This window comes from Camelina sativa, chromosome 12 (assembly GCF_030686135.1).
Source record: "Camelina sativa cultivar CO46 ecotype springtype chromosome 12, ASM3068613v1".
Classification (NCBI taxonomy): Eukaryota; Viridiplantae; Streptophyta; class Magnoliopsida; order Brassicales; family Brassicaceae; genus Camelina; species Camelina sativa.
Genome location: NC_141891.1, coordinates 32,669,027 through 32,734,008, shown reverse-complemented (window position 1 = coordinate 32,734,008; position 64,982 = coordinate 32,669,027). Strand labels below are relative to the sequence as shown.

Sequence of the window (64,982 nt, the reverse complement as noted above, 5' to 3'; positions counted from 1 at the left end):
ATTTAAAACTGCAAAATATATGAAATTATAAAGTTTTTTTGCAATTAATTATTCTTTAAATAATGAAGCGTTTTCATTGGATGATATGTAAACACAAGGATTAACCTATCAACCGTTGATTGATTTAATCCAACGGACCAAATATCTTCCTTCTTTTTCTCCCCTTCTCTCTGTCGTTTCCCTCTCCTTGGCCGATGAGACTTTCTCTTCTTCTCGTCTCCTTTTTTTCTTTTTTTTTCTGTGTGGCGATTCTCTTTTGTCTCCTCCGCCAGTTGCTTCAATCAATTCCATCTTCATTTGTGTTGTTGTTTTCATCCTCTCAAGTTGTTAGATCTGGTACCAGAGCACTCTCTCGCGGATCTCAGATCTTAGATCTCAACCCCATCGTGTCATCGATACAAGGTAGATTTGCTTTCTTCTTCTTATTATTCTTCTCAATTTTGGATCTATAAATTGAAGTCATTGTCATAATTCTTCTCTACGGCGGTGGTGGTTCGCTCTCCTCTAAAGCTCGTTGTCTCCCCATAATTATGGCGCTGCTTACCCTTCGCGGTAAGTTCAATCGTTCTTTCTTAGAGATTTTGGATTCAATTGAACCCAGTTTCTATGTGTATCTACAATCGAATTGGATTAGGGTTAGCCATTGATGATTATGTTGTCTCCTTGTATTTTTTTTTCAGTGATGTTATCAAGGGAACAAAACTATCTAGGACGAGCTGAGTGTGTTCTAGGATTATATGAAAAAGGTTCAATGTTAGGGTGAAGAGTTCGATCTTGATCGACCTACTGATAGATTTGTGTGTATTTCTCAAGCTCTTGAGGATATTCGACAGGGCAAGGTTTGTGATATATAGTAGTGAGGGTGTTAGCTTTTGATGTCTTTGAAGGAGAGTATCTTATTTTTTTTAGGCTTTGCAGATCGTAATTGTTATAGATGATGAGGACAGAAAAACGATTGAGATTTGATAATGGTGGCATCGTTGGTAACACCTGAAGCTATGGGCTTTTGTGGTTAAGCATAAGACTGGAATCGTGTGTGTGAGCATGAAAAGTGAAGCTGAGATTTCAAAAGTACAAATCAAGCTGAGATTCAAGATGCCGAGAAGGATGTGGTATGTTAAGGTCATTTCAATCGGCACAAAAGGCTTCAAAGATGGAATACAAGGCAATCGAGACTTGAGTGTGTGCTTCAAGCCATTAATTATGTATAGTTGTTCATCTACTCTTTTTATTTAAGAGTATGATGAATTCTTATTTTGAATTATGTTTATAATTTTATTTTGTAATACAGTTTTTTTTTAAATCACGATTTTATAATAATAAAAATATTATTTTATTTTTTAGTATCAATTTACTCCAAACAAATATTATTCATAATTTAAATATATTTAAAGTCATTTCTAAAATATAAATATTGTTATTAAAATAATATATATAATTTGTATAAATGATGTATAAATACGATGATAGTTGTTAAATAGTCGTCAATTAGTCACTAAATTTGACGACTACATTACGACTACTTGTAAACTAATTATGTTCATATTTTATTAATCGTAACATTGTCATTAAATAGTCGTAAATATTTACGACTATATTACGACTACGTTTACGACTACGTGTTTTAGTCGTAATTTAGTTGCTATTTACCGACTATTTTACGACTAAAATTTCTTACCGACTAACGATTTACGACAACACTGTTTAGTCGTAAAATAGTCGTTTTATCTGATTTAGCGACTATTTAGCGACTATAAGTGCAGTCGTAAATTGCATGTTTTCTTGTAGTGATTGTATAAAGATCACTAGTCAAAGTTATCCTAGTGCTTGGAGAGCACAAAAAAGATTTGCAGCGGAGGAAGTGGAAAAGAGCAGTGTGGGAGAACACCACACATTAATGTAGATTATGGACTTCTACAGAGTATTGTAGACGAATAAAAAACAAAAAAAATGTGTCATGACAATGGAGATATGTTGTTTATAATTTGAAGTTGTCTTAACCCGAATGGAAAAGGGTATGGTGAAAATAGAGATTGTTGGTGGATTGATGCGGACTACTAGCAGTACAGAGACAATTTGGGTAGTTGTAGAGCAGGATGAGTCAAGACGAAAAATGTTGAGAAAAAAAAAGTGATTGATTCGATATTGGGGCTTTGGAGAGAGCTTTAGAAAATGGATGTTATTCTAAACGGAAAAAAAAAATGGTTTGAAGAAGAGAAAAACGCTAAGTCTACAACATATAAAGTTTGATAGATGGTATAGGAAGCCACTAAGAATAGCGAAATGGAGATCACTAAGAACTATGAGGAGGCTACATTATTTTGATTTGGTGTTTGAGTAATGTAGAATGGTCATTATGTGGTGAATGAGGATTATATGTAAAGTACTACTTTGACAGGGGAAAAAAATGCATGGAAGTGTGAAATCCAAAAGGAACCAGAACCGTAAGAGAGTGATAGAAAAACACTATGTTGAACTTAACATTGGGAAACTTTTAAAGGGATGTTAACTTTACAAGGTGAGCGCAACAGAAGCTGGGTGGATAACTTAGCTCCATGTTGCACAAAACTATAATGGTCATGGTGGATGTGTACACTTTAGAACATTGTTAGACTAGGTCGTATGTTGGCGAACTGGTTATTTTCACAAGTAAAGGTAATGGAAAGACCTTTTGTTGGAAATTGGAGTCTTCTATTCATGTTCTAGACCTTATTTGAAGGGTGTGTATTATTTCTAAGAAATGGAAACTAGAGTGATTACAATATATAACCAAGTGGAAACTTGCTGTTCTTTTTTTTTTTCTTCGAAAAAGTTTGGAAAGAAGTCAAAACGAGCATATAGGAGAAGGACACTCCAAGTTGGATTGGATAATCTAAAACGTTAAAGATCAAAGAGAAAGATACTCCTAAATTGGGACAAAAACTAAGTGGGGGAGAAATTGTTTTGCAAATTCGAGGACGAATTTATTTTTAAGTGGGGGAGAATTGTAACACCCCAATTTCTCAATTCTAATTGGGCCGGTTTGTTTTGTTACTAAGATTAGCCTTGAGGCCCAAGTGAAGAAAATTATTGAACGACAAAAGGATGTCGTGTGTTGTGTGAGCATATGTATCTCCTCTTTCTTGTGCCATCAAAGAGAAAATCAAAAAAACCTAAACCTAAAAGCAGCCACCACTGAAAGTGAGAGAGAGAGAGAGAGAGAGAGAGAGAGCTGAGCCACCATTGTTGTTGTAGTTAAAGTCATGTGATAGAGCCATCGTTGAGTCCATCGTTATTGATGTTGGAGCTCACCACTCTGATATTCTCCGTTGTCGTCAACGTCGGTCATTCTCCACTTTCGGTCGTTCTCCACCGTCGTTCTACCACTATGTCACCGGAAATGTCAACTACTGGCACCGTCGTGGTCCATCGGCGGTGTCGTTATGGGTAAAGAAACCCTAGTTTTATTTTGTAACTTACGGGATAAGTTCCTGATATTGTCTTGATGGATTGTTGCTTTGTTGTTGTTTAATTGTTGAGTCATGAGGACGTAGCCACCATGGGCTGAACCATCTCGTGGAGCCGCCGAACAGATCCGTCGAGAACAGTTGCAGAGGTAAACGATGAAGCTTTAGTCTCGTGTGTTGTGTTTTGTTTTGTTGATTATTAAACCGATGAGTTAAACCAAGCTAAACCAAGACACGTACGGGATTATGGAGTTGTGCGATTAGAGTAAATTGGGTTTGTTTATTGATTAAACTCGATTATGTGGTTGTTCAGATAAATTGGGATTACTAAACTCGAACGTATACATGGTCACGTGTGGGTTTATTAAATTATTAGATTTTGGTTTGGTTTAATTATTAAGCTAAGTCTTGTTAATTTAATTGGAGACTTTGGTTTGAGTTGGTTAATGGATTAGATCATGGATATGATTTTGTATATTATTGGAAAATAATATTGGGCCGGTCTATACTGTTGCAGACCAAGATTGTCGTTGCGTGTTCTAAACCGTGGATCTGACCTGTTTGGCTAAGGTGAGGGTGGTATTTGCGGATAACAGTAACCTCTTTCCTTATGTACTCTTCGATTGTTGCTGAGTATAGACTCAAGAATTGTTTGTTAATTGAATGTGTTTGCATGGATTTGTGTGCAAGGTAAAGTAGGTTGTTAGTAACATGATATATGTGAAGCATATTAGCTACATGATATGATGTTATGAACTAACTTATATATTATATTATTAATATAATTATGATCATAAATGAGAATGAGAATGAGAATGAGAATGAGAAAAGAAAAGATACTTGAGGATGTTGGACTGTAATGGACCGACGGGTTCATTGCAGGTCATAAACCGCTGACGAGCAGTACGGGAAGAATCGAGCTGTGGGCCGTGGTCTTCCAGGAATGGGGTTTGTGAGCCAGAAAAAGTGATAATGGCCAAACCTATAAAGAAAGTAAAACTTATTAAATAATGTAAAGAAACATAAATGTTTGGATGTGGTAGTTGCCACAGAAGTGCATAAATTAATATGAAAGTTGTTAAGGAGAAACAAGATGTTTGCTTGTTGGTTTGACTGATAGACATTCTAAATCTATGCTAAGTAATAGTTGTTGATTATATTTGGAACGTGATTACTGTATGTCCAGTGGGCAGAGTTTGATCTCCTCACTGAGTAAACTTGTTTACTCACCCCCTATTTTTTCCTTCTTTCCCAGGTTAGTAAGTCTCAAGAGTTGCATCTTGAAGTTTGTTCGTTGGTGAATTTTAAAGAAAGAAACGTTTTTGGCCAGACCGGATGGATTACATGTTGTTCCGTCTTTTGCGACGGTACGGGTGTTACAAAAAGTCTCTTTACTTCATTGGTGCAGGTTCCAGTTCAAGAGGGGGAGACTGAATTTGCTGAGCTATGTTATATGCAAAACCAAGGTGGATTCAAAAGCTACAACCAAGGAGGGTTCAAGAACAACAACCTCTCCTATAGGAGCACCAATGTAGCTAATCCACAAGACCAAGTGTATCCACCTCAACAGCCTCAACAGCAACAAAACTATGTTCCAGCCTCACTTGTGTCCTCCACCAGGGTTTCAGACTAACCAAGGCCAAGAACAAGATCTAAGAGCTATGATGCAACAGTTGTTGATTGGGCAAACACAAGGAAAGATTGAGGAGGCCAAGCAGTTTGCTGAAGTGAATCAAAGGCTCACATCCCAATATAATGACCTTAACATGAAGTTTGAAGGTCTCAACTCTAGAGTGAAGTTTATGGAGAACAACATTGTCTTTCCTTCTGCTCCTAAACCCAACCAACTCCCTGGAAAAGCTGTTCAAAATCCAAGGGAGTTCACTGCAAAAGCCATCCATATCTCTGATGAGGAAGTCACTGAGGACAGTGATGTTCAAGATGGGGAGGATTGGTCAGTTATTCAAGCTTTGAGTGAAGTTTGTGAATAGAAATCTGAATCCGCCATTGCACTCGACCAGGTACTCGAGCCAGCACTCGACCGAGTGCCTGATCGAGTGGTCGATCGAGCTGGAGGATCAGGAGCTGTTAAACTTGCTAAGTACATTCCTCATGCTTACAAACCACCTCTACCATTCCCAGGACGTTTCAAAGCACAAAGGATCAAGGAATTAAGGGAAATGATTGAGAAAAAGGAGATGTTGGCTAAGCAACAAAAGGATGAGAAAGCTTTGAAGGAAGAAGTTGTGGTTGAGAAACAAGAGGAAGTGATGGCTATACAAGAGATCATCATTGCTTATCAAGAAGAGGAGAGAGGACCTGCCTTGGAACAGTATGAACCTTATCCTCTCTATAGAGATTTTTTGCTTGATTTGTCAAAGAAGAAGGCTCAAGCTCAAGATGAGAAGGATCTTGAGAACCTTGGAGGAGTGATCATCCCAATTAAGCTTAAGGATCCAGAACCATTCTATCTACCTTGCACAATCAGTTACCTTCACTACAACCAATGCCTTTGTGATTTGGGAGCTTCAACTAGTGTGATGCCATACTCATTAGCTCAAAAGCTTGGGAGAACTGATTTCAAATCCACCAACCTCCATATATGCCTAGCTGATGGGTCAAACAGAGAAGTAGTTGGAAGGTTGGAGAATGTCCCAATCAAGATAGGGATGGCAAGGGTTCATACAGATTTTGTGGTATTGGAGATGGACAAAGAACCTGAAGATCCTATCATCCTTGGGAGGCCATTCTTAGCTACTGTTGGAGCAGTCATTGATTTCAAGGAAGGTCTTGTGACCTTGAATATTGTTGAGGGTATAGTTATGAAGTTAAACATCTATAACCCAACCAACCTTCCTACCATTGATGATCAGCCTTTTACTATCAAGGACAAAGGTGGTCAAGAGGTCTTAAGTGATAAAGCAACTCCAAAGGCTGAGCTCTCACTTCAAGAGGATTCTTTGGAGAAGCTTAAGAGGTCAGTTCAAGAGCTGACTAGTATGGTTGAGGATCTCAAAGTTAAGCTGAACAAGAGGTCTTTGAGGAAAGCAAGACCAAGGCTCAAAATTAAGAAGAAATATGGTTTGTGTGCTAAGGGTGAGGTGATCAGGGATCAACTTCACAGTGACCAAGAGGTTCTAGGGAGGATTTCATCACCTCCTTGGTACCTAGACCAAGTCTAAGAAGGAAACCAAAGTCAAGCTTAGTTACTCTAAACAAGCTCAATAGGGAGGAAGTCCCTAAGGTATCCTTTGTAAATATAGTTTATTTTCCTTGTATTTTTGATGTGTTTTCTTTTATGTTTGTGTTGGACAGGCCTTTTAATATAAGTGTAGATAGGTAAGGAGAGATTTGGACTTGGAGAAGGAGAAACGCAAGCCCACTCGACCAGCCCACGAGAGGTACTCGACCGAGTTGGAAAGGAACTAAGGCCCATTTGATCTTCAAATCGCTAGAACGATCGAGTGGAGGGAAGACAAAGAAGAAAAATTTTGAAATTTCAAAATTTGGTCAAGGTGCTCGACTGTGTATAGTCGAGTGTGGGGTCGAGTGGCAGCAAAAAGCAGGTCAAAGATTCCCAATTCAAATTTGAATAGTATGGACGCTCCACCCTTGTCTCCTTGTCCCCTTAGCTTCTTTATATAGAGCTTGCACGAGATTATACCTCTCACACTCTCTCATTTGCTCAAAAAAACTAAATTCAAGTTTTAAAATCTCTCTCAAGTTCATCCTTTGCTCAAGCTTTGTTCATTCAAGTTTTTGGGTCACTAACCTCTTAACTTTGAGCTTTGAGTCTTTTCCCTTCAATTCTTTTTGAAAATGTCTTCAGAGATCACCAGGAAGTCTCAACAAACCGCTGCAAGCTCCATGGAACGTCGTGATGCTGGCCTTGAATCAAGAGGAGAAGCTAGAAAGACAACTCGACGCCCCACTCGATCATGCACTCGACCGAGTGGTGGTTCGAGCAGTCGGTCGAGCCAGATGCCATATCCAAGGAGAGAGTCATTTGAGGAAGATCCTGAGAGGACTGAAAGTGAGGAAGAAAGGGAGCCAACTCTCAATGAATTCATGAGGAGACACAAGGCCAAAGGGAAGAGGCCAGCAGTTGAGGTTTAACAAGAGGAGAGGGAGGAAGAAAGTGAAGAAGAAGAGTTAGAGGATGATGGTGAAGCAGAATCTTGTGGGTTGTCAAAGAGGCAGCTTTATGATGCTTTCATGAGAATGGAGTTCCTGGGGACTAGATATCCTCACAAGGAAACCATGGAGAAGCTTGCCATTGATGAAGATGTGGAGTTTCTCTTTGAGAAGAGCAACCTAACCAAGTTCATGGGACTTTGCATGGAGGGCTACAAAGAAGAAAGTTGTGAGTTCCTAGCCACTGTCAAGCTGACTACATATGCAAGGAAAGATGCTGAGTTTGGAGCTGGTCACATTGCTTTCACAATCAAGGGGAAGAGGTATGATCTTTCAATGAAGAAGATAGCAAATGTGTTTGGATTTGAGGTTGGGAGCAATAGGAATTTGATGATTCCAAGAGAAGAACTCTATGCTGTTTGGGAAACCATTGGGGACAACAAACTCTGTTCATCCTCCAATTCCAAGAGCTCAAGGATAAGGAGCCCAGTCCTAAGGTACTTCCACAAAGCTCTTGCCAACACCTTCTTTGCAAGGAAGGAAACTGGGAATATCAATGAGGGAGAGCTTAAGATGATTGATATGGCTCTCAATGGGATCATCCTCAAGGCAAGGATGGAACCATCATTCTTGGGAGCACTGTGGAGACTGATCTTGCAATGGTGCTCATAGACCATATGATATATTTCATAAGTTGGGTAGGCAAGTTGGAGAACAAAGGCTCAAGAGGAGCACTAACCATTGGAGGCATCATTACTCCAATCTTACAAGCTGCCAAGGTCCCACTTAGAGGAGAAAGGGTCTCACCAAGATGGATTGACTCAAGCTACCTCACCTCTACTCTCATCCTAGCCAAGGAGATGCATCAAGGAAATCACATCTTCAATTTTGAGCTTCCAACACTTGGGAAGAAACAATTGATCTTGCCTAACCAAGAGCTCACCACCATTCAAGAAGGAGCCAACATTGACTTTTGGCCAGTTGAGGAGCACTTGTTTGATGGGATAGTTCAACCTAGAGTTGAAGAAGCTAGGAATGCACAAATGGCTGATGGGGAGGAGTAATTCTACTTTGAAGATTATGAGCCCAACCCAAGGGATAGTAGAGGATTGCTGAGCTAAAGAGTGGAAACTCATCTCCAAGCCATTCAAGCCCTTTCAGAAGAAGTAGCTCAACTAGAGCACTTTCAAGAGTTGCAAACCCTTTGGAACCAGCTAGGGCTTCAATGTATGAGCCAAATCAGAGGAAGAGGAGCTCAAGTACCCGAGAACAACAATTTTCGAAGCACTCGACCGGGTCACTCGAGCGCCCACTCGACCGAGCACCGCCGACGTACTCGACCGAGTTCTAGCCCAGATCACCATATGGCTTCCCGCCTCCAGCTGCTTATCCATGCTATCCAGGTTACCCTCCCATCCCACCTCAATACTTCATGGATCCAGCTCTCTACCAGCAGTTCTACCAGCAGCAGGCTCAACATTTTGACACACGCGGTCCAGCTCGACCCCCCCACTCGAGCACGCACTCGACCGAGTGCCGGTCGGTCGTCGTCGTCGAGCTGCCCCAATCTCCATCTCCAAGTCACCATGAAGACCCCAACTACTCCTTTGACAGCATGCAAGAGGATGTGGACAACTTCTTCCACAATCCTTGAGGTACCACTATCACCTCCACTTGTAAATACCATTGCATCTTCATATTATGTTTTGTTTTTGATCTTGAATCCTCTTACAAATTTCTTTCACACAAGGGACTGTGTGATTTAAGTTTGGGGGAGGGTTTGAGACAGCATTTGACATTGTGTTTTGTGTTCTTATTTCAAATTTTTAGCATCTTCATATTAGTATTTGCATAAGCATCTAAGGCATAGAAAAACCCTAAAAATTTGAATTTTTTTGCAAAAATCTTTATAAAAAAGAGTGTTCATGTAGTTTGCATTGCATATTAGGATCTTGTTTAGCATGTTTCATATAGGATTGTATAATATTTGCATTATGGATCTATGATGAGTATTTCCTTGTTAGCTTGCTTATTCACTAGACTAGGATCAATGCCCAAGTTAATAGTACTTTGATGTTAGTTGAGTGGTTAGAAGCATAAGGTTGAACCAAGCTTTGAATTCCTGCATTTTATTTGGTCTATATTGAAGCATGTTGTGATTTGACACCATTTCCTATTTATAAGAACCTAATATTGAATCTCAATTATCAATGTGTGCATTGCTTTAAACTCATGGATACCATATACATATTTGGATCATCTTTCTCCTTTTTACCACTCTTGTTGATCCAAGTAGCTGATTAAACCATTGAAATCAGTTTCCCTACCCCTTAACCAACCCTTCTTTCAAGCCATGTTTATTCTTGTGTGTGTGAGGCCTATTTTTGGGATTGAGCTTGGTAGAAAGTGTTAGGTTTGAACTGACAAGAGTAAGACCTTGTGTAGTTCTAGTTTGCATTTTTCAAACTAGATAGGACTAGGTGGTTCACTTGTTGGGTTTGGGACTTGGCTGTTTTGAAAAGAAAAGAGGAAAAAGAGAAAGAAAAAGGGTAGAGTCTTTACGAGGAGAATGTGTTTAAGCAAAGTCTAGTGAAAGGATGGGAAGTAAAAATTGTTGAAGATGGTTCTAGTTAAAGAAAATAAAAGAAAGAAAAGAAAAGTCTAGCAAAAAGCTTGTATGTCTTAAGAATAAGAAGAAAAGAGAACCATAGCAAATAAGTAAGAATCCCCCATCCCACTAGAAAGATCAAATAAGAAACCTCTCCTAAGACTTGAAAACCAAAAGAGAAAAAAGGGTGAAAGAGAAAAGAAGAAGTTAAAGGGCAGCACTAGGATCATTTGGGTTTAGATTGATAGGATAAACACTTTGGGTGCCTTTGGGTAGACAAGGTTTTGTTCTTGTATGTGTCTAAGTGTTCTTACCTTTAGAATTCTTCTAAAGGTCAATCCATTTTATGAGAGAACCTTGATATTGACAAGCCCCACTCTAAAAAGAGACCATCATTGTCTCAAAACCCTTACCTCCAAGCCAAATGAGTTTAAGCATTGCATAGAATTGATTCATGTTCTTGATTAATGAATGTTAAAGGAAATGGTTGATTTGAATGCATGTGGATATCCTAGGCTCAAATCAGTAAAGGTTGTGATATGCTTGTCTAAAGTCTTTAAGTACAGCTCATTCAACTTACATCATAGTACTAGTAACTTGGACATTGATTCTAGATGGTCTATTTGCAAGCTTTAGGAGCTGAGATCCCACTTTCAAACCTCACCTACCTTCTTATGTCTTGTTTATTTGTTTGAGGGCAAGCAAAGACTAAGTTTGGGGGTGTTGATGTTCATATATTTTACCATGTTTTCCTTTAGTATATTTACATCTTTTGCATCTTTTGCTAGCCATTTTCACCATTATTGCATAGCTTTAGGACTAATCATGCATTAGAGTTTAGTTGCATTGCATTTGCATCTTTTCATGCATAATCAGGTGATTTTGGAGCTTAAGGAGCATGGAAGCAATACTGAGGAGAAGTGAAGCAATCATGAAAGAAAAGCAAGAGAGTTAAGGCTGAAGAACCAAGGTCCGGAGTCCAACTCGACCGCACACTCGACCAGACACTCGACCGTGTGCTGAGGAGAACTCTACCGAGTGGAGGATGCACGAGAGAAGCCAGGTCGACCTGCCACTCGACCGAGCACAGGTCGAGTTGACCGTGCCGTTGACTAATTTGTCTTTTAGTATTTTTAGGGCTTCCACTCCCACTCCTATATAAAGCCTTGTACCTGCAGCCACCAAAAGAGTCCAGCTTTTTAGATATTCTCTATACCTAGTTTTTACCCTTTTGGGAATTATTCCTTTTGCACTTTTATTTTTCTTAGATCTTGTACTTGTTTTTAAGAAGAAAAGGCTAAATTCTTCAATATTGTTGGTTCCATAACTTTCTTAATATTGAGAATTTGATTTTGATTCTTTCTCCAATATTGTAGAGCTTTGTTTCATCTTTCTAATGATGCAAGTTTCGTATTTTTCTGGTATTTTGACTTTATTCATCATGTGTTCTTGTGAGCAGTTCTCTAGGATCTTGAGGATGGGTTAGGCTGGATTGATCTTGTGGTATGTTTGATTTGGCCACGCTTGATTTTTGTAGATCTCTTCTAGGCTAGATGTTCTTAATGCTGATCCTATATCTGAGAAGGCAGGGTTTGATTTCAAGCATCTTGGCATCACACCAATGTTTAAGAAGCATAGATAAGGCTAGATCTAGAGCTTACCATTAGGCTTGCTAAGAGATTAGAGGTCTTGTTTGGTTTGAGATGTATTGCTTAATGCCTGCTTGTGTAGATTGTTTACTTTGTGAGAACAAGTCTAGAGATGCATTGGTTTGATTGTTTCTTGCCATGAGAGTGGAGGGAACTTGTCTTAGATTTATACGTCTAGAGATTAGCTCAAAGTTTGCTTGAGATTTGTTGACCAAGTTAGATAACCACAATGATTAGTTCAGCCCATGAATCCCTCCTCAGGACCTTCTTTGTTTATTGATTTTTAAGTCTTAATCCTGTTGCTTGCTTGTTGTTTGATTCGTTTTTGCATTGCTCTGTTTTTATTGTGTTGCTCTGTTTTTGCGTTTAGTCCAGCTCGACCCTGCACTCGATCTGCACTCGATCGAGTGCTTGCTCGAGTTCTTCCCCAGAACTTTGGTTTATGATTTGTAGTTGTCCTGTCTTATCTCTAGTCTCATTCTATTTGCATTTCTGTTGCATTTACTTATTGTCCTGTTCATTATTGTCTTGCATTAGTTCATTATTGTAGTGTCTATTTCTGTTCTAGCTTCATATTAGTCATAACCATTCTGTTCCATTTACATTTAGCATCTAGTTCTTGTAGTTTTACTTTCTGCACTTTGCATTTTCATCATAGGATTGTTAGTGACAAACATCCTTACATTTGGCTTGACTTAGTCTCATATGCATGTCTTAATTGTTCACAAACACTCAGATAGGATTGACACCTCTTATACTGCAACTGCATAAGGGGAATTGAAACACCTTACCATCCATTCATTCATATCTCACCATTGCATACATTCATCATCATTCACCACCCATATAAAAACCTTGTTTCAGACAGCATAACAGCAATGCGACTTAACGGCCAGCATCACGGCTATACCATCACGATGCTATATCAACAAGCAATCATAATATGCAAGCATAATAATAATGCAAGCAAACAATAATGCAAGCAATCAATAATGCAAGCAATCACACAATGCAAGCACACAACAAGCAACAATGCAATAATTACCTAACCTCAATCTAATCTAGCCTATAACAAATAAATGAAAAGATCCACAAGCAACCAATTAAATCCCTATTTAATTCTAGTTTGCATCAAACAATTAAACAAACAAGCTGGTTAACATGCATTCTTTGAACAACATGCAACTACATGCAACACACATAACCAAAACTCACCTTGGCCTGATGTCGCAAGAACGACATTCTACCCTTGACACCTATGCTAGCCCCGATCCGACCAAGCTTTCGCCGACGCGATAGATCTAAGCTTGGACCGAACCAAAAACCTTATAAAAATATTCTAAAAAAAGAAAATAAAACTAAGGGCGGGACTAACTTACCGAACTACCCGACTACCCCGTCTACCCGAACTACCCAACTTGGACTCCTACGGCCTAGCTCCTACCGGGACGGTTTTGGTTGGTTTTTTGTGTGAGGAAACAAATGAAGGGGAAGAGGGTTTATATAAGTTCCCAAGGTCGGTGGTGGAAGCATGAGTTGGTGGATAGGCATCACCGGACGGCGACACATGTGCAGACACTAATCACCCTCCAGGCGGCAACACATGGCGGATAAGCTTGGGCGAGCTTATCTCTCCGTCCATCCTTATCCACTTCCGTCCTTATCCATTCACGTTGGTAGAGCTGCCTGCCTGGTAGCTAATGGACGCGGACAGTTTGGTACACTGGCGGTCATGTCAAGCTATCGGCCAGAAACTTCACCCTCGTACCAAAATCCAATTTCTCCATTCATCTTCAATTTTTCTTCCCCCATAAGCTTTAAAATTGTCTATGAAGACTTTGGCTCAACTCCAAAAATTACTTCCCCTTCGTCTTGATCGATTCTTCTTCAATAGCCATCCTTCGGCCATCTCGCGGAAATTTTAAGCCCCGGGGAGGGGTATTACAATTGTTGAGTCGGCTCACAGTCTTTTTGAACTTCGGTTCTGTTGTCAAGCATAATCAAGAGTCATAAGAGTGTTAATCCAAATCAAATAAACCGTTAGAATAAGATCATAATCCCCTACTAGTTTTGACTCAATAAAAAAAAATGTGACTCGATAAAAACGTCAAAATTATTATGTAAAAAGTGGAAAAAGGTATCAAGTCAACAAAATAGAAAGTAGCATTAGTATAGGATGGAACATTCTTCCCCCCAGACTTAAATCACACCGTCTTCGGTGGGAAAAAAGAAAGAGTTGAGGATTAAAAATCATTAGGAAAAGTGTAAGGTTTAAGAACAGTGTCACCTTGATGGAATGATGTTGTGTCGACTCTTAGACATTTATGGTTACCCAAAAATTGTCTTAGAGGTCAGCTGTGGAATGAAAATGTGGTTACTAACCGTTTGTACTTGCTTTGGTTGCTTGACATCGAATATGAACAAGGCTAAGTTCATTCGAATTCTATTTGATATATCTCTAAATGCATCCTCCTTGAAACAAAAACCTAATACCATCAATAAAAATGAGAAAATAAAAATAACAAAAACATACCTAAATAAAAGAATGGTGAAGGTTGGTGGTAGGATGGTGGTGGTTTAGAGTTGTCTCGTGGTACACGGATGAATGGTCGCGGACATAGCAGCAGGTACGGTGGGGCGTGGTACATGGTACACATGATATGGTACAAGGTACTCGGGACATAGGACATGGCATCGGCTACGGTTGGTACAACTAGTGGAGACTCTCGGCATCGATCACATGAGGATTGTGATTGATCCGTCGCCTTCGGCTTGCTTCGGACATGTTGAACATGGCTGGTCAGTAGGTGGTACTTGCCACTAGTCATAGTGTGTGTAATCAATCCATGGACCTTCTTCTTCCTTCTTTTTGGCTTTTCTATTTTCTATTTTTTTTTTGTGTTTTTTTTATAAACCTGAAACTAAAATGCAAAAATATTAAAAGTAAAAAAAGTTAAATCCTAAAAATAAAAACTTACTAGACATGGGTTGCCTCCCAAGAAGCACACTTGTTTAACATCGTTGGCTTGACGTTAGCTTGCTTTGTCAAGCAGGGTGAGGTAAGTCAGTTGTCAGCTCTCTTGGATCTTTCTCCAATGTAGGCATCAGGTGGCTCTCTAGCATAATCTTCTTCTCTACACTGTTGAGTAGGCGGGTTGAATGGTTTAGCTTCATAGAAGATGTCTCCATTGATGTTGGTGAGAGTCATTCTTCGGTTAGGCCAGTCCATGACGGCTCCAGCTGTGGCTAGGAATGCTCATCCGAGGATAAGTGGTGTAAACCTTCCTTTCTCAGCATTGATAACTTGAAAATCGGTTGGAACATTGCAGATTCCAACTCTTACATGAATGTCTCGGACCATTCCGTCGGGTATTGTGAATGAGGAGTTGGCGAGTCCTATGCGTATGTCCGGGGGTTGTAAGTGTCTCAAGCTAATCTTCTTAGCAGCATCGGTTGACATGATGTTGATACATGAACCGAAATCACATAATGCATCCTTGAATTCAACTCCGTTGATATAACAAGTGATGAGGAATCGGCCAGGGCTCTCCACTTTGTGTAGTGTTCGCAAATCTTCAGGTTCCAAAGCTTTTAGGAACAAATCTCTAATCTCATCTACTGATTATCTGCTTTCCAAAAATAAACAAGAAATATCATGTTGGCACCAAGCATTCATGAAAGACGTACCAAGGGGTAAAGCTTTAACGGCTTTGTTGAACTTCTCCAAGTCTTCCTCACTAATGTGTCTTATACGCCATAGTTTTTGTGACTCGACTGGTGCGTTTGGATAGAGAGAGAGTCTTGCTTCTCTAAAGTTATCCTCCACATGTTTCTCAGTAATATAGCTCTCCATGAAGACACGTTTCAATGGGAACTTGCTCCATGCTTCTTCGAATGAGATGTGGGGCGGAATAGCTTTCTTCAAGGTCTTAAACTTGTCTCTTGGGGGTTCATCCCATCTAGAGACTGTTTGAATCTCTCCAAACTCGGCGGTTTGGTGCTTCTCTCCTTCTCCTATGATCGGCTCAGCTTCTAGTTCTTCTTGTCGAGGGTTAGAAGAATCGGGCTCATCATCTCCAATGGATTCCTCCTCATAATCGGTTTCATACTCTTCCTCTTCTTCAGCAATTTCTTCTTCTCCTAGACCTTCTAGGTCTCTTGGAGGTTAGGCTTCAAGTGTTGTTACAGCAAAACAGTCCTTGGCAAGGATCAGAACTTCTTCTTCTCTAGAGATCTCTTGGAAATCGAGTTTTGAACTCTTGGTCTCCATCAAAACTTGTAGCTTATCTCTCAAAAAATATTTGTATCCAATGTAGGCATCAGGTGGCTCTCTAGCATAATTTTCTTCTCTACACTGTTGAGTAGGCGGGTTGAATGGTTTAGCTTCATAGAAGATGTCTCCATTGATGTTGGTGAGAGTCATTCTTCGGTTAGGCCAGTCCATGACGGCTCCAGCTGTGGCTAGGAATGCTCATCCAAGGATAAGTGGTGTAAACCTTCCTTTCTCAGCATTGATAACTTGAAAATCGGTTGGAACATTGCAGATTCCAACTCTTACATGAATGTCTCAGACCATTCCTTCGGGTATTGTGAATGAGGAGTTGGCGAGTCCTATGCGTATGTCTGGGGGTTGTAAGTGTCTCAAGCCAATCTTCTTAGCAGCATCGGTTGACATGATGTTGATACATGAACCGAAATCACATAATGCATCCTTGAATTCAACTCCGTTGATATAACAAGTGATGAGGAATCGGCCAGGGCTCTCCACTTTGTGTAGTGTTCGCAAATCTTCAGGTTCCAAAGCTTTTAGGAACAAATCTCTAATCTCATCTACTGATTATCTGCTTTCCAAAAATAAACAAGAAATATCATGTTGGCACCAAGCATTCATGAAAGACGTACCAAGGGGTAAAGCTTTAACGGCTTTGTTGAACTTCTCCAAGTCTTCCTCACTAATGTGTCTTCTACGCCATAGTTTTTGTGACTCGACTGGTGCGTTTGGATAGAGAGAGAGTCTTGCTTCTCTAAAGTTATCCTCCACATGTTTCTCAGTAATATAGCTCTCCATGAAGAAACGTTTCAATGGGAACTTGCTCCATGCTTCTTCGAATGAGATGTGGGGCGGAATAGCTTTCTTCAAGGTCTTAAACTTGTCTCTTGGGGGTTCATCCCATCTAGAGACTGTTTGAATCTCTCCAAACTCGGCGGTTTGGTGCTCCTCTCCTTCTCCTATGATCGGCTCAGCTTCTAGTTCTTCTTGTCGAGGGTTAGAAGAATCGGGCTCATCATCTCCAATGGATTCCTCCTCATAATCGGTTTCATACTCTTCCTCTTCTTCAGCAATTTCTTCTTCTCCTAGACCTTCTAGGTCTCTTGGAGGTTAGGCTTCAAGTGTTGTTACAGCAAAACAGTCCTTGGCAAGGATCAGAACTTCTTCTTCTCTAGAGATCTCTTGGAAATCGAGTTTTGAACTCTTGGTCTCCATCAAAACTTGTAGCTTATCTCTCAAAAAATATTTGTTTGGTTCTGCAGCTTTTAGGAGAGCTTCCGTCACGTGGAGATATTGTGGAGGATGAGTAGGGTTGTCTCTTTTTTTTATAAGGCCAAGATTTCCCTTTCCTAAAAGGAAACATGAATGTTTTCCTTTTTGTCAAGAATTTCCTTTTTTATTCCTTCTTCTTCTCCATCTATCGGATTCTCTTCTTTGGTGTGTCCAGCAACACATGAGACTGAGCTCTCTAGATTCTCTTCAAGAGACTTGATTCTCCTTTCAATAGTAACTTGCTTAGCTCCAATGTTAGACTGAAGTAGTGGAACAAGAAGACTAGTGAACTCTTCGGTTAGAGTGTCTCCCAAGGTATCAAATCGATCACCAAAATCTCCTACTTGGGTCTCGGTTTTCCTAGCTCTTCCTTCATACTTCTCCATATGGTTGCATAAGTCGAGGGTCTTATTAAGAATAGCTTCGGAATTGTTGCAGCAACGGCTCTCCAAGGTGTTAATCTTCATGTAGCAATCGCTAGTCTCCTTAGCATTTTCTCTTATCTCCTTTGAATGTTATTTTTGTTCTTCCTCAAGACATTAGAGCTTCTTCTCCATAGCTTCAGCATTTTTGATCTTTCCTCCTCTATTCTTTTAACTTCAACAACAATTGCATCCATTTTTCCCGAAAGATCAGATTGGATTTTGTCAAGATTCTCATGTAGCTTCCTCATCATCTTATCTTGAGAGTCTGCTAACTGACTTATTAGGTTAAGCATCTTTTCTTTCTAAGCTCTTTGTTGTGTAGACTTTCGAAAATTTTCTTGATAGACTTGGTGTGGAAGTCGGAAAGGATCTCGGTAGGAGTGGTATAAATTGGCTTCGGCTTTCCTTGGGTAGGGTCTTTTAAAGCGGCTTGGACGGTGACTTGGGACAGTTTCCCAGTCTTCATGAATATCATATGGTCCTGTAGATGGTCGGGTTCTAGGGTTACCTCGGTAGAAAGCTTCTCCTTAGTCTTGAAATTGTCGAAAATTATGGTTCTCGGGAGCTTCTTCACTAGGGATCCGAAATGTCATGCAACAGTTGAAGTTTTTGAGCGCTTCTTCTCCTTCTTCTCTAGTAGTTGGTAGATCATAAGACTCATCATTCTCTATTGGCAAATCTTCATAACGGCATTCTATAGCTCTTTCCTCGAAATAAGCTTCTTCCTCATCGGTTGGGTAATCTTTTTCTCAAGTCCACACCTTGGACTTGCTAGGATCAGTTGGAAACTTATGTGAGGTTTGATATCCTTCTTTAGCTTCAATAAGTTGATCTAATTGATCGCTGATGATCGGTATAAGTTTTTTCAACGTCTTCATGAGCTTGTGTTTGATGTGAGAGCTCCTTGACGTTATTGGTTTGCGAGTGTCATAGAAAAAGTTTTCATTGACATTGACATTAAAGACTTCTTGTGGATCAAAGTTTTTTCAACGTCTTCATGAGCTTGTGTTTGATGTGAGAGCTCCTTTACGTTATTGGTTTGCGAGTGTCATAGAAAAAGTTTTCATTGACATAGACATTAAAGACTACTTGTGGATCAAATTCTTGATTCAACGCAAAGCATGGCAGATCTGCGTCGTGCGAAGTGAATGAGTGGTCAGCTTGGTAGTAAGCTGAATGGGCTGGTTGAGAATGACCATTGCGAGAACCATACATTGAGTGAGCTTGCGGACCAGATGGGTCTCCGTCCATGCCTCGATAATGTGACGTAAGCTGTGCAATTGTGAGATTATCAAAATCTCCTGGGAGAGCGTCGAGATTCATCCTTAAGGTCTCCTGAAACAAGTGAAAATCAAAAAGAAAAATTAAAAAGCAAGGTGTCCTAGACGTTACTCTAGTTCCTAGACTCTTGTAAACAACAATCTCTCCCCAGCAACGGCAACAAAAAGCTTGTGATGCGTGGTTTATTTCGCTTCAAAATCTTTTACTTTAAAAAGACCACACAAGGGCTGCAAGTGCACAGCTAATCGAGAGTATTATTTAAGGATCGATTCCACAGAGAGAGAGTTATTGTTTAGAGAATCCGTCGGAAGAGATGTAAGGCTAGGACTCAATAAAATGGGGGTTTTGGTTGTCACGGTCGTAAGCAAGCAAGTAATTGAAAATAAAAGCAAGTAAAATAAATAAAACAAGCATTGGGCATCAAGGGGAATCACAGGGGATCGATGATCTATCTATCTAGGAAAGTTTAGGGTTAGTTTGTTTATCTAAAACTCGGACTACGAAACACGAATGAACCGTTAACTTATAGATCACAAGCTAACTGTCTAAGATCCCTATACTCCGAGACTCAACTGTCGTTGGCAACGACGCATAGTTCAAAGCATTTTAAATAGGTTCAATTCTAATCCATGAAGTTTCATAGGTAAGGGGTATGTGCTTCCTATGACACCTCACACATCTAAGCTAGGTCATGCACACATGCAAGTTTTTGGCGACGCACACACACTTAGAGTTAAAACATAAAATAAACTAGAATATAAATCTAACAAACCCTAAAAATTGCCACCTAAACTAAGATCATCTCCCCCCTTTGATTATCCCTTTAAACCCAACTAGAAAACTACTATAGCATGTTTAAGGGAATCATCAAAGCAAGGTTTAATAAACTCATAAACATAAAAGAATAAATAGAGAAAATGGATTTAGATATTACTTTAATGATTGTCAAACAAAGTTGTAGGATCTTCTTCCTTATGAAAATTAATGTAACAAACGAACAAAAGAAAGAGAAAGAGTTGGTGAACTTCAAGGCTTCAAGGAGAGGGACGAGAGAGGACTGCTGGTCGTGGCTGTTCTTGTGGTCGTCGGCTCTTTGGAGGCAGGAGGCACACCCTAAACCCTAGGTTTAGAAGAGTATTTATAGGGTTTTGCCTAGGTTTAGGGTTTTGTAAGGGTAGAAACGTCTCTTCTTGTTAAGTGCCATGCAAGGGGCGGCATAGGAAGCTTCTAGAACGTGGTGACTCCTCCGGGCCGGGCCACCGTGATGGTTGCTAATCGGGCCGTCATTAAAGTCCACTTGGCTGATTGGTTCTCCTTACGTCGGTTTATAACACGCCTCGGTAAATCAGGCATAACTTCCTGATGGCTTGATGGATTGACTCTTCCAGCTTTCCATAGACACCAAGTAAGTCGAAATGCGAGTTCTGGAAGTTCTTCAAAAGTATCCCGTACTGTAAAGCTCTGAATCTTTCCTAAAACGTATCTTTCTTGTCTTTTAATCATTTTTGCTATAAAACCTGTAAAACCTTCTTGAAACCTAAAATACTTCATAATAGACATTAAATCCTTGAGATCATACTAAACTCTTCCTAAATGCATACTAAAACTATAGCTAAAATGTGTAAAATAATGATGTTATCACACATCTTAATGAGTTTGACAGGTTCTCTAGCCTCACCAATATAAATGGAGTTAGTGAGGATGCCGTGAAGCTGAGATTGTTTCATTTTTCTCTAGGAGATAAAGCCCATTAGTGGGGACTCTACCTCTTGGAAAAATCACATCTTGGATTGATTGTAAGAAGGTCTTCCTTGCAAAGTTCTTCTCTAGTACAAGGACTACACGTTTGAGGAGCAAAATTTTAGGATTTCTCCAACATAATGGCGAGTCTTTTAGTGAAGCATGGGAGCGCTTGAAAGGCTACCAGACACAATGCCAACATCATGAATTAAACAATGAATCTTTGTTGAGTACTTTGTTTAGAGGTATTCTTCCCAGTTTCAGAATTCTAGACACAGCCTCCAATAGAAGCTTCATGAATATAGATGTTGATGAAGGTTGGGAATTAGTAGAGAATCTTGCTCAGAGCAATGGTAATTACAGTGAGGAATATGATCCCAGCTTAAGGGGAGGTGTTGATTACGAGGAAGGGCATAGACAGGAACTAAAAGCCTTAAATGAGAAGCTTGAGAGGCTAGATAAACTCCTTCTAACCCAACACAAGCAAGTACATGTTGTTTGTGAAGATAAGCAGTATATGGTCCCAGTCTATCCTCCACAACAACCCAAGGAGGCTCCTGCTCAAGATCAAGAGATGAAGAGTCTGCTTCAGCAACTCCTACGAGGTCAAGCTAATGGAGCTATGGAAACAAGTAAGAAGATCACATAGATGAATAACAAGATTGACTGCACATATAATGCCCTTAATATCAAGATTGAAGCTTTAACCTGCAGAATGCTTCATCTAGAGAGCAAGAGTGCATATCCTTCTTCTGGAATATTCAATGGGACAACAATTAACAATCTCAAAGACTTTGCCACAGCCCAAGCTATATTTCTCAAAGAACTACCTACAAAGCTCACTGAGGACAGTGGCAACCAAGATGGGGAGGATTTTCTCCAACCAGAAGTGCAGAATGAGAAGAGAACTCAGCTTGCACCACTAGACCATACACACGGCTGAGCACATGGTCGAGCGCTTGATTGAGTCATTGCTCAATATTCTGAAAATCCAGTTTGGTTTATGCCTCCTCCCTATCTGCCACCTTTGCCATTTCCAGGACGGTTTAAAGACCAAATGCTGAAAAAGTACAAGGCTTATATTGATAAGCAGGCAATGATGGTCTTGAGTCATGATTGTTTGTTAGAACATGCTGAAATGAAGGATAACCCACAAGTTAAAGAGCTTGAGCAGAAAAAGCCAACTATTGATGGGCGGACTTTCGAGATTAAAGAGAAAGGTCATGAAATTAAGTCTGAATCTTTGAGGGTGTGAATGGGGGTAGAAACAGAGATTTTAGGTCACTCGACCTACTGCTCAAACTACCACTCGACCGAGCACCTTAAGTCACTAGGCCTAGCACCAAGTCACCCAGAATGCCCAGACTTCATCCCAAAGCTTCACCAACCACAAGAGCAAAGAAATCCCTCATCTGATGGTGGGCAAATCAAGAATCGCCATGGTAAAGTCAGAAGTTCTTCTCCAAAGAAAGAAAGGCAAGGTCTGAGTATTACTAGCATAAACATCTCATTTAGCATTGACCCATATATAAGGGGAGCAATGCAATCTTTGAGAACAGAGGGGACTTCATCTCCTCTATGACCCTTCCAAAGCACGAGAATGGTGAACAATGAGACTTAGTGACTTTAAACATGCTCACTTGGGAGGCCCAAAGGTTTCCTTGTAAATATGACTTAAGTTTTTTGTTGTTTTGGTTTCTTTTCTTTAGTGTTTTTGATTTCCACGAATAACCGGCATTAAGTGTTACGTGGGTATTTGAATGAGCTAGAGCCTATCCGATACCTAAACCGATGGGATACTTGATGCCCTACCCGATGCATCACTCGAATGCTGGTCTAGCAACAGGTCCGTGCACATCATCGGGCTCACTGATGAGCCAAGTGCAGCAACCACTGAAGTTGTGAACAAGCCTGAGTATACATTGGGGAGCATGAAAGCTGCTATGACTTCTTTCTACACCAACCCATGAGGTACCACATTCATCCAACCTTTGTAAATAACATTGCATTAAAGTTGTTCCGTTTTGTGGTTCTTGGATTTTTTTTTCAGACTTTTATTTACACAGAGACTATGTAATTTAAGTCTGGGGGAGGGTCCTAGAATGTATTTAACATTGTGTTTTATTTTCTTATTTTCTTATTTCAAAATTTTGCATATGAGTTTTATTCATTTGAGTCTGCACCTACTTGATAGAAACACCCAAAAATTTTGAAAATTTGAATTAAAAAAAAAAAGAGTGTTCATGTAGGTGCATTTACATTATAGGATCGAGTCTAGATTGTTTCATATAGGGCTGTTGCATATGCATTTTAGGGGACAATGATTAAAAACACCTTGTTTAAAGTCCGACCTTAAAATTAAAGTTATAGCCCTTAATTACAGTTCATTGTTGCTTGATCAATTTCAAAAAAAAAAAAAAAAATGAAGAACCTTTGTTTAAAACCTTGTGTCTTTTGAAAGCTTCTTCCACTTGTGTGAAAATTGCTTGAACATTGACTTAACCTGAACTTCAATTATCTTGCTTATGGAACTTGAATGCCTGCTCATGGTAACTCTGAACTCGGGTTAGCACTCAATTTTTGCCAATCTTTTCGCTTAACCCGAAATTTTTTTCCCCTACACTTGAATCCAAACCTTTACTTTCAAGCCTTGTTGTGATTTGTTGAGTGAGGCCTTTTCATGTTTTGATGGTGCTATAGGTTGTGAAACCTTGAGAGTATTGAGAAAGACAAAAAACTGGCTCTAGCTTTAGCTAAGTTTAGAACCATTTGGACTAGCTAATAGAATCGGTTTTGAAAGATAGGTGGTTAGCATGTTTATTTGGGGTTGGGTTGAGGATCAAAAGAGAAATAAAAGAAGAGAGTCTCTAAGGTTCAGTTTAATTAGCTCTAAGTCTCTAAAAAAAGAAGAGAAAAGTCTTGCTATAGTCTCCTAAAAAAAAGAGAGAAAAAGAAAACAAATAAATAGGAGTATAGCAAAGAAATAAAAAAAAGTTGTAAAAGAGAGCTAGCTGTTCAAGCTTAAAAACCTTAGGGATTGTAAAAAAAAAAAAGGGAGTTAAAATCAAGGTTGTAGGCGGTTTTATTCTAGGTTGTTGGATAAAAAGAAAGTGAATGAGAAAATGGTAGATCATCATGAGTTAAGCTTTGTATGACTGAATTATTCTCAATCTTAGATAGTTTTCACAACTGTCTAGCATTCATTCTTTTGAGAGTAAACCACCTAAAGATATTGTTTGGAACCTACCACCAAAAAGCCTTACCCTTGAAACCGATTGAGCTTGATTCACTTTCCATTTGCAAGAATTAGCCAAACACTTTAATGAATGTGAAAGAGTTGTTCTTTGGGATTGCAAGTTTTTACTGTTAGTTGGAGGATGAACTAGATCGATACATGGTAATACGCATAGAAAAATATTTGTAAGTATGTTGATTGATCTTAGCACCATTAAACTATCTTTAAGGACTATGGATTGAATCCTTCGCTTGGTACTTTGAGGGTATGAGTCCCCACTTTCAAACCTCATCCTCTTAATTCCTTGCTAGAGACTAGCAAGAGATAAGTTTGGGGGTGTTGATAACTCTCTAATTTACACCTTTTAGACACCCTTTTCTATCCATGTTTTGCATTATATATACCCCAACCTTAGCATTTTTAGGTCCTTAACCTTAGGAATTTACATTTAGGCTACTTAGGGTGCTGCATTGTAGCATATGTGCATTTTGGATGAAAACATGTGCTTTGGAGCCCAAAAAGGGCTAGAATGAGCTAAAACCCGAGCATGTACCCGATGGAGTGATCGTGCGAGAAGAACAGTCCCAACCTTAACTCGACCAAAGAAGATCTAAGAGCAAGAAGAACAACCCAAAGACCTACCCAAGCATCCACACGACTCAAACCTCATGCAGATCCTCGTGCAGACCTTCGGGCAGAGTTGGGCATCTAGGTCAAAGGGGCTTCCATATATAAATCTCGCTCCTTATTTTCTCGCCGACCAAGGCGAAGACACTCACGAACCCAGAAAACGAGAGCTACTGAGAGAGAGAGCGATTTACACTTTTCAAGCTTTGTTAGGAATTTATTTTTACTTCTTTTAACTACTCTTTCATTTGCGATTCTGTATTTTTCATTACTTCAGTTTCCCTCTTAATCCAATGCAATTCTCATTCGTTTGTGTTTTCATATTGTTTGCCATGAGATCTGAGTAGTGAATCAAAGTTTCTAGGGATGGGATATGTGAGTATGTGTTCTTGATCGATTAGGATGTCTTAGCTTGATTGTTTTTTATGAAAATTCCTTTCTAAATTAGTATGCTTAATGCTAGTTTCAGACCGAGAGGTTGAGATTAGATCTAGGGTGTTTTGCCATCGAGAGATGTTTGTTGAAATGCTTGAACCAACTAATGCTAGAGATTTACTCACTTAGCCTAAGAGATTAGATGTGTAAGGAGTTTATTGACAATAATGAATCAGATCTTAATGCCTGCTTAGTCATGTTTCTCCAACGAGAGTTGGGTAAGGGAGTGAATAAGGTTGATTGTTTCTACCACGAGAGAGGATTTGCAAGGTTTAGAGATTCATTTTCTAGGGAATGTTTTGCTTGAGGCATGTGAGACATCCCAAATTGATCAGGAACACTTATGAGTCGATTACCCTATCCTTAGGAGCTTTTATCTATAACTCGACCCATTACCCAAACTGGTACTCGATCACCAGCCTCGTGTATACCCTTGAGTTGTTCATCTTTGTGTTCTTGACTTTTTGTTATCCGACTATCCACTCGATCCGGTACTCGAATGCTTGCATCGTGTGCTTAGGTCGTGTGGTTCTTGTTTTATTTCCTTTTTTTTTATTTGAAACGACCGACCCTTTAAAAAAAAAAATAATAAATAATAAATATAATAAAATAAAATAAACTACGACTAGTGGTCCCATATCCACTAGCCACCTAACCACAAAAACATTCTACAGCGGAAACAACCAACCAATATCCAGTAATAATCCAATAATAAAAATATAACCATATTCCAACATAATCAATATTTAAAACAACAGGAATCATAGCACCAGCAATCTAGCAATGTTCTAATGACCCAACTCTACCAACCTAGCAATGCCAGACAACATAAAACCGAGTCCCTAGAACATCCTCCTCTTCATTGCCTTGATTCCACGATCACACTTTGCCTTTACCTGCACCACAAACACATATTGCAATGCATGAGTATTTTATAAACACTCAGTAAGGCAATTCTCCCATCTACTGGGCTATACACACAAGCAATAGAGTATCAATAACCAACACACAACAATCAACAAACGTCAAATAACAAACCAAGACTCAGCATCAACCGACGCCACACATGCAGCGACCGATGCCAAATGGGGAAGCATCGATCGACACAGAAGCTGCATCGATCGATGCAAGTGTAACTTGCATCGACCGATACCCAATCTGCATCGACCGACGCATGCTCGACGTAACACGAAAACCCTAGAGTTCAACGCGCCGTCCTCGCACTTGCATCGACCGACGTAAGATATGCATCGATCGACGCAACGTCGAGCACCGTGATTTCCCCGAAGCTTCTCACCGGATCTTCGTTCCTACAACCACAAAACTCGATCCCAAGCCACAAGAAAGCTTCCTAACGTCCATAGCATCGAACTAACAAGCCTAACATCACACAACAAGCAGATTAAAGAATCCTCTAGCTTAGATAAGCCATAGTCATGCACTTACCTTTGCAACAGAAGAATCTGAACCTTAAACAAACAAGAACAAGCCTCTAGGAAGCTCCTACAACGATCCCAGCTACAGATCTCACCAAGAAATGCCTTAAATCTCCTTAAATCTCCGGAAATCACCAGGAACTCTCAAGAACAGTTTCTCTCTTTTCGTTTCTCTCAAAAACGGCTCCACACCCACGAATGAGACAAAACTCGCATCTAAGGGTTTTCCCTAACCCAAAACGCAGCGTTTGACTTAAGTCAAAACGCACAGAATTGAACATGTATCGACCGATGCACCATCTGCATCGACCGATGCAACTCCCAAACCGGAATTCCGGTTCACGGATGTTACATTATTTTAGGTTGATAGTCAAAAACCCATACTATTGCTTGGCTTGACTTGCATTGTTCTGATCATATTTTATCTGCTAACATCACAACCATTTGGATTGATAATCCTTTGTACTATAACTGCATAGAGAATTGATACTTTGGGTGAAAATCCTGTTATCAGCTTCCAACTTTAACGCCCCCACCGTCACCTTGTTTAGTGGGCCCTATGTCCATTCCCAGCCCATGAGCTCACCTTGCTTAATGGGTCTCACGACCGCGTCCACGTCCAGCAACAACATTACCTCTAAGTCAAACCATCAGCACTACCATGAACAGAAGGGTAACCAAACAAATCCAAACCACACACAAAAATGTAAGTTACCGTGGAATCTCATTAAAGACTCGAAGAGGATAAGACTAGGACTTCACACCACACACAAATTAACTAACTATTCATAATCAATTTCCAACACGCAACCAACAGTTTTACAACATCATGCACCAAGATTTATTGACTAGTCTTCATAAAAACTCAGCTTTGAAGAAAACACACACGAACATTGCGACAAAGAACAAGTTCACTACTCACAAACGAAAATACATGTTGGAAGACAAGTACTTCCTATATCCTTTATAGAACCTAGTGAAATGAGAAACATATCTCAGAGAAATAGAGAGGATCTTCATTCTCTATTCTCCCCCATAAGCTCAAGAGGTTGAAGAAGAGAAAACGGAAACACCGACTAGAGATTGAATCGCTTAAACAACTTGATTCGCTAAGATTCATGCAACATATTCAAATCTCCACCGTAAAAATCCTAAATAAACAACTCAGAAACAACTCTACAAAATTTCAGTTCAAACCGAGAAGATCTCATATTTGGATCTCAAAAACACTCACGATAGATGCTGTAAAAAATTCTAAAAATACCAGGCACGATCAGCAATGCTAAAACTCAAATATATTACAAAAAAAAAACCGTTGAAACATGATCTCCACTGTTGAATATGTAGAACACCGAGTAACATAACTGTCCCCCAAAAATCAGCCAGATTGGAGTTCGTTGGATTGTCGAAACGTGCAAAACACCAAATCCTAACAGTTCTCTTTTTACTTTTTAATTGTTCCTTTTTTTAGTTTCTAGATCCGAAAATCACCATCCACAAAGGACCAAACAAACGTGAGCTTGGCCAAAATATAATGATTTTTGTTGATTGTGCTTAGAGTTTTTCAAAATTTTGATTCTGATAAAAAATTCTCTTGTTAAATTTAGATAATGTTATTTTTAGTGATTTTACTGCTCAACTAATCATGAAATAGGGGTGACACATGAAAATATGTCATTTTATTGATTTTATTAGAAATAAAAATTTGTTGAGTGAAATAAATTTATTTTTTCAGATGGTCAGCGGGAATAGTCATGTTCTTTTTGCTAAAGCTTGTGACATTTTCATTCATGAGGTAACTGTAAGACCCCGACCCTAAATTCTGTACATAGCCGTACATGGCCAATAAAAAATCTTAGGGCCTTTTAACTTTTAACTCGTTCGTTTAACAATATGCGACAGCGGTTCATAAAACAGGTGAAATAAACTAAAAACCATGTATTCAAATTAATCATGAGGTTCAAATATTCCAAAACCATGCCATAGGCTAGCACATCTTCTCCTAAATATCAAACTATAAATAAAACTAGCCAAAGCCACCATCCTCTCCCTCTCTTGCCTTCCGTCACACGAGCTGGTCAGCCACATAATTCCTGGTCATCGGGCATCTCCTTTCCTACGACCATAATAGGAGGAGCGGTCATCCCGTCTCACTAGGCTCAGTTCAATAATCTCAATCCAACATAGGTTTATTCAATCAAGTCATGCATGTCGAAGAACCCATATGATAGTTGTCCAAATCGTTTAGACCAACCATCCATTATTGCAATGAAAACATTAACATGACAAGCAAGCAATAAAGAATATATAACCATCGGTCAAGAGATCGACCATAGAACTCGGCCGCAGTCACGCACTCACCTTCGGTTTTGACCAACAGTGTTAATCTCTTGGTTCCTATGCTTAAATTTGATCCCTGCCTCTACACGGATAGACCAACATCTTTAACACTCGATGTATCAACCATAACCTTTGACGGATGAAGGTGGGGAGAAACACTTACTGTTCTCTCCTCGACTATGACTAGGATCTCTCTCGGTTTAAGCTTCTTTGGAAACTCTCTCTCTCTCTATCTCACGGCGGCTCAAGGATGTTTATGCGAATGCTCTTGAGAGCTTAAAGGTTTTATGCTATATATAGGTTCGACCAAACTGCCTTGAGTTTCCTCAAAACGATAAGCCGTATCGTTCCCTGAATTCCCATATTTTTCGCTACTATCCTTATCCGATCAACTTTGCCTTTTCCGCGAGTTTCCATTTCTCTCGAGTTTCCATTCCCGTGAGTCGGCTTAAATCTTTCGCAAAGATTCCCGAGTTCCCAATTCTCTCGGGCCATCCATCGTCCCATTGTCATGTTGGTCCAGCCTTGTCCATCGGCCTGATCCATCGTTCACCGATGCAACCTCATCTGACAGTTCCTACTTTACTATCGCTCTCACTATCACTCGCACTATCACTCAGACTGTCACTCGGACTGTCACTTGGACTAATTACATCCCATTTCATCCAGAAACTTATATGCATGCATCATCTACATGTAGGCTAAGGATTCCGTTTCTTCAATTCAAACATTTGTTTACTACTTCAGTAGTCTCAAACTCTCCATTCTCATTCGGATCCGCTTAGTCTACTCAACTCATGGCCAGTGTCCTTCTGTACCATGGTTCATACGGTATATGTCTTGTTACCGTCCTGATATCGTCTTGATACCGTCTTGATATCGTCCTGATACCATGCTAATAATCATACCGCTATCAACCTGTCAGTGTACCGCTATCGACCTTCAGATCGTACCGCAATCGACCCATCAGCATACCGCTATTGACCCTCAAATCGTACTGCTGTCGATCCGTCGGCATACCGCTATCGACCCTTGTATCGTACCTCGTACGTACCATCGGTACAGTGGGAGCGGGTCTTTACATTTCTCCCCCACTTAGGATTGATTCGTCCTCTAATCCTTGCTCCCCATCCCAGGAACTTCCCTTTTATCGAACTACTTCTTGAAGTTCACTTTCATGACCTCTTCCGGTTCCCAGGTTGTTTCCTCTACTCCTTCACAATCCCATACAACCGGAATCAACTTAACCTCTTCTTCTTCTTATGTGGACCCCTCATCTTAGTGCCAACTATCCGGACCGGTCGTCCGATGATAGTCATGTTCGTTTGAAGGTCGGATGGTGGCTCGGAGATCACATTCTCCCCTCCCATTATGTGTTTCCTTAGCAAAGAAATGTGGAACACCGATAGAAAGATGCCATGGCCGGCGGCAATTCCAGCCTATACGCTATCGTCCCGATCCTTTCCATGATATGGTACAGACCAATGTAACGTGGGGTCAACTTAGTGTTCAACGCCACCCAATCTTTACCTTTGTAGGTCATGGTTTTGAGTTATACCATATCTCCAACCTGAAATTCCAATTCCCTACGAAGCTTATCCGCATAACTCTTCTGCCTATCCTGGGCTTCTTTCATCTTAATCTTCAAGACTTTAATACTTTCAGTTGTTTCATCCACAAAATCTCGACCGTACACACTCCGCTCCCGCACTTGTGTCCAACACAAGGGTGTACGGCATGCTCTACTGTATAAAGCTTCATACGATGACATGCCTATACTTGCATGGAAGATACTATTGTAGGCAAACTCTGCTAAAGGTAAATGCCCGTCCAATTATCACCCCAGTCCAGTACACTTGCTCGCAAAAGATCCTCAAGCGTCTGGATAGTTCGTTCAGACTGACCGTTTGTCTGCGGGTGATTGGCTGTTCTCATATCTATTCTCGTCCCAAAACTCTTCTGCAGGGCCTTCCAAAGTCCTGATGTAAACTTAGTGTCTCGGTCCAACACTATACTAGCAGGTACACCATGCAACCGTACAATCTCTTGTACATATACCTCGGCCAACTTCCCGGCTCCGTCCTTCTTGTTTATGGCCAAGAAGTGTGCTGATTTGGTTAATCGGTCTAGGATTACCCATATGGCGTCCTTTTTGTCACACATCGGTAAGCTCGTGACAGAGTCCATGGTTATCATGTCCCATTTCCATCCGGGTATCAGTAGACTTTGCAACAGTCCTCTCGGTACTTGGTTTTCGGCCTTAACCCGTTGACATGTTTGACAAGCCGCAACCCAGTTGGCTACGTCCCTCTTCATGCCTGACCAAAGGTAATACCGTTTTGGATCCTGGTACATCTTGGTTGATCCGTGATGGATTGACAGTTTAGACTGGTGAGCTTCTTTAAGGATTTCGGTCCGCAACTCCTTATCCATAGGAACGCACACTCGGCCCTTTACCAATATAGTTCCATTGTTTGAGGTTTCATACTCGGTCCTTTCCATTTTGGACAATCGTATCAGGTCCTCGTCCTTCTCTTGTGCGATCCGCACCATGGTCAGCAAATCTACTTGATCTGTGGCCCAAAGGCCCAGCGGTTCCAGCTGTTTGGTTAGTGCGTTCAGCCACAAGGTTCCAATCATTCCTAGCAGACTTTCCATGTCCTTCTCAACACTTGTGGCCAGCCTCTTCCGGCTCAAGGCGACCGCCACTAAGTTTGCTTTACCCAAATGGTAGCTAATCTCCAAATCGTACTCCACAACCAGTTCCATCCATCTTCGCTGTCCTAGGTTCAATTTCGACTGAGTTTACTTTAAACTCTTTTGGTCCGTGTATATTCGCACCTTCCACCATACAAATTGGACCTCCAGATCTTTAGTGCAAATACTACGGCTGCCATTTCCAAGTCATGGGTTTGGTAGTTCGCTTCATGCTTCCTTAACTATCAAGAAGCATAGGCGATCACTCTACCGTTCTGGAGTAGTCGTAAGCATGTACTTTAGCTTCGAGAAACTCTGCTCACACTCAGCCGACGACACGTATGGTTCGTCCTTTCCCATCAGTTTGGTCAGCAGTTGGGCCATACTTGTGAACACTTTCACGAATCGCCGATAGTAACCGGCCTGTCCTAGGAAACTTCTTATTTCCGATGCGTTTTGGGGTCTAGGCCATTCTGCTATGGACCAAATCTTTTCTTGATTGACAGAGACTCCTCTGTACGACACCACATGGCCTAAGAACCCAATTTCTCTTTTCCAAAAGCTGCACTTGCTAATTCTTGCGAACAACTTTTGCTCATTCAATCTTCCCACCACCTTCCTCAAATGTGTATCGTGTTCCTCTTCACTCTTAGAGTAAACCAAGATGTCGTCTATGAAGACAATCACGAACTCATCTAGGTACTCTCGGAACACATTGTTCATGATTTTCATGAAAGCTGCGTGGGCATTGGTTAACCCGAACGGCATGACCACAAATTCATTATGGCCATACTTTGTCCAAAAGGTCGTCTTCCGGATGTCTGATTCTTTTATCGGAATCTCATGGTAACCCGAGGCGAAATCGATCTTCGAGAAGTACGTCGCTCCTTGGAGTTGGTCCAACAACTCGTCGATCCTAGGCAATGGGTACCTGTTCTTCACTGTCACTTTATTCAACCCTCGGTAGTCAATGCAAAGTCGAAAGATTCCGTCCTTCTTCTTCACAAAGAGTACCGGTACACCCCATGGTGAGATGCTTGGCCTCACAAACCCCTTCTCCATCAGTTCACCGAACTATTTCTTTAGTTCAGCCATCTCCGCTGGTGCCATACGGTACAGAGCCTTAGATATCGGAGCCGTACTGGGTTCTAGTTCAATGGTGAATGGGCCCGAACGTGCTGGTGGTAATCCGGACATTGGTCTGAACACACTCTCAAATTCCCGTACCACCGGTATGTCCTGGAGTCCCATTTCTGATCCTTCTTCCTCTATGGTGATAAAACCTATGTAAGCTTCGCATCCGTTCTGATCATCTGTAATGCTGAGACCAACAAAATCCCCAAGATTGGCCTGATGCCCTGATATTCCAACATTCCTTTAGTAGTCTCAAACAATACTCGTCCGCGGTGGCAATCCAAGTGGGCCATGTGTTTACCAAGCCAATCCATACTCAGTATCACATCGTGTGACTTCATTCGGCATATGACAAGGTCTTCCGGCATGTCCATACCGCACATCATGACCGAGATGTTCCGTACCACTCTGTACGTCATCATCACTTGACCACCCGCCGCTTGTACCAACCCAAAGTTATCACCGGGTTCTTTCTGAAATCGACCTTTCCCAATCATATACGGACTCACAAAACAATGCGTAGCCCCGGTATCGAACATCACATGAGTTTCTACACCACCCATGAGTATGGTCCCAATGATCTGCCGTGAAGTGCTTGCTTCCACCTGCCCGTCCGCGATCGAGTACACCCTAGGCATAATCTCCGACCGTTTCAGCGGTGGTGGCAACGACAACACCTCGCTGACCCATTTCTGCCCTTGTGTCGCCAGCTTTGGACAGTTCGGTCGAATGTGTCCCGATTGGCCACGCTGGTAGCACACCTGCGTATCGTTCCCCTTTTGCGGACAGCTACTGGTCATATGGTCCTTCCCTCCGCACACAAGGCACGTACCAAGTAAATGTCGGTACTGACCCAAGTGCCTCTTATGGTAGGTTGGAGACACCCGTACACTACCCGAAGCTTTACCTGCAGGCTTCCGGCCTGCAGTATGTTTTGATCTGGTACAATGTTTAGAGTTCACCTGCGGTACCTGCTGTACCGAGGTCCCTTCGGAGTGCTGCTGAGATTCCTTGGCCAGACCATCTTCCAACATGGCCGCCTTCTCAACCAACTTGGTGAGGCTCCCAAAGTTCCATATCATACATCAGTTACGGACATCCACCCTCATGCCCCGCAAGAACCGACGAATCTGAACCTGCTCATCCTCCATCTCGGTCTGAACCGACGAATTTCAACCTGCTCATGACCACCGTACCTCTTGAGTTGGTTAAACTCGGTCTCATACTCTCGCATGGTCCGAGCCTCCTGCTTCACATCTAGGAATTTTTATTTAAGGTGGTCAAGAGCTTCTTAAGGAAAGTACTTTGGAAGGAACAATCTATGAAAAGTCTCCCATGAGCAATTCAGATTTGTCATGCGGTTTACCATGCCTATCCACCACGCATGAGCTTCACCAGACAGATAGTGGATTGCAATGTCTTTCCGATACTCCATCAGACAGATAGTGGATTGGAATGTCCTTCGCTCCCCCACTAAAGTACTTAGTACCCAATTTCAACATGTGGTCCATGATGGTCAAGTACGAAGGAGCGCCCAATTCCACTGGCACCACATTCGGTACGAGCGGATTTGCGACTGGTGGTGGGGCATTCTTTCCAAGATCTGTGCTAGTACTCCTAGCACTTGCCCCATCTCCACTGGTGCAGCCGCATTAACACCCGCATTAACACCAAGTGAAATAAACTAAAAACATGCATTCAAATTAATCAAGAGGTTCGAATATCCCAAAACCATGCAATAGGCTAGTACATCTTCTCATAAATATCAAACTATAAATAAAACTACCCAAAGCCACCATCCTATCCCACACTTGCCTTCCTTCACACGAGCTGGTCAGCCACATAATTCCTGGTCATCGGACCTTTCATTTCCTGCGATCATAATAGGAGGCGTAAGCAAACAAGGTTGCTTAGTAGAGCGGTCATCCCGTCTCACTAGGCTCAGTTCAATAATCTCAATCCAATTTCAATCAATTCATGCATGTCAAAGAACCCATATGATAGTTGTCCAAATCGTTTAGACCAACCATCGATTATTGCAATAAAAATATTAACACGATAAGCAAGCAATCAAGACTAAATAACCATCGGTCAAGAGATCAACAATAGAACTCGGCCACAGTCGCGCACTCACCTTCGGGTTCGACCTACGGTGTTAATCTCTTGCTTCCTATGCGTAAATCTGATCCTCACCTCTACACGGACAGACCAACATCGTTAATAACCGATGTATCAACCATAACAATCGACAGATCAAGGTGGGGAGAAACACTTACCGTTCTCTCCTCGACTATGACTAGGATCTCTCTCGGTTTAAACTTTATGGCAACTCTCTCTCTCTTTCTCGCGGTGGCTCAAGAATGTTTATGGGAATTCTCTTGAGAGCTTAAGGGTTTTATCCTATATATAGGGTCGACAAAAACGCCTTGAGTTTCCTCAAAATGATAAGCCCTATTGTTCCCTAAATTCCCATATTTTTCGCTACTATCCTTATTCGATTAACTTTGCCTTTTCCGCGAGTTTCCATTTCTCTCGGATTTCTATTCCCGTGAGTCGGCTTAAATCTTTCCCAAAGATTCCCGAGTTTCCAATTCTCTCGGGCCATCCATCAGCCCATAGTCATGTCGATCCAGCCTTGTCCATCGGCCCGATCCATCTTTCACCGATGCAACCTTATCCCACAGTTCCTACTTCACTGTCACTTTCACTATCACTCGCACTATCACTCAGACTGTCACTTAGACTAAGTACCAAAACATCCCATTTCATCCAGAAACTTACGTGCCTGCATCATCTACATGAAGGCTAAGGATTCCGTTTCTTCAATTCAGACATTTGTTCACTACTTCAGTAGTCTCAAACTCTCCATTCTCATTCGGATACCCTTAGTCTACCAAACTCATGGCCAGTGTCCTTATGTACCATGTTCCGTATGGTATATGTCCTATTACCGTCCTGATACCATTCTGATACCGTCCTGATACCGTTCTGATAATCTTAACGCTATCAACCAGTCAACGTACCGCTATCGACCCTCAGATTGTACCGTGATCGACTCGTCAGCGTACCGCTATCGACCCATTGGCGTACCGACTATTTTATTCGCAGATGTTACACTTCTCCCCCACCAACATAGATTTGTCCTCAAATCTCGAACAACCATCAGTCAAAGACTCCTGTGCAACTGTCTCCATGGCCCGCACCTCCTCCGACCGATCTATGAAGGTTACCTCCAAGCGATAGCCTCACGTTCCAGGCATTATTTGGTCTTGGATTTTGGACTTTCCTTTACTCATAGAAACATCTACAAAACTTTGTAGATTATAAGCCGAGAAACACGTCTCATATATAGAGAGTACATACCCTCTTTCAAAGAATCTAAATGATCTGACATAGGAGGCAAAGAAACCTCCGCGACAAACCTGACGGTGAACCTCACCACCAAACAGATCTAGAGACAACGTCTACAAGAGAAATCTATAAAACCCTAACCCTTAGAAATTTAGATCCACATGATCGACTACTCTGATACCATGTAGAATTAGGTATTGAACTAACTTTGTTTTCATTCATAAACATTACAATCCTATATCTACATAATTAGCTCTAGAGTTTCTAAGTTTAATAAACTGTCATTGATATAAATAAGACATAATAACAAGCCTAATATACAAGGCCCGATATAACCTTAATACTCCCACTAATAGAAAACATGTTTTCTTCATAGAACTCTTCTCTTGTGTTAGAAAACATCTTGATGAGGCATATCATATCTATCTCAACTAACCATCTGACTAAATGAATAAAATCCTATAGGCAAACCAAATCACAATATATATATATATATATATATATATATAATTTAAGTTTGGTATTCTTATATGTGTTCATTGTGAGGGTTTGTGACACCCTGATACTTATCTTTTCGGTCAAATATCCTAAGAGAAATTTTCAATTAATCGTGTTTATGCTGGAGTAGTTTCAGGTTGGGTGACATTCCAGGAAATAATTCTCGAAACTATGCAAGTGAAGACAAAACACATGAAAGATCATTTCGTTATTTTTTAGGATTGGTAAACAAGTCTGTTAAGCAACCCGAGCGTAGCAAACGGTCATTGAATATGGGTGGGCTCAGGGACTGGGAATGGATATAAGGCTCGCTAAGAGAGGTGGTCCCATGTGCTAGTAGTGGACATGGACCCACTAAAAGGTGGCTGTTAGAGGTGTTACAAACGATATCAGAGTCAAACTCAGACGAGTGTGAAGTTAAGAGGGCTCACACTGTCAAGGTGAAGGTCTTGGTTCCCAATGAGGACGTTTCAATCTGTTAGAGGAGTGAATTGTGACACTCCGGTTAGAAGAGGGGTTTACAAGAATTGATTTGACCACCTATGTCACCAAAGTGCATTTGTCTTTTCAGTCAAATATTGAGAGAGAGAGAGAGAGAGAGAGAGAGAGAGAGACTAATGTTTAATGTAATTGAATACATTATCACTTAAAATTTATCCTCAACAGCAAAGATATCTTTCCTTTAGTTGCCGGATTTTTTATCTTATTTTGACTAATGAGAGAAAGACTGATATTATTGCATACAACATCATTCTTAAAAGCCTAATTAATGGATTTTTATCTTCCTTTGACTAATGAAAGATAGACTAATAGGCTTGTATGTCAAAAAGTATAATTTCCTCATGTCCAAAGCAAATCTATCCCTTAAGAAGTTGTAACTTCGACCTCACTTCCTTTTTTCGTTGTCTCATGTAATCTAACCCAATGCTCTGACAACCACTCTCATCTATTCATCCATTTTTTCATCAATTTCCAATAATAATAAGTTGTTTAATTGTTTCAAGTCAGCCAAGAGAAATTCCAAAAAAGGGTACGTGTTTCGTATTCAGTAGTTGATTAGATTTGAAGTATTTACTATATTTTCCTTGCAATTGATTACTGTATCAAAACATCAACGTTTTTAATTCAATCATAGGTGCTTGATTTTATGTATATTCATGTTCTATTTTGATTTGTTTTCCAAATATTAAGATGTATTTTGTTTTACGAGTGATAAGGCATATAGAACAATATATTAGTATGTGGATCTGTCCTTCATGAACTGTTAATTTTATTGTATGAAAGCTTTCAACTTTGGATACTACTTAGTGTGATTTCAGTCTCTCTGTATGTTTAAAAGTTATTTCTGATCAAAATTTTATTTATATAATACTCTTACTCAATTTAGTAATATCAATTCATGTTTCCTTTTTTTTTTAAACATATCATGTTCAGTTTGATTTGCTTTGTCGATCCAATTCCATGAGTATTCTATATGGGCAGTTTGACAAATAGATGAGGACATAAGTACCTTAGTGTGTCCCTTATGTGAGTTTTGTTAGTGTGTCCCTTATGTGAGTTTTTTTTAAGTTTTCAGAAAATTTTAGACTTCAAGAACCATTTATATCACATTGGGAAGTATTAAGTCATACAATATTATTTTGTGTGTTCGCATAGGTGTCATGTAAATCATTAATGTTCTTAGAAAAACTAAAGGATCCACGTATACAATATTTTGGTTATAGGGAGATGTTAGACTTCCCTTCGATTTTCAAATATAATATAGAAAAACATAATTAAATGATAATTTTGCTGCTTTAATAAATATGTGAACCATTTATTCTTTTTCATTATGTTGATGGTATGATAAGTTTCAGTTTGTTGTCCTTATAAGAGTTTCTCAAATGTTCATGCTTTGTTTTTTTACAGGAGGTGATTGAATTTTTTAGGAAAGTGGAGATAACAGAAATGATAACACCAAATTTAGACTATATGTATGGCATGTCTGGAGGAGCAAATTTTAATTAATTAATGAACAACATGACATGGATGGATGTCTTGGTAGTGAAAATCAAGATGATAAAGGAGAGGCAAGGGTTGAAGAGACTTTATCAGGTATTAAAATAACAACATTCTCTTAGGTAGTGTTAGCTTTGGAAGAAGATTTTTTTTTTTTTTGTTCTGAGAAGGATTTGATTTTTTAGTGGTTGATTTTTTTTTTGTTCTGAGAAGGTTTTGATTTTTTAGTTTGATCTACATAGCCAATCTGAGGAATGTGTTCAACAATTTTTTGGGTTAAAGAATTTAATATTAATTATTTTTCTTATACAAGGTATCAAATGGTTCTAAATTGATTTTACTTTTGTTTATCGTGTACATGTCACTCTTAGTTCATTTGTTTAGTTTCTCTCTAGTGGAGTGAGAAAATCTGAGCAAACACATGTCATCATTAGAATTAACGTAAGCTGTTGGCTTGTGATTCATTTGAACATTTTGAATGTGTTACAATTTTAGTGTAGACAGTCTCACCAAAAGGTTGAATATATGAGAAAAGATAAAAGTTTTCAAGCGAAAACAAGGGCAAAAAAATGATGAATTTACCTCCCAGTTCGCAGGACAAGAAAACTTTCTTTAATCAACTATTTTATTTCCGCTATGCACAGAAGACTCTCCATATTCCATTATCATGCAAGATTTTTGCACATATTAGTTTGGAAATACAGTTGAGGTTGCAATGACCGGTCTCACCATGTCATATTCCAAAAACAGATAATCGAAAACAATGAAGATAATGAAGAGAGCTTATGTGGAAAGCACATATATATATATCGAGCTAGAGCCATAACAAACAGTAATTATCATTTAAGAGAATTCTAATATAACTAGATTCAATACTTGTTTAAGAATCTTAAGGAGGGAAAAAAACTCATTGAAACATTAATTCTACAACTTTGGTAAATGTATAGCTCTTTAAGCTTGTATCGCTTGTATATGGAATAACTAGTCAAGAAAGTATTCTATGAAAATCACGCACCACATAGAAAAATCATGATGACCAATTGTCATGGTGCATGACCTTCACGGAAAAGGTTCGCGACTGATTTTCTTATTCAAACCTCATAAGCCCAAACAAGCATACATAATCCAATTTTGAAAATATTAGTTTCATAATTAATTGTTTTCCCTCTTTAGGACTCTCATTTAGGTAGTGAATAAAGTTATATTGATTGTGTTTTAAATGATAATTATTATTTGTTATGGCTCTAGGTCGATATATATAGGTGCTTTTCACAAAAGCTCTCTTCATCATCTTCATTGTTTTTGATTATCTGTTTTGAAATATAACATGGTGAGACCAGTCATTGCAACATCAACTGTGATTCCAAATCATTCTATTCAAGAATCTTGCATGATGATAGAATATGGCAAGCCTTCTATGCATAGCGGAAGGAAAAGAGTTGATCAAAAAAGGTCTTCTTGTCCTCCGAACCGGGAGGTAAATTCATTATCATTTTTCCTTGTTTTTGCTTGAAATCTTTTCTCTCATGTATTCAACATTTTGGTATGATGGTCTACACTAAAATTGTAACATTTTTTTTTGTTTGGAAGAGAGATATTCTAAAACAAGATTTGGAGATGTTTTGGGCTTACCAGAATTCCACAGGTAATTCATTTTAGTATTGCTAGGAGCATCATCACAGAAAAAACATATTTATATAAAATAATTAGATCTCAAATATATTTTCCCGCTTACCCTTATCCAAACTCTCTGAGTTATTTTGGTGTAAACATGGTTACAGGAAAAGGTTGATTTATCTCAGACGAGGATCAAACGAGTTATGAAATCCACATATATTGTCTTTTTCGATAATCCTATGATTTTTGTTGATTGTGCTTGGAGTTTTTCAAAATTTCCATTCTGATAAAAAAATCTCTTGTTAAATTTAGATAATGTTATTGTTAGTAATTTTACTGTTCAAGTTGATCTATGGTGTTTTTATCGGTTTTGAGTCTTTGTTTTCTTTCTTATTATACACTTTTTATTGAGTCAAAGTGTGTTTTTGGAGTCTTTTAGTTTTTTTATCGAGTCTTTATAGGTTTTAGAACACTTTGGAGGAAAATGGAAGAAAAATAAGCAATACTGGATGCAAACAAGCTATGAGATGGATGTTGGTTCACGTGAAAACCCGCCTACCAGAGGAATCCGCCTGGCTAAGCAACGAAGTCTAACCCGAAAACTTTCACGTTAAAACATGCCTATCTGAGGAACCCGCATGGCTGAGATGCAAAGTCTGAACCGGCAAGTTTCACGTCAAAACCCGCCTATCTGAGGAACTCGCCTGGCTAAGAAACATAATCTGAGCCGACAATTTTCATGTCAAAACCCGCCTACTTGAAAAACCTGCCTGGCTGAGAAATGTTTTGACAAGGCCGTTACCTTTTTTACCTTATTTGGAGAACTATATAAATACTTTTTATTTGCTGGGAGAAAAGCCCTAAGTTTTATTCTAGGCTTTTCTTTCTGCAACCTAATACTTTTTGTAAGTCACTCTTTTGGGATTCTAGAGATTCATCCTCACTGACAATTTGGAGAAGATTTCTAAACCCTTTCTTATTATTTCTGCAATATAATCATGTTTTCTTCATCTATGATTTTTGTTTTCTCTTTTGTTATGTGTGTGTAGTTCTCCGATTGGGGTTTAGGGTTCCAACTAGGATATTCAATGAATTGATGTTTTAATTGTTATTTGGAGTTCTTAATCCTTAGGTTCTTTGATTCACATGATCTTAATGCTAAAATAGGACTGATTACCTTGTTTTAGACTCTAGGTTTTTCTATGCATCACAAGTGTTCGATATAATGTCTGAATGAGTGTGAATTGAGCAATATATTTCTAGCCTGCGAAAGTTGATGTTAGGACGCATTGTGAACTTAATGAACTTGATTGTAATGCAAATTTGGCTACGATGTTGCAAATGAAAGTTTAGCAAACTAATAGTCAAGTTTAGTTTCTAATGCCTTGAAAGAGGGTTAGTCTATTCTTGTTTTCTTGTTCTAGAACGGTTCTTAATTATTGAACTTCATATGTCATTTTCTCATTAGTAATTTATCTTTGAAATACCCTATGGCCCAATGTTTTAATCTTATAAGTTAATCGATTTTATTTCTTTGAATTTTTATTGACAAACTTGAAAACTAAACAAACAAACATTCATCCGCTTTAGATATTTACGACTCTCGCAAATCTTTAGTGTACCATTGGTCATTGTGGATCCCATATATACTGCCTTGCGGTTAAGTGTATCGGGTAATTACTCAAGCAATCAAGTTGGCGCCGTTTCCAGGGACCAATTGCGTCACCTAGATATTTAGGATTAGTTTATAGTCTAGAGCATTTTAATTTCTGTTGCTAACAAATATTTTATCTTTTTTTTTTCGTGTTTTAGGTGTATATAAGAAAATAAAAATAAAAAAATGATGCGCAGTATAAAGGAGGTGATGGCCATGGAATCCAATGATAGACTACAAGAAGAAGAGGAGGAGCTTTATGTGGAGCCACCATTTGATGAGAGTGTTCTTACACCGGAACAGAAAGTGAAGTTAGATGAACTTCACCAGGAATATCCTACACTAGTAAGGAGTGATTTAGCAGTTTTGATCCAGTTGAACCTCTTATCATTTCAGGCAGCATGTGAAGGAAGGGAACTTACATCCCTTGAAGAACAAGAAGCCCATGATCTTGAAAAGGTAATATATTGGGTTCCACCAAGCGAAATAGAAGGTACATGCGTTTCAACTCTTGGCACTCATGATTTTGAGGATTTTCTCATGCCTTGCATTGAAGATGTGACATCTATTTTACATACTCTCATGATCGTTGATGAATGTTATGATTTGATATGTGAGACCCAACAACTAGATACTTTAAGAGCAGCAAAACTTGCTAAGGATTAACATGAAATATGTTTTGATATTGAATATCAATGTGCTTTGAATTCTCATAATCTCGAGTTTAAGTTTTCAATGCCTGAAATATCTAGTTCTCTTCTTGAAGAAACTTACCTAGGAGTTGTGCTTGATATTGATAAAATTTTGTATGAGAGTGAAGATCTTGAGGTTGATTTTCTGGATGAGAATATTTTGATGTATGAGATTAATGGGGATGAAGTTGATTATTTTGTTAAAACCTCGTTTAAACCTGAAATTGACTTTATTTTTCCTCTAAATTCATTTGATTCTCAAGAGCATCCAACCATTACTGAACATTTCAATATATATGCTACATTTGTAGTAAATTTGGTTGATGGTTATTTTGTCTCCTTATTATGGATGATTATGTGTTACTTGGAGCCTATTGTTTTTTGCGGTAACAGGAGAAGGACTAAAGGTCCATTGGCTCAACCTTTTGATTCTTATGATTAACACTTTGAGTTGAGCAGTCAAGCTAAAGACCCAAAACAAGTGCTTTGTGGGAGGAAATCCACCAGATATTTCTCTATTTTACTATTTAATTTTCTTTTAAATTTCTTTTGAGTATGTTGGACATCTTTTATTGGATTTGTTTTCACACTGAGACGGTGTGAAGCGAGTATGGGGGAAGGTGTCATATGTCTACTAGTCTTGTTTGCTTTGGTTGTTTTTCTTTTGTTTGTTGATTTCTTTTGAGTTAGTCAGTTTGTTTTATCGAGTCAAAAGTGTGTTTTACTGAGTGAAAATGCTGGTTGAGAATTATGAGCTTTTCTTAGGGAATTGCACCATGCTTGATTCATTGCCTTGGGACCATTTAGCATAGTTTAAAGATGACTTGGAAGTTTAGAAAAAATCATGACTTGATCACTTCAATAATTCCTGTCGCTTTGAAATTTGGATGATTTGAGCTTGGCCTTTCTTATTCGGACTTAATATGGACTTATTATATCTCACTTAGGGGGTTGAGAATCATGTAATGGATCATACATTCAGAGTTTAGTTTACACCATTTTTACCACTTTGTAATTTATGAATGGCAAGACTCGTTTTTAGTCTATTACCACACCTTTACCCATATCCTTGCTTCATACCACTCACATTCTTGGTCATTATCATCATGTGCATTTATGTGCAAAAACTACGGAGTAAACTGACCGACATAGCTTTCCTCTAGTTAGTATTGTCATTGTAGTTTGTTTGGGTGATTGATATTGAGTTTTTGTGGTTGTATGGTTATTTTAATACGCATGTGTTGAGTTCCCATGATTTAGTTCTTTTGATGCAATTTTGTGAGACGAGAACCGGTTCCACTCCCCCATATAGAAAAAGAAAAGAAAAAGAACAAAAAAACTGAGAAAGAAAAAAAAAATGGGAAAGGAGTAAGAATGGAACCGGAAAAGTCAGACTACTCTTATTTATTTATCAAAAGCATCTACAAAAATGATGATTTGTTTGGGGTTTTGCGTTGGTTGGTTTGATCTGAGTTAGAGGGAAGTTGTGTACCTCCCAATTGGTATGTGTCTCACTCTGATTTTGCATAATGATTTGCATCCGTTCGCATTGCTGGAAACCTTAAACACTTGAGCCACCTTGAAATTGTACTTACACCTAGACCATAATGTGTTCGATATCCCTTTTGTGAGAGTGCACGCATTTACTAATGAATATTAAAAGGTTAAGTTACCTGAGTCTGAAAGTCTTTGTGATCTAAGGATTTATGAAGTTACAGTCATGGCAAAGTACAATTTAGTACGGTTTGATATAAGCTTTGTGATAGTGGTTTGTAGGCACTTGTTTGATAGCATGATCCCAGAAGAATATGTGAGTTTTCGCGTTTTCAAACCTCTTTCCTTGGCAAAGGTATTTGTTTTGCTTGAGGGCAAGCAAATATCTAAGTCGGGGAAGTTGATATATGGTGTTTTTATCGGTTTTGAGTCTTTTTTCTTTCTTATTTTATACTGTTTATTGAGTCAAAGTGTGTTTTGGAGTCTTTTAGTTATTTATCGAGTCTTTATAGGTTTTAGAACACTTTGGAGGAAAATGGAAGAAAAATGAGCAATTCTGGATGCAAACAAGCATATGAGATGGATGTTGGTTCATGTAAAAACCCGCCTACAAGAGGAATCCGCCTGGCTAAGTAACGAAGTCTAACCCGACAACTTTCACGTTAAAACACGCCTATCTGAGGAACCCGTCTGGCTGAGAAGCAAAGTCTGAACCGACAAGTCTCACGTCAAAACCCGCCTATCTAAGAAACTCGCCTGGCTAAGAAACATAATCTTAGCCGGCAAGTTTCACGTTAAAACCCGTCTACTTGAAAAATCTGCCTGGCAGAGAAATGTTTTGACTAGGCCGTTACCATTTTTACCTTATTTGGAGAACTATATAAATACCTTTTATTTGCTAGGAGGAAAACCCTAAGTTTTATTCTATGCTTTTCTTTCTGCAACCTGAGACTTTTTGTAAGCCAATCTTTTGGGATTCTAGAGATTCATCCTCACTGACAATTTGGAGAAGATTTCTAAACCCTTTCTTATTATTTCTGCATTCTAATCATGTTTTCTTCATCTATGAATTTTGTTTTCTCTTTTGCTATGTGTGAGTAGTTCTCCAATTGAGTTTTAGGGTTCCAATAGGAGATTCAATGAATTGATGTTTTAATTGTTATTTGGAGTTCTTAATCCTTAGGTTCTTTGATTCACATGATCTTAATGCTAAAATAGGACTGATCACGTTGTTTTAGACTCTAGGTTTTTCTATGCATCACAAGTGTTCGATAGAATGTCTGAATGAGTGTGAATTGAGCAATGTATTTCTAGCCTTCGAAAGTTGATGTTCGGACGCATTGTGAACTTAATGAACTTGATTGTAGTGCAAATTTGGCTAGGAGGTTGCAAATGAAACTTTAGCAAACTAATAGTCAAGTTTAGTTTCTAATGCCTTGAAAGAGGGTTAGTCTATTCTCGTGTTCATGTTCTAGAACGGTTCTTAATTATTGAATTCCATATTTTATTTTCTCATTAGTTATTGATCTCTGAAATACCCTATGGCCCAATGTTTTAATCTTATAAGTTAATCGATTTTATTTCTTTGCATTTTTATTTACAAACTTGAAAACTAAACAAACAAACATTTGTCCGCTTTAGCTATTTACGACTCTCGCAAATCTTTAGTGTACCATTGGTCCTTGTGGATTGGACCCCGTATATACCACCTTGCGGTTAAGTGTATAGTTAATTACTCGAGCAAACACAACTAATCATGAAATAGGGGTGACAGATAAAAATATATCGTTTTATTGATTTTATTAGAAAAACAAAATTGTTTAGTAAAATAAATTTATTTTTTCAGATGGTCAGCTGGAATAGTCCTGTTCTTTTGGCTAAAGCTTGTGACATTTTCATTCAGGAGGTAAACCGTGCCTAGAGACAAACTCAATCACACTCTCACACCACCATCCGAAGTTGTGATATATATGAGGCCTTAAAAATTTGAGTTATTTATGATAAACTGGCTGATCATGTATTTTTTGAAAAATGCTCTGTTAAACATCAGGTTAGATTCTCATCTTTTGCAATCTTACCTTATCAAATAAACCAAATATGTGTTTATGTTTTATGGTATCCATGTTAATTATGCTAATATTCTCTTCTTAAACTATTTTGTTCTGTTTTAGGGTATGTCGCCACAATGTGTCGTACATTGGCAACTCCATACACCTACAAATGTGGATGTGCCGAAAATGAAAGCTCCCATTGGTATAGACCAATTCAGCAGGTATATTAGTTGACGTTTTGATTGGTATTACTTGAGAACAAACAAGATGATGCAACTCTAAGTTAGATATCATGTCTGTTTCCTGCATTTTCAGCAAAGTCTTTACAATCTGACCAAGGGAGGGAACACTAGACCTAGGTCGTGGGAAGAGGTTTCTTTGGCCGTGGGAAGAGTGTTCTAGAGGGGATTTAAAGATTCTAAGTTGTTTTGGTGAGATCTGTTCCTGTGGAGTGGAGATCTGGTGCTAGGAACGAAGGGGAAGCTTTCTAAGGTGTTGGATTCGTCAGTTTGGGTAAGAAATTCCTGCAAAAGAGGTGAGCTCATGACCATGGCTGATCTAAGCCTGAGAATCCTTTTTTTTGCTTGTTTTGTGGCTGTTTGTGTTGTATTATTGAGAATCCTCATGACCATGGCTGATCTAAGCCTGAGAATCCTTGTTTTGGATGAGTTTCGGATGATTAAGAGGATTTGGGAACCGGATTTTTGATTTTCGGATTTGTGCAAACGAGTTGCAGAGTCGGTGTCGATCGACACCAAGTAGGTGTCGGTCGACACCAAGTGAGGCTCAGTGTCGATCAACACCAACTCCGGTCAGCAGCGGCTGACGTATGTTTTTCCTAGTTAGTTTGTGTGTGTTTGTTATTTGTTAAACATTGGTTTCTCAGTTGCTTGTGTGTATAGCCCAGTAGATGGAAGGATTGCCTCACTAAGTATTTGTGATAATACTTACACATCTCAATTTTTGTTTGAGATGTGCAGGTATGTGACGTGGAATCATGGCGATGAGGAGGAGGGTGATCTAGGGTCTCGGTTTTTGTGATGTTGGTTTTTAGTGTTTGTGTTGTTGGAACCTTGAATAGAATGGTTAGGAATGTTATTGTATTGGTGATATGTTGGTTCTGTATTGTTGGTAAGGTGTGTGTTGTGCGGTTTTGAATTGTGTGCTTAGCTTTCTGTTCTAGGTAGTGCAGATGGTTAAGGGTGGATCTGTTGCTGGACGTGGACGCGGTCGTGGTCGTGGTAGGGGCAGAGTTCCAGTAGTTAGTGAGTCTATTGAGCAGAGTGTGATAGCTAAGAGTGTTGGCGACTCGCAGGACTTCCAAGAGGGGTACATGAGTGTGGCCGGTGGGGGTACTGATAGGACCGTAGGCGCCGAGGGGTTCAGTGTGGGCGATTTCGGTGCTCAAATGGCCGGTGGTACTGGGGTTATAGGTGTGGGAATCCCACCAGGTGGAGCCCCTGTAGGATGTGTTGATCTAGCAGGCTTGTTGACACAGCTGTTGGAGCGGATACCGGAAGTGGGTCCAGCTCAGGTTCAGGTAGTGCCACCATTGGTGGCAGTGGCGGAGGAGCAGCAGCTAGTGGCTGCAGATGTGAGAGCTCATGCTTGTTATGTGTCTATGATGAGGGAGATGCATAACATTTATACTTCGCGGTTTTCAGATGGTATGGATCCTACTGCCACAGCTGCGTGGAGGACAAGTGTGGAACATAACTTCCAGACTCTCCAATGTCCTGAGGAGTTTTGGATGGACATAGGGGTCCACAACTTTATTGGTGATGCTCAGTTGTGGTGGAGATCAGTGGTTACTAGCAGAGTGTAGAGGGAGATGACTTGGGCTGACTTTGTGGAGGAGTTCAACCGCACGTATATTCCTAGGGAGGCATTAGACTGGTTGGAGGTGCAGTTCATGCAGTTATCTCAAGGGACTCGGTCAGTGCGGGAGCTGGACTTAGAGTTCAGTCGACTTCTGTCATATGGGGGTCGGGTGATGGAGTCTGAGGAGGCTCAGGTTAGGAGGTTCCTGAGGGCTCTTCGTGAGGATCTGAGGATTCATTGTAGAGGACAGAGTTATGTCACGCGTGTAGAGTTGGTTGAAACTACAGCAGGGATTGAGGAGGATATCCGGGCACAAGAAGTGGCGGTTAGTCCAGCAGTTCAGACGAGTGAGACTCAACCGAATCTGGGACAAAAGAGGAAATTGGAGGGCACTTCAGGGGTGAGCCAGGGTGGTCCAGGATGGGCCGCAGAGGGATCTTCGAGTGTGCTTTCACTGTATGGAGGTAGGGCATGTAAAGCCTCGCTGTCCTAAGTTACAGCCGTCGGCGGTGGCGGTAGCTCAACCAGGGGTACAGCCGGGAGCGCAAACAGGAGGAACACCGTGAGTTTATACGACTTGGACAACGGGAGGACCGAGTAGCAGATCTGGAGCTTGTTTTTATTTTTTTAAGTTGTTCTGTTTTTCATTATTTTGGATACCACGAACGATTGTTGCAATTTGAGGTTTTATTAAGATGAGTTTCTATTATGGAAGTTTTGACTCGTGTGTCATGTGGAAATGAAATAGCTCAGGAATTCTATAAATGGGAAGTTTCCATAAATAGAAGGGTTCTATAAATGGAAAGTTTCTATAAATAGAAAGTTTCTAAAGAAAGGAAAGTTTTTATGGGAGTTAGAACTTTGCTATTTTTGGAAAGTGTATGGAAACTACCTTGAGGGTAGGATGTTCCAGTGTGACCGGGTGGTGGTCATGGTGGTATTTGGAAAGAAGTATATGAAGGTTAGTATGACATTGTGTTGTCTTACATGGACCATGGAATTGTCGAGAAGTGCTTAGAGACATCAAGACTTGTTTGCTCTAGGATTGGTGGGTTCTGAACAACTCATAAGGAGATGGTGGTTCTCCTAAGGAGATGGTGGTTCCCCTGTATACCGATAGCTTGAGGGGTGGTGGGCCCTGAGAGCGGCTGAGGAGATGGTGGGTCTCCTGGGGGATGGTGGTTCTCCTGAGGGGATGGTGGTTCCCTTGAGAGGATGGTGGTTCCCCTGGTACCGAGATCTCGAGGGTGACGACCCAAGAGTGAGACAGTATGACTCGAGGACGGTGTTTTGAGAGTGAGATCAGTATGGCTCAAGGGTTTTGACCTGAGAGTGGAGGAGTTGAGAGCAAATAATGTCTAGTATGTGTGGATGAGCATAGAGACCGAATGTGGATGTCGGGGTTGATGGTGGTTAATCCCGGGGATTAGTGTTGACCGGTGGGATTAGGACTTTGTTGACCGGTGGGGTCAGGATTGTGTTGACCGGCGGGGTCAGGATTGTGTGGACCGGTGGGGTTAGGATTGTGTGGAACAGCGGGGTTAGGATTGTGTGGACCAGTGGGGTTAGTATTGTGTGGACTAGTGGGGTCAGGATTGTGCAGACCAGTGGGGTGAGGATGGTGTTGACCGTTGAGGTCGAGATGGAATGACCAATGGGGTCAGGTTGGTGTGGACCAGTGGTGTCTTGGTTGCTGTAGACCGGATGGTTGGGTGGTGCAAACCGTTACGACGGTGGTTGGGTGAGTTTTGCGGTCGAGTAGTGGTGTTTTGCAGATTGGAGGACGTCCGCGAGCTAAATTGTGAGTTTTGGGAGTGGGTGACAATCAACACCAAGGGGAGTGTCGATTGACACTATCAATTTTGGTACAACAGGGTTGTTTTAATTCGTTGTTTTGGTTTGGTTTGATTCGATTAAAGCTCATAACCGATGTATTTAAGGGAAAACTTGACCTAGGTCGTGGGAAGAGGTTGCTTTGGCCGTTATAAAGAGAAAAGAGAGAAGAGAGAGTGTTCTTGAGGGGATTTGGAGATTCTAAGCTGTTTTAGTGAGATCTGTTCTTGTGGAGTGGAGATCTGGTGCTAGGAACGAAGGGGAAGCTTTCTAAGGTGTTGGATTCGTCACTTTGGGTCAGAAACTTCCTGCAAAAGAGGTGAGTGCATGACCATGGCTGATCTAAGCCTGAGAATCCTTTGTTTTGCTTGTTTTGTGGCTGTTTGTGTTTTATTCTTGGGAAGCGGATCTTCGACTTTTGGCTTTGTGCAAACGAGTTGCAGAGTTGGTGTCTATCGACCCCAAGTAGGTGTCGGTCGACACCAAGTGAGGAGTGTCGATCGACACTGAGGTAGTGTCAGTCGACACCAATTCCTGTCAGCAGCGGTTGACGTCTGTTTTAACTGTTTTGTTTGTGTGTGTTTGTTATTTGTTAAACATTGTTTTCTCAGTTTCTTGTATGTATAGCCCAGTAGATGGGAGGATTGCCTCACTAAGTATTTGTGATATTACTTACGCATCTCAATTGTTGTTTGTGGTGTGCAGGTATGTGACGTAGGAGGATGATCTAGGGTCTCGGTTTTTGTGATGTTGGTTTTTAGTACTTGTGTTGTTGGAACCTTGGCTAGAATGGTTAGGAATGCTATTGTATTGATGATATGTTGGTTTTCTATTGTTGGTATGTTTTATGAAGTAGCACACCACCGTCCGTACGACCGTATGGACGTCCGTACCATCAAAACAAGTGGCCCGTCCGTACAACCAACGAGAATACCAAGTCCGGTCCACCAAGGAAAGCCTCCAACGATCACAAGTCTTCTAGTCTTCGAGAACCTTCCTCCTTGGAGCCGTTGGACGAGTTGCACAAGTGGGAGAAGTCACATGTATAGTTAAGGAGATGTCACTATCACCATTTGTAAATGTGTAGATTATATTAAGAGAATATTCTTGTGTGTAGATGTCTATAATTAGATTGTAACTATGTTCCTAATGACGTAAGAAGAGAAAATATCTCTTTCTCCAATTCTCTCTCACAATCGTTTACACTTCTCTCTCTCTCTTCACACTCCACACGTTTTCATACTCTTTTACACTTCCTTGGTTACCTTAAACTCATTCTTCTTCAATTCGTACATGGTATCAGAGCAGATTGTTCCTGTTTCTTGACTCCATCACCACCACAATCTTCCGCATCATCTCTCTTTGTTCTCAAACTTCTTTGTTCTTAAAATCTCTTTTTCTTTTACCCGTTGGATAAACACTTAAACCAATGAGTCTACCATGGAAAACACCAACACTCTTATTGTTCCAGTTACTCTCAAGGGAGAGAACTACTTACTGTGGGCTAGAACCACGAAGACAGCCCTATGTGGCCGAGGACTTTGGTCCCATGTTGAAACGAGCGAAGCTCCAAGTGGCGAGACCACCAAAGACGGCAAGGATCTTGTCACGGATGAAAAGAACAAGTGGTTTCAAGAAGATCAAGGAGTTCTAGCCATCATTCAAAACTCCCTAGACGCTCCTATCCTTGAAGCTAACTCCTATTACGAGACAGCAAAAGACTTGTGGAACACCCTTAAGAATGTCTTTGGGAATGTTACCAATGTGAACCAAATTTTCGAGATTAAGAGGGCTATCAACAATCTCAACCAAGAAGACATGGAGTTTACCAAGCATTTTGGGAAGTTTAGGTCCCTTTGGGCTGAACTAGACATGCTCCAGCCGGCGACCATAGATCCGGTCATCTAGAACGAGAGGCGCGAACAAGATAAGGTGTTTGGCCTACTCTTGACCTTGAACCCCTCCTACAATGACCTTATCAAGCATATCTTGTGATCTGACAAGCTCCCCAGCCTCGACGATGTTTGCAACCAAATTCAAAAGGAACATGGTTCCATGGGGCTATTTGGAGGCAAGGGGGAGCTAGTGACCGCCAATAAGGCAGAGGTGGCCTCCGCAAACCGAGGCCACTACAAACCGAATGACAAGAACCCACCGGTATGTGAGCATTGCAAGAAGGTTGGCCACTTCAAGAGCTGCTGTTGGATTCTCCATCCTCACCTCCGCATAAACCGTGGAGGAACAAGCTGAGGTGGACCGAGAGTTCACCAAGCAAACATGGTAGGAGAGGCGACAACTTCGACACCAAGTGGCCATGTTCTTGAGGGGAATGGAGCGGCGTTAGCAGCGTCTTTGGAGCTGGTGAGGAAGTCGGACCTTGACGCCCTCATCAAAGCCCTCAAGGAGGCCTCCGGTAAAACCTTTCTTGCTTCAAACAAAATTAAACCTCTCATTGTTGATTCTGGTGCATCTCATCACATGATTAGTGATTCTAGGCTAATTAGTGATATTAAACCGGCTAATGGTGATGTGGTGATAGCTAATGGTGAGAAAGTACCAGTTAAAGGCATTGGGAATTTGAAATTATTTGATAAAGAAACTAAAGCCTTTTATATGCCAAATTTTACATCTAACTTACTTTCGGTTAAGAGAGCCACTACTGATTTAAATTGTTATGCAATATTTGGTCCTAACAAGGTTCATTTTCAGGATATTGAGACAAGTAAGGTTCTTGGCCAAGGAGGTTCCAAGGATGATCTCTATGTGCTTGAGGACTTGAATTTATCTTCTTCTTCTGCATCTTGTTTTAATTCGGTTGTTGTTAAACCTAATGATTCTATCATACATGCTAGGCTAGGACATCCTCACACTAAAGCTTTAACTTTAATGTTTCCTAATATTTCTTTTAAAAATGATGAGTGTGAGGCTTGTATTCTTGGTAAACATTGCTAGGCTGTTTTTCCTAAATCTACTACTATTTATGAGAAATGTTTTGATTTAGTTCATTCTGATGTTTGGACATCTCCTTGTTTATCTAGAGAAAATCAAAAGTATTTTGTGACTTTTATTGATGAAAAATCAAAATATACTTGGCTAACTTTGCTTCCTTCTAAGGATAGAGTTCTTGAGGCTTTTACTAACTTTCAAAATTATGTTGCTAACCACTATCATGCCAAGATTAAAATTTTGAGATCAGATAATGGTGGAGAGTACACAAGTCATGCCTTTAAACAATATCTAGCCAAACATGGAATTCTTCACCCAACTAGTTGTCCATACACACCACAACAAAATGGAGTGGCTGAGAGGAAGAATAGGCATCTCATGGAGGTAGCAAAGTCTATATGTTCCACACAAGGGTTCCAAAACGATTTTGGGGAGATGCCGTACTCGGAGCTTGTTATCTTATCAACCGCACACCAACAAAGATTCTCAACGACTTATCCCCATTTGAGGTATTGAACAATGAAAAACCTACCTTTGATCACTTACGAGTGTTTGGTTGTGTGTGCTATGTGTTGAGACCAGGTGAACTCCGAGACAAGATTGATGCTAAAAGTACTAAAACCATGTTTATCGGCTACTCTACAACTCAAAAAGGGTATAAGTGTTATGAGCCGGAAACGAGGAGAGTTCTAGTATCGCGTGATGTCAAGTTCGTGGAGTCACAAGGGTTCTATGATGAGAAAAATTGGGACGAACTTCGCGATCTATCAACCTCTCCATCCGATCGGACACGAAACCTCCGAATGATCCCTGAGCAGCTAGGCATCGAAAATGATCGGGTCATCAACGAATCTTCCGGGTCAACACCTCCAACACCCACTGAGCCACCTATAGAAAGCAGCTCCAGGGAATCCAACACTCAACCTGCTCTGACGGATCAATTAAATCATGAAGAGACTCACTCGGAGACTCTTGACGATGAGGATCATCTGGGAGAAACCATTGAATCCCATGACGACGAAGTTGAAGAAGATGATCCTGAGGACATTGATCATGAAGAGGTCATTCCACTAAGACGTAGCCAACGCCTGTAACACCATTGCGACGCAGCCAACGTATTGCCTCGCAGCACAATCCGGTCTACTACAACAACATGGCCGTTGCACACCCTATTCAAGCCGTGTGCTCCCTTGCTCATTTTCCTAAGGATCATCAAGTCTTCCTTGGTCATATTGATGAAAATTGGATCCCAAGGAACTATGATGAGGCTAAGCATCACAAGGTGTGGTGAGAAGCGGTCGATGCCGAGAACATGGCGATGGTTCAAAACCATACATGGGACGAATCTGACTTACCCAAGGGCAAGAAGGCTGTCACCTCTCGGTATATCTTCACTATCAAATATAAGAGCAATGGGGAGATCGAATGCTATAAAGCACGCCTGGTTGCTCGAGGTTTCACGCAAACGTATAGGGAGGACTATCTTGATACGTTCGCTCCGGTGGCTAAACTTCACACTGTTAGAGTTGTGCTTTCACTCGCCATCAACCTCGATTGCGAACTTTGGCAAATGGATGTGAAGAACGCCTTCTTGCAAGGAGAACTTGAAGACAAAGTGTATATGCGGCCACCACCGGGCTTAGAAGACACCATTGGTCCGGGAAAGGTCTTAAAGCTCAACAAAGCGATCTATGGCTTGAAAAAATCTCCAAGGGCATGGTACCAAAAGCTAAGCACCACTCTACTTGACAAAGGGTTTCGTAAGTCTGAGGCTGATCACACCCTATTCACATTACCAAGCACCAAAGGTATAGTAATCATTCTAGTGTATGTTGATGATATCATCATCACTGGAAGCGACTCAGTAGGTATTCAAGACACTAAAACCTTCTTGAAGTCAGTCTTTGATATTAAAGATCTAGGGGAATTGAAATATTTTCTTGGAATAGAAGTTTATAGATCGGATGAAGGATTGTTTTTGTCTCAAAGGAAATATGCACTTGACTTGTTGAGTGAGACAGGAAAATTAGGATCAAAAGCAGTGTCAACGCCACTTGAAGAGAACTACAAGGCCGGAGGACAGGGGGAGCTCAATACAGCCCCATTCAAGGACGTCAGTCTTTACCGGTGCCTAGTGGGTAAGCTCATCTACTTAACCATCACACGGCCTGACATTTGCTTTGCTGTGAACCAGGTAAGCCAGCATATGAAGAACCCTACCGTGTACCATTGGAACATGCTGACCCGAATCCTCAAGTACATCAAAGGCTCACTGGGACAAGGTATATGGATGGGGCGCAACAAGAACACCGAACTGGTAGGCTATTGCGACGCTGACTACACCGGAGATCGTGGAGACAGACGCTCGACTAATGGCTACTGCACGTTCCTTGGTGGTAACTTGGTCACATGGAAGAGTAAGAAGCAAAAGGTTGTATCGCTTTCGAGTGCTGAATCCGAATATCGAGCTATGAGGAAGCTTACCACAGAACTAATGTGGCTCAAAGCTCTTCTCAAGGATCTTGGAATTGAATCAACAAAGCCGATCACAATGCATTGTGATAATGAAGCCGCCATCCACATAGCAACCAATTCGGTGTTTCATGAGAGAACCAAACATATCGAAGTGGATTGTCATAAGGTTCGAGAGCAAATCAAGCTTGGAGTTGTCCTACCGTGTCATACCGAGAGCAAAGAACAACTTGCTGACATTCTCACCAAAGCAGCAAGCCCTCAAGTGTGCGAATACATTCACCCGAAACTTGGCCTCATGGATCTCACTCGGCCATAGGTTCCTTACTTGGCACCTACACTCTTTTTCCCTTGTGTATAGTTTTTCCCAAGAGGTTTTCTATACTAAGGTTTTTAATGAGGTGGGTGCCTATGTTGTCAAGCTTGACCAATGATCTTAGTCAAGCTTGAGGAGGAGTATGAAGTAGCACACCACTGTCCGTACGACCGTACGGACGTCCGTACCATCAAACCAAGTGGGCCGTCCGTACAACCAACGAGAATACCAAGTCCGGTCCACCAAGGAAAGCCTCCAACGATCACAAGTCTTCTAGTCTTCGAGAACCTTCCTCGTTGGAGCCGTTGGACGAGTTGCACAAGTGGGAGAAGTCACATGTATAGTTAAGGAGATGTCACTATCTCCATTTGTAAATGTGTAGAGTATCTTAGGAGAATATTCTTGTGTGTAGATGTCTATAATTAGATTGTAACTATGTTCCTAATGAAGTAAGAAGAGAAAATATCTCTTACTCCAATTCTCTCTCACAATTGTTTACACTTCTCTCTCTCTTCACACTCCACACGTTTTCATACTCTCTTACACTTCCTTGGTTACCTTAAACTCATTCTTTTTCAATTCTTACATGTTTCCGCTGTGCATATTGGTTTATTGTTGAATTTGTGGTTTGGTTGGTTTAATTAAGTAGTATGGGATGCTTAATTATATATTGTATTTATTATTAGAAAAAAAAACGGGTCGGGTTGTTTCAACAAGTAACTGAGATTCTAATGTTGAACAAGCAACAAACAAACACAAACAAACTAGGGACACAAGCATCAGCCACCTGCTGAAAGGGGTGGTGTCGACCGACACCCTCCTGGTGTTGACCGACACTGACTCTTGGTGACGTGAGCACTGGACAGGAAGCCGACCGAGACACGCTGGACGCGACCGAGACGCCTGACCAAGACGCACCGGACGCGGCCAAGACTCAAGCACCCGACGCGACCAAGGCACCAATAGTTCTCCCGGGAGCCACGACTCGATCAAGGAGCTCAGCAAAGGCGACCAAGCAGCGGATCAACCTCTTCGTACGATCGTTCATGCAAAAACACTCGGCCAATGAAGAGCTTGAAGGTTCAGTTCGCGTCGCCTTCACTCTTACCCAAGAGTGAAGGCAAACAAAGTCACTAAGGTGAGGAATTGTACTCTTTTTCCTCACTTCGGGGTTTTCCCATTGGGTTTACCGGTGGGGGTTTTAATAAGGCAAGGAGCCTAGTGCAAAACGTCAAGTCGCTTCCCGCGTCGAGGCCAAAGGCGGTTATCTTTTTCCTTTTGTTTTTGGTTTAATTTGAAATTGGAATATTCTCTTTTGAACGTTGAGAGTGTTTTGTGGCTAAGCTTGTTAGTCAAAGGAGGCGACGTGTTCTATTTGCAAAGAGAACACGTCAAAGGACGATGTGCGGACCAAGATGAGTCCGCGTGTCCTTAGGCCCCTTCCTCAACCTAGCTATTTAAACCTCTCTTAGCTCTCTTGTAGTTCTTTAGACTTGAATGAAAATAAAACTTTTCTCAAAGAGAGATTATTTGATCTTGTCTCCTTCCATTCATTAGTTCAATCCGGGGTTGTCTAAGGAAAGAACCCTAGCTAACCTCGAACCGGGTTAATTGTTAGTTAGCGACCGTATCAAGAGGAGAGCCAAACCTCTTGTGTCGTCATTAAATCCATCTCCTCTTTCATTGTTTCATTTCATCTCGAAATCACCATCGCTTCTTATCACATCCATCCAAAAGCCGATCCATCCGTCCGTCCGCATCACATCCATCCGACCTAATAGAGGCTTCACTACCGTTTTCTCAAACGGCTCGTTGGAATTTTGTCAAACTCCGTTTCTCCCGTTTGAATCATCTCTAGTTTCGAAATCTCAAACCTTGTCCGAGGAAAGTTTCGCGCACCTCGCTCTGTCCGAAGACGCTTCCTCCGACCGTTCCGCATCCGCAACCCTCGGTCACATCAACTTGGTATCAGAGCTTCAAAAGCTCTTGCAAGGTTGTTTCTTTCTAAAACTCTTTACTTTTGCTTAAAGTTTCGATCTTTAGCTTGTTTGGTAGCTTTGTATGCATCATCTCGTTTCGCATGTTCCGATTAGTCATTTGGTTTAATTTGGTGCATGTTTGGTGTTGTTAAGTGTTGGTTTAGGTTGTTTATTGCTCGTTGTGTTCATCATGTTCGTCTTAGTGTTCATCCATGTTCTTGTGTAGAAACTTTTAGATCGATAAAGCAAGGATCTTGTTGCGTAAACGTGTTTTTATTTTTGGTCATAAAGCATTTCTTGTCGCGTAGTACTTTTGCTTTTTGCTTTTGTTTGGTCTTAGGTTTGAATTTTGTGAGATGTCCTCAATCATTTGTGACGAAATAAAAATATTTGTGTGGTCCTTGAAAGTTTGATACTCACGCGTTTGTGTTTTGCTTTTGTCTTGCGAGGTTTAAATTCAAATACAAACCGCTACACAAGCTACACGTCACCATAGACCATACAGACTATGGCCGATCAGCAACCACCAGCAAATCCACTACCTTCACCCGAAATAGGAGTCACTCTTGCAGCTTTATGCCACGGCATTGAGCAACTGGCCGAGCGTATGAACCGCCTCGAGTTGTTAAACCCACCGAGTGAGGATCCTATGCCGATGAGGCGTCAACGCTAAGAACCGGAGCAAAGCGACCAGTCCGGAGAGGATTATTAGCCAAGGCCTAGACGACGCCACCGACTTGATGATCCGTATGACGAAGCTCCAAGATATCATGAGCCTAGCCACAAGATGGTCGTGCCCACTTTCGCCGGTAAATCAGATCCGGAGGCTTATCTTGAATGGGAGAGTCGCATGGAGCACTTGTACTCGTGTCACGCTTATCCAGAGTTGCGCGAAGTCCAGTACGTCGTGGCCCAGCTCACTGAGTACGCTCTCACCTGGTGGGATCGACTTGAAACTGAGAACCATCGCAACCGCGAACGACCGATCATCGTTTGGGAGGTTTTAAAGGCCGAGATGCGAAGGCAATACGTGCCTCCGTTCTACCACCGCGAGCTCTAGAAGAGGTTCCGGAGGCTTACTCAAGGCGCGCGAACAGTGGAGGAATATTTCGAGGAGTTTGAGCATTTGCGCAATCGACTTCAAGTCAAAGACTCGGAAGAGTCACTCATTGCTCAGTTCTTAGATGGTTTACAAGACCGAATCGCGCGCAAGGTTGAACACCAACCATCAAGGCTTCGAGGAGTTGTTGCATCTGTCGGTTCAAATTGAAAGTCAGATCAAGAAGAAGAACGCCACCGCGAGTCGCACTAGAGCTCAAGTAGTCCCAAGTTGGTCTCCAAATGCGTCAACCTCGAACCGGCCCCAAGAGAAGCCTAAGGCGACCAATGCTGACACAAGGTTCAAACCAAGAGAGCTGGCCACCAACGAGCGCCAAGATACGCGATGCAACACTACCGACGTCCGGAGCCGTGACATTGTGTGTTTCAAATGTCAAGGGAGAGGCCACTACGCTCGTGAGTGTCCGAACGCACGCACGATGATCATCACCGAGTCAGGCGAGCTCGAGTCCGATGGACAAGAAGCCGAAGCCAAAGAACGAGGCGAGGAAGAACTTGAGGAGGCGGTAGCTGAACCCGATGTAGGAGAGCTCCTAATGATCAGACGCATCCTCAACACTAGCGTAGCCACCGCCGACGATGCAAGCCAGCGCGATAATATCTTCCACACCCGGTGCACTGTAAGTGGGAAGGTTTGTGGATTGATAATAGACGGCGGATCTTGCACTAACGTGGCAAGCTCCAGTCTAGTCAAAAAATTGTCCCTCCCTACCACAAACCACCCTCGTCCCTATCGTTTAAAATGGTTGACTGACAAGACTGTGATCAATGTAAAGGAACAGGTTACGGTCGCGTTTAGTGTCGGTCCGTATAAGGACCAAGTCCTATGCGACGTGGTGCCTATGTGAAACTAGCTTTTCTTGGTGGTGGTGAATGATGATGATGTATGCAATGGTGAGATATGAATGAATGGATGGTAAGGTGTTTCAATTCCCCTTATGCAGTTGCAGTATAAGAGGTGTCAATCCTATCTGAGTGTTTGTGAACAATTAAGACATGCATATGAGACTAAGTCAAGCCAAATGTAAAGGATGTTTGTCACTAACAATCCTATGATGAAAATGCAAAGTGCAGAAAGTAAACTACAAGAACTAGATGCTAAATGTAAATGGAACAGAATTATTATGACTAATATGAAGCTAGAACAGAAATAGAAACTACAATAATCACCTAATGCAAGACAATAATGAACAGAACAATGGGTAAATGCAACAGAAATGCAAATAGAATGAGACTAGAGATAAGACAGGACAACTACAAATCATAAACCAAAGTTCTGGGGAAGAACTCAAGCAAGCACTCGATCGAGTGTAGATCGAGTGCAGGGTCGAGCTGGACTAAACGCAAAAACAGAGCAACACAATAAAAACAGAGCAATGCAAAAACAAATCAAACAATAAGCAAGCAACAGGTTTAAGACTTAAAAATCAATAAACAAAGAAGGCCTTGAGGAGGGATTCATGGGCTGAACTAATCATTGTGGTTATCTAACTTGGTCAACAAATCTTAAGCAAACTTTGAGCTAATCTCTAGACATATAAATCTAAGACAAGTTTCCTCCACTCCTATGGCAAGAAACAATCAAACCTATGCATCTCTAGACTTGTTCTCACAAAGTAAAGAATCTACACAAGCAGGCATTAAGCAATACATCTCAAACAAAACAAGACCTCTAATCTCTTAGCAAGCCTAATGGTAAGCTCTAGATCTAGCCTTATCTATGCTTCTTAAACATTGGTGTGATGCTAAGATGCTTGAAATCAAACCCTACCCTCTCAGATATAGGATCAGCATTAAGAACATCTAGCCTAGAAGAGATCTACAACAATCAAGCTTGACCAAATCAAATAAACCACAAGATCAATCCAGCCTAACCCATCCTCAAGATCCTAGAGAACTACTCACAAGAACACATGATGAACAAAGTCAAAAACCCAGAAAATACGAAACTTGCATCATTAGAAAGATGAAACAAAGATCTACAATATTGGAGAAAGAATCAAACTCGAATTCTCAATATTAAGAAAGTTATGAAACCAACAATATTGAAGAATTTCGCCTTTTCTCCTTAAAAACAAGTACAATATCTAAGAGAAATAAAAGTGCAAAAGGAATAATTCCCAAAAGGGTAAAAACTAGGTTTAGAGAATATCTAAAAAGATGGGCTCTTTGGTGGCTGCAGGTACAAGGCTTTATATAGGAGAGGGAGTGGAAGCCCTAAAAATACTAAAAGACAAAATAGTCAACGACTCGGTCAACTCGACCTGTGCTCAGTCGAGTGGCAGGTCGAGCTGGCTTCTCTCGTGCGTTCTCCACTCGGTCGAGTCCTCCTCAGCACACGGTCGAGTGTCTGGTCGAGTGTGCGGTCGAGTTGGACTCCGGGCCTTGTTGTTTCAGCCTTAACTCTCTTGCTTTCCCTTCATGATTGCTTCACTTCTCCTTAGCATTGCTTCCATACTCTTTAAGCTCCAAAATCACCTGATTATGCATGAAAAGATGCAAATGCAATGCAACTAAACTCTAATGCATGATTAGTCATAAAGCTATGCATTAATGGTGAAAATGGCTAGCCAAAAATGCAAAAGATGTGAATATACTAAGGGAAAACATGGTAAAATATATGAACATCAACCCCCCCAAACTTAGTCTTTGCTTGCCCTCAAGCAAATAAACAAGACATAAAAGGTAGGTGAGGTTTGAAAGTGGGATCTTAGCTCCTAAAGCTTGCAAATAGACTATCTAGAATCAATGTCCAAGTTACTAGTACTATGATGCAAGTTGAATGAGCTGTACTTAGAGATTTTAGACAAGCATATCACAACCTTTACTGATTTAAACCTTAGATATCCACATGCATTCAAATCAACTATTTCCTTTAACATTCATTAATCAAGAACATGAATCAATTCTATGCAATGCTTAAACTCATTTGGCTTGGAGATAAAGGTTTAGAGACAATGATGGTCTCTTTTTTGAGTGGGGCTTATCAATATCAAGGTTCTCTCATAAAAAATGGATTGAGCTTTAGAAGAATGCTAAAGGTAAGAACACTTAGACACATACAAGAACAAAACCTTGTCTACCCAAAGGCACCCAAAGTGCTTATCCTATCAGTCTAAACCCAAATGATCCTAGTGCTACCCTTTAACTTCTTCTTCTTCTTTTACCCTTTTCTCTTTTGGTTTTCAAGTCTTAGGAGAGGTTTCTTATTTGATCTTTCTAGTGGGATGGGGGATTCTTACATATTTGCTATGGTTCTCTTTTCTTCTTATTCTTAAGACATATAAGCTTTTTGCTAGACTTTTCTTTTCTTTAACTAGAACCATCTTAAACAATTTTTACTTCCCATCCTTTCACTAGACTTTGCTTAAACTCATTCTCCTCTTAAAGACTCTACCCTTTTTCTTTCTCTTTTTCCTCTTTTCTTTTCAAACAGCCAAGTCCCAAACCCAAAAGTCAAACAACCTAGTCCTATCTAGTTTGAAAAATGCAAACTAGAACTACACAAGGTTTTACTCTTGTCAGTTCAAACCTAACACTTTCTACCAAGCTCAATCCCAAAAATAGGCCTCACACACACAAGAATAAACATGGCTTGAAAGAAGGGTTGGTTAAGGGGTAGGGAAACTGATTTCAATGGTTTAATCAGCTACTTGGATCAACAAGAGTGGTAAAAGGAAAAAGATGATCCAAATATGTATATGGTATCCATGAGTTTAAAACAATGCACACATTGATAACTGAAATTCAATATTAGGTTCTTATAAATAGGAAATGGTGTCAAATCACAACATGCTTCAATTTAGACCAAATACAATGCAGGAATTCAAGGCTTGGTTCAATCTTATGCTTCTAACTACTCAACTAGCATCAAAGTACTATTAACTTGGGCATTGATCCTAGTCTAGTGAATAAGCAAGCTAACAAGGAAATACTCATCATAGATCCCTAATGCAAATATTATACAATCCTATATGAAACATGCTAAACAAGATCCTAATATGCAATGCAAACTACATGAACACTCTTTTTTTATAAAGATTTTTGCTAAAAATTTTCAAATTTTTAGGGTTTTTCTATGCCTTAGATGCTATGCAAAAACTAATATGAAGATGCTAAAAATTTGAAATAAGAACACAAAACACAATGTCAAATGCTATCTCAAACCCTCCCCCAAACTTAAATCACACAATGCCTTGTGTGAAAAAAATTTGTAAGAGGATTCAAGATCAAAAACAAAACATAATATGAAGATGCAATGGTATTTACAAGTGAAGGTGATAGTGATACCTCAAGGGTTGTGGAAGAAGTTGTCCACATCCTCTTGCATGCTGTCAAAGGAGTAGTTGGGGTAGTCTTGGTGACTTGGAGATGGAGATTGGGGCAGCTCGACGACGGCGATCGACCGGCACTCGGTCGAGAGCGTGCTCGAGTGGGGGGGGTCGAGCTCGACCGCGTGTGATGTGAGCCGAAGACACGGTCACGATACGGTCGCGGTACGGACGCGGCTTGAGCTCTCGGTCAACTTTCAGTCGGTGAAACTTTCCTCGGCCGAAGTTCTGGGTTTCGGATCTGGGAGAGAATCAAACGAGGGAAACGAGTTTGAAGGATTTCAAACGAGCCGTTCGGGAGATACGTTGAGAAGCCACGAACGGTTCAAACGGACGGTACGGATGCGGAATGAGCGGATGGACGTCTACGAGGGAAACGGTGGTGGGGATGATTTGAAGTGGTTCGTGAGGAACTCGAGAACTGATGAAAGAGGACTCGAGGTTAAGAAGAGGACAGATGGAAACGAAGTGAGGGGAAATGCGGATGGATCGAGAGACGACACAAGAGGTTTAGCTCTCCTCTTGATACGGTCTCTAACAAGGTCGAACCCGGTTCGAGGCTTGTTAGGGTTTTCTCAAGGTTCAATCCCGGATTGAAGAAAGAGAAGAGTGAGACAAGTTTCAAGAATCTCTCTTGAGGAAAAGTTTTATTTTCATACAAGTCTAAAGAGGAACAAAGCTAAGAGAGAGTTTAAATACATTAGGTCAAGTGAGGACTTAGGGACACGCGGACTCTTAATGGTCCGCACACTCGTCCTTAGACGTGTTTCCCTTGTAAATGGAACACGTCGCCTCTATTGACTTTCAACGCTAAGCTCTGAACGTTCAGAAGCTAAAGGATCAAAAGAGAATATTCTCAAAGTTTCAAATTTAAACCAAAAAACTAAGAGGGAAAGAGATAACCGCCTTGGCCTTGCGCGTGAAGCAACTTAGCCTTTAGGCATTTTGTGTTTAGCTCCATGCCTCGTTAAAACCTTCTCCGGTAAACCCATTGGGACAAACCCGGAGTGAGGGAAAAGAGTACACTTCCTTGCTTAACGACTTGACCCTCTTCACTCTTGGGTAAGAGTGAAGACTAAGCGGACTGAGCCTTCGGAGTCTTCGTGGGGTGGCTGGTGTTCGACTTAGGTTCGGACAAATAGGTTGAGCCGCTTTTTGGCCGCCTTTGCTGAGCTCTTGGAACGTGTGGTGGCTCCGGGAAGGATCGTTGGAGCCTTGGCCACGTCTGAAGAGGTTGCCCTGGTCGCGTCCGATGCGTCTTGGTCTTCTTGGCCGAGGTCGTATCCTGCGATCACATCTTTCCTTCCCCCTTGAAAAGGTTTTGTCCCCAAAACATCTTCATCTTCACCTACATCAAACGGAACAAGGTCAGTGACGTGGAATGAGGTGGACGTACCAAACTCACCTGGGAGCTCGAGTCGGTAGGCGTTGTCGTTGATCTTCTCGATGACTCCGAATGGGCCATCTCCTCGTGGGCTAAGCTTGTCCTTGCGTTTCTGCTGGAACCTCTCCGGCCTTAAGTGTAACCAGACCCAATCACCAGGCTTGAATAGCATCAGTTTATGTCCTCGGTTGAGAAAGCGTGCATACTGCTCGTTCCTTCGCTCTATGTTGGCTCGGACCTCCTCGTGCAAAGCCTTGACCATTTCTGCTCGTGCGACTCCGTCCTGATTCTCGGCTTCATTCGGTGGTATAGGGAGGAGATCCGGGGACGTCAAAGGCTTGAACGCGTATGCGACCTCGAACGGCGACCTTTTCGTGGCTGAATGCACCGCTTGATTGTACGCAAACTCGATGATCGGAATGCACTCGAGCCAGGAGCCTTTGTTGCTTGCGATAGCTGTGCGGAGTAAGGCGCCTATTGATCTGTTGACGACCTCCATTTGGCCGTCGGTCTGAGGGTGAGCCGCGGTGGAGTAAAGTAGCTTCGTCCCGAGCTTGCGCCAAATAGTTCGCCAGAAGTGGCCAAGAAACTTGGGATCCCGATCGGATATGATGGTGCGCGGAACGCCATGAAGCCTTATGACCTGACTAAAGAACAAATTCGCCAATTGCACAGCATCATTGTTCTTATTGCATGG

The 64,982-nt window shown here is 40.8% G+C and overlaps 1 protein-coding gene and 1 non-coding gene across 2 annotated transcripts; both read right to left on the bottom strand.

The window, feature by feature from the left end:
- Positions 1–20,928: 20,928 nt before the first annotated feature.
- LOC147932919 (small nucleolar RNA R71) lies at positions 20,929–21,035 on the bottom strand. The gene has a single exon (XR_015576862.1). It is a non-coding gene; the product is annotated as a small nucleolar RNA R71 (small nucleolar RNA).
- An 11,634-nt stretch (positions 21,036–32,669) lies between these two features.
- Positions 32,670–33,811, bottom strand: LOC104773211 (uncharacterized). Its single transcript, XM_010497794.2, has 2 exons — positions 33,031–33,811; positions 32,670–32,953 (listed from the first exon to the last, which is right to left on the bottom strand). The coding sequence occupies exons 1-2, from the start codon at positions 33,809–33,811 to the stop codon at positions 32,670–32,672; spliced, it is 1,065 nt and encodes a 354-aa protein (XP_010496096.2).
- Between the last annotated feature and the right edge of the window lie 31,171 nt (positions 33,812–64,982).

Excerpts from the sequence above, each read along its gene's own strand:
- LOC104773211 (XM_010497794.2), bottom strand. The coding sequence starts at position 33,811 with ATGATATGGAACTTTGGGAGCCTCACCAAGTTGGTTGAGAAGGCGGCC. Across the intron at positions 32,954-33,030 it reads ACTGAGTATGGATTGGCTTG|GGCATCAGGCCAATCTTGGG; the intron begins GTAAACACATGG and ends TTGGAATATCAG.